The 72,089-nt window shown below is 37.5% G+C and overlaps 2 protein-coding genes across 2 annotated transcripts; both read right to left on the bottom strand.

Moving 5' to 3' along the window:
- Positions 1 to 30,107: 30,107 nt before the first annotated feature.
- LOC145983718 (uncharacterized) lies at positions 30,108 to 66,500 on the bottom strand. Its single transcript, XM_083116771.1, has 5 exons — positions 65,583 to 66,500; positions 61,034 to 61,312; positions 57,032 to 57,203; positions 32,626 to 32,891; positions 30,108 to 30,444 (listed from the first exon to the last, which is right to left on the bottom strand). The coding sequence occupies exons 1-5, from the start codon at positions 66,498 to 66,500 to the stop codon at positions 30,121 to 30,123; spliced, it is 1,959 nt and encodes a 652-aa protein (XP_082972897.1). The 3' UTR covers positions 30,108 to 30,120.
- A 1,630-nt stretch (positions 66,501 to 68,130) lies between these two features.
- LOC145983717 (histone-lysine N-methyltransferase SETMAR-like) lies at positions 68,131 to 68,598 on the bottom strand. The gene has a single exon (XM_083116770.1). The coding sequence runs from the start codon at positions 68,596 to 68,598 to the stop codon at positions 68,131 to 68,133; it is 468 nt and encodes a 155-aa protein (XP_082972896.1).
- Between the last annotated feature and the right edge of the window lie 3,491 nt (positions 68,599 to 72,089).

Raw genomic sequence — 72,089 nt, 5'->3', positions numbered from 1 at the left:
ATCTATTCTATTATGGCACACAGGAAAATATAATGTTGGGGATGGATTGTAGATGATGGGCTCCATAAATTCGGAATTAGGTTTGAATGTTGCAATGATGCCGGTTTGTTTGTGAGTGCCTATGCCATTTGATTTGGTAATCATACCCTCAGCCACATTACAGTGAATATTCAGAGTCTCTATGGCTAAGAATTTAGGTATATTCATAGCAGTGTGTTTGATTGCTGGTTCAAGTTTTGTGTTGTTCTCAAATCCTAACAGCTCTCCTATAGTACCCAGATCCACTGTCTCTGTAGCAGATACAATCTCTACTCTGTGAGTGACAGAATTTTGACTTAACACTATACCTCTGGGTAATTGAGCATTTAGAGTGGACAGATTATACTGCCCTGGAGTGATGACAATTTTTTGATCCCCTACTGCAATTTTGTTGTTGTGGTGTGTAATATTAGGGATCAAGTACATGCCATAAAATGCTCTGAGAGCTATTGTTTTGGGATACACTATGTCATCATGCAATTTGAGTTTCAATATTGAATTTTGGCTGGTGAGATGGAATACCCCCATGATGTTTCAGATACCACAAGGCTTTTTGAAAATCTTCAATTGATGGTTTATTTATTTGAGACATATATCTGAGAACAGATAAACACAAATGTCCACAATTAACATCTTTGAAGTTTTGAACACGGGCATTATTGTAATAAAGATTAGCTGATTTTAGATATTTTACTAAATTTTCAGGTGGAACACCTCCAAATGAATCAAACACAAATGCCTCATTGTTTAAATATTTAAGATAACAGATCCAGTGAGTGCCCTGATTTTTGTACTCATCCAAATTAACAATGCCACACTCTTTGTTGAGTGGTTGCTCTGGCAAAGAATCAGACATGTACACACCTCTAAAATGTTTGATGCCCAGTGGCTTGATTAAAGCTTCAATATCTTGGTTTGTAAGCGGCTCTTGTTTTTTTTAAACTTATTCATGGCTCTCTTAACACCTTTGCCTTGTTTCTCCATGGCCAGGTTATGGCGCTTCTGCTCATCTAATTCTGCCCTATTCTTCTTGGCATCTATTACTGTTTTTGCTATGGCAGCTGATCCCCCAGCCAAGTTCCCAACAGCCCCAAGTGCTGCTAAGATGGCCGGGATGGTAAATATGAAACCCCCCACATGTGATTTTTTCCTGGATTGCTGTAATTTTTTTAATTGGGGGGTACTAAGCAACAATTTCATACCATGCCCTTTTGCAATACAAGAATTTTTTTTCTTCCGCTGCTTTTTGGTCAAAAGACTATCAATAGTTTTAAGAGATTTAAGACCTGCATAAGGTATTTGATACATAACACCCTTGGCCTTCATTGTAGGTTTATTATATACATTTTCACAACCCCCACCCCAGTTTTTGTTTGGTGCTCATAGCTATGGTGGTTCCCAATGCTGCTATTCTTTCACTCAAAGAAGCATCTTTGCTTACAAATCTACCAAATGCAGCCTCTTCTAATTTCTTGTCTGCAACATGTCTCTTGTCAAGATCAGAATCTGTGTTGTATGCTATGTCATGGTCTCTACAAGCAGCATCTAGGGGATTAACACCAGGATCACCTCTGTTTAATCTATGATCCAATTTTGTGCCTGGACCACAATACTGATAGCCTGGAATATGTAGTTCAAATGGCAGCTTGTTTATAATGTCATTAACCAGGCCCCGACCCTCAGAAATATTCCAAAATTTAGGTGGTAGAGTATTAATAATTTTTATAAGATATCCAATCCCCTTAGTGTCATTCACTATAAAATTAGACAATTTTGTACTTATCATGTCCATAATTCCAACCTTTTCATTGTAAAAATTGTGGTTCCCAGCATTTTCCTCCCCAGCTATTACCAATAACCTATCTACAAGTTTCCTGACATCATCAACCCACACAAATTCTTTAGGCAGGGTGTTGTATTGTTTGATTCCACTGCCAGTCTTGATCTGTGACCATATGGGCTTGATTAAATTATTGTATTTTGCCCCACTGCTAGACTTGACTCTTTTTTGTGTGGGATCATTGTTCTGGTATAGAGCATCTGATTTTATTAATATTTCTTTGTAGTGCTCATAATCTTGATCTGTATAGCTGCCAGGCCTTTTCCTAGTCATCAGTTCCCACAATCCAGGTGTTCCGGGGTACTTAACAAAAGCACCTTTTTCTCCGAGACGAGATTCTGAATAAACAATCAGATCATCCCCCATAAATGTTACTCTGAAATTGCCAATTCTATGTATGATGCTCCCATCAAGCTCTGTGTCAGCATATAAGCCAAACACCTCATCTTTGTTGTCTTTAGGTGTGGTTAAATATTTTTGTGCAAGAAGACCCAATTCAATAGGATCCTGAGTAGCTTCAATTCTTCTAGGAGCAACAGGACTAGGTGTATGAATACTGGAAAGTGGGGTGAATGGATAATCTAATATGTTCCTTGCAGCTACAGGTACAAGCTCTGTGATCAAATTTTGATTCTGCTCTGTAACAGTTTTGATATTCTTACCTAAATTATTAATAGCATCAATTACAGGCTGTTCTGTTTGTTTGTGTTTTTCATAAATTCCATGGTTCTCTGATTTCCATCCCTTAAATCTTTTTACAAGATAATCTCTTAATTTAAGATCATCAATGATTGGCCTTTTCATGGTTATTTATTTATGTCTCAACGTCTAGAAAATCGTTGATTTTATTTCTGTATTTGCCACTATTGGGTGTTCTTGTCATATCAATTGTGACAAACCCATAACTGTCCTGGTTCCAGCACCTGCTGCAAAACTTAGAAAAATCATTGTAGCTCAAGTCCCCACCTACATATTCATCATGTATGTGTTTGAGGTTGGTATGATCTTGATGAAACACACATATAAAATTGCTGTTGTCTCGGATCAGCTGCTTGGGAATTTTTGAAAAAGTCTGTGCCAGGTAGAAGCAATCAATGTTTTTGTGCCGGCCCTGTGTAAAGAAATTTCTAACCTTGTTTTGATTATCCAGTATAATGTCATCAAACACAACAACAGAATTATCGAGACATTCATGGAGTGGCTTAACTTCTGATTCAAAAGTGGCAATATCCAATCCATCATATAGCTTCATCAGCTGCTGATATTTTAATTGTTCCAAGCTCTTAGAGAAAACATACAAGTGTCTATTTTTCCAGTCTAACCAGTTGGGTGCCAATAAAAAATTATCAACCATTAGTGTAGTTTTACCACAAGCAGATGGCCCAACAATAAGACATCTAATATTATCAGGCAGCAAGTTGCCATTTCTCTTATTCTGCTGTTCAGGTTCTGGCAGCCTTTTTATAACATCCCAGGTGCTCATATTATTATTTTGTCTGCATCGATCCAGCTGTTTTCCGGATGACCCAGCCATTTGACAAATAACTTGTTGCCTTTTCTGCGGATGATTTTTTCTATGAGATATGTGTCGGGCTGTTTAGTTTTGCTGAGCTCTTGTTCATAGAATCGGCCTTTGAGAATTTCTCCTCGATGATCTTTTATTATATATGTGTTAAGGGTCCCGGGTTTAACTTGAACTACTGTAAATAATTCGGTGCTCCAGTTTCTCGTAAAGCCTCTCTTGAATAAGTGCTTATATTTGCTGATTCTTACTTGATCGCCCACCCTATATTTGGCCCTTCTTGTTGTTGGCTGGTATCTAGGATAATAAACAGTCCTGATCAATTTTTGCTCATCAGATGGAGTTACTTCAGAGGGTTTCATGTTGATTGTGGAATGGACCGAGTTGTTATATTTATGTAGAAGTTCTGGAAGAATATTAATCCATTTATAATTACCTTGCAGTGTGAATTGTTTATACATAAGATTTTTTAGGGTTCTGTTGAATCTCTCTACAATTGAGGCTTTAAGATCACTGTAACTCGAATAATGTTTTATTGCCTGGCTTTTAATAAATTGTTGGAACACTGAATTATAAAATTCTTTGCCATTATCTGTTTGCAAATAGTGCGGTGATCTTCCACTCTGATTGATGATTGTCCTGAAGGCTTCTGTAACACATTTTCCAGTTTTGGATTTGAGTGGCACAGCCCAGGCAAATTTTGAAAATGTGTCTATTACAGTGAGTAGATACTTGTAGCCCTTGTTGATTTTGTCTAAGTTTTTCAACTGTCCACTTGACAACTCAATCAAGTCGCTCTGCCATAAATCATCTATGCCCTTTGTGACTACTGGGAGTCTCTTAAAATTATGTCTGGCTTGTCTGTGTAATTCATCAACAATAATTTGTCTAGACATAATATGTAAACAAGAATATTGCAACTATGGGGTGTTCAGCAGCTGAGACTGCAGGATTTTCTAAATATAATTTGTCCCCTATTTGTATTTTAAATTCCAAAGTGCCATCATCTTCAGTATAGGCTGTTTCTAATGTATTGGGATCGGTAAAATCCTCTAACTCTACACTGGTGATTTTTGGTTTGTTGTCAGCATTTGTTATTGATAAGGTGGGGTAGTGGTGTGCCTGTGGTTGAAGCCAATATTTGATCTTGATTGGTCTCAGTGTGCCCCCAACAAAAAACTGGTAATAAAATTGTGCAGGGGACAGCATATATATTTTACCACCTGGTGTAAATGGTGAATCATATTCTTTGTTGGGGATGCTGTACAATTCAAGAATTACTGTATGTTTTGGATTCTCGATTATGCCCGTTATTTCCTTTTCTGCTGTAAGCAATCTGCTTGTTACAGATTCAAGGTGCTCATTGATAGTCCTAACAACATCATCATGGCCTGGCTTGATCTTTATGTCCACAACAAGTTTCTTGTATTGTTGCACAATCTCTTGAAGCTGGGTGGCAAAAACAGACAGAGCATTTGCTTGATTGGATTCCATGGTCCCTAGCTGTTGCTTGATATTAGCTACAATTTGTTGCAAATTTTCAATAACTGCCAATTTTGAATTTTGAGCAGTAAGATCATGGACCTGTCTTCTGATATCCTCAAACAGGGCATGCAGTTCATTAATATGTTGATTGGTTGGTAGAGTGGCCACTGTCTGAGTAAGTTGTTTGATCTCTGCTTGGATATTCTTGATATCTTCTGATTTCAATATGCGATTCACTGCCCTCTTAATATTTTTAAGTTCCTGTGATGTGGGCAGATTTGATACAGTATTTTGCAAAGATTCAAGTGCCAATTTTACATTATTTAATTCAGAAGCATCAGCCACATTTTGCATAGCATTTTGGAGCAGGGCTATATCAGCCCGAGTGGGTGTTGATTGCTGTAAAATTTCAAGCTTTGTTTGGATATCATCTATCAAGTGATGAAAATGAGATAGTTCAGATTCAGTGTTGAGGTTTTCAAGCTTTGTGATTTGTTGCTGGACACTGACAAGGGTGTCTACAATTCCAGGCAGGCGGGATTCTAGTACATTTGCCAAATCATTTTGCACTGCTGCTATTGTACCCTCAAGATGGGTTATGGTACTTTGAATTTTTCCAAAATCTTCATATGTTTCAAGTTGCAGCTTAATATTTGCTACACTCCGAGTTATTGCACTCAAAGCATTAGAAGATGGCAAGTTGTTCATAAAATTTTCAAGTGTCTCAATTTTTTCTTTAACCTCGGCTATGGCATTGTTCAAGGGGTCCAGATTAGGTATCTGGAGTGATTGAATCTGTTCCTTTAGAGTGGAAATCACTAGATCAAAATCTTCTTGTGATTTTATGCTTTTGACAATTGTTTGGAGCTGTGCCTGGACATTATTTATTTGCTCTTCCAATTGCTGTTTCAATTGCTCGGAGTTGGTAGCCTGGGTCTTAAATTTGGTTTGAAGAGCTGCTACAGCTTCTTCTAAACTTTGAAAATTATCTAATGTTGCCAGATCAGTATATTTCTGAAGCAGCAATTTGAGTTCAGAATCAATTTTAAGAAGAGGGTCCATGCATTGTGATTGCAAATTTGTAATTTCTAGTTGAAGACTGGCATTGAGTGTGGTTTGTAAAGCTTGTAAATCACTTCTTAATTTCTTGACTCTGACATCAAGCATCAGAATCTCATCACTGTGATCTTCATGTCTTGTATGACCAAATATATCATTAGGCATTTTTTGTTTTAGTGGTTATTTATTATAGAGTATCTGATTCTTAATTCTATAAAAAAGGGTATAAGCTTGTCATATGACCCAGGGACCTCAATATATAAGCAGTCACCAGCAGAAACAGTATATACAGTGCCAGAAATCATGTTTGAGTGCTTAATTCTATAAATATTTCTCCCTACTGAAATTTTAACATCACCCTCAGGGGTTGTAATAAATTGCAATTGACCACCTACAGGTAATTGGTAATGATTTAAATTATTGTTAAATATTTACAATGTTTTACCTGTTTCTTCATCAACATCTGTAAGTATGCTGTTCAGATGAATAATTAACAAGCCACTCAGTTTAGACAGCATATCAGGAGAGGCTTGTGGTGTTGGCAGCTCCATAATAGCCTGTTTTTTGAACCCAAATAAGTTCATAGGCATGTTTATTTATTTCAAATCATGCTCTGTAATTGGGCATTGATTGCCATTTTTCAAATTACAATGCCCCCAAGGTAAAGTATGTATGCCACATGATAAAATGCATCTCTTATCATCATGTGGGTCCAGAGCCACTTTTCTTACAATATTGCTAGTCAATAAGTGATCCACACTCTGAATTCTGGATTCTGATGTTTTGATTAAACTCTGGGATTTGATGCAATTTTTATAATCTTCAAATACAAGCTCTTTTTCCACAGCTACTTTGCCAATACCCTTGGCCTTTTTGGCAGCAACACCACTACATGTTTTAAAACTATACACCTTGGCACTTAACCCAGCAAATTCCACAATAGCATCACCACATGTCTCATCTTTTAACTTGCCAGGCACCTTTTTGTTGTGGGGTTGAATTATTGTATGTTCACTGGTATCAAAGTGTTGAAACAATTCAGGCTGTGACATATCTTGATAAACATCTTCTGTTTTAATATCAAGAATAAAACTATCCGTATCCATGTACATCAATTTTACACGATCACCATAAAAAGGTTTCAACACATCATAATAGAGCTTTAACATATGTAATTTGGCCAATTCCAATATCACAGCCCCTACATAAATAGGTTTATCAAACTTGATCTTTGTTTTCTTCATGTTGAAAAGTGCCATGTGCTCATCATAAATTCTTCTATAATTGAAATTAGGCTTTGCAACCAATTTTTTGCTCAGGCTGGGGTCAGTAATTATTTTAACATCGGTATGTTTTCTGACATTTTCAATTGTTTTGCCATACACTGAATTCACCATCAATTTAAACAAGCCCTTATCAAATTGGCTCTTTGCAGATGTTCGAAGCTCTGTGTTTGTATCAATGTATGGTTTCAACCATTCTGAGTGCCTGAACCTCAAAACTTTTCCAATTTTGGTCACTTGAACACCATGTTGCATCAGGAACTGGAGGTTTTTGTAATATAAGACATAACCCTGTTTCGGCACTAGAGTCATCATGAGCTTCTTCTGTTTAGAGCCAGGTGAGCACTGAACCTCGGAAATTGGGGGCAGATCAGAAAATTTATTGTGCAAATCATCAGGAATTATCAGATCAGCCTCTAAGAATAGGCCATAGTCACTGTCATCAAAATCCTTAAGATCTTCAATATTGAAATTTTCAACCCATTCAAGCCCTGCATATGGCAGTTTATCCATCATAGCATAACCATAGAGGCTGTTTGCATCTACATACACTATATAATTTGATGGCCGTGCTGGATCATAATCAGGCATATATTTGTTATTTGCTCTGGCATATCTCTGGGAACATTGCACCATGCCTCCTCTTATACATTTCTCCATAAACAGATACTTATCTTGATCTGGGATCAGATCCAATTGCATTTTAGTGTTCAAAAACGTTGCGGCTCATGCTAGGCCCGGGGCACTGAAAAAATATAATGGGTCCAGTTTATAATTTTGCATGGAAGATTTTCTGAATGCCTGCAATATATCAGCTAAGAGGGTGACATCAAGTTTCAAATATGCCATGTGATAATCACCAAATGTCTTGCATTTTAAATTGTTCCACATCAACTGAGCATGGTGATAATCTTCATCACTGATTCCAGATCCTCTGATTCTGCTGTAAAACGCTTCTTGTGGTGGCAGGGAACACTCATCAAATTTAGAAAAATCTGTAACATAGTCATATGGATATACACCCTTCCGCCTAATTAATTTCAGGTCCAGATTTGGAAACGAGGCACGTGTGATTTTGAATTTATCATCAGATAATTGATTTGCCAGTGTAGGCAGGCTAGCCGACAGAAATCTGTAGGAATCAAGAAATCTTATGTGAATAGGAACACCATCAACTTTAATTATCTTGCTAATAGATATATATTTTTCATCATTTTCAGCTAAAATATTTAAATTCTGCTTGTCAAACCCCTCGTACCTGATCAGATGATGGAAATCATAATTGGATGCTCCATGGCAAAATATGGGGATAAATCTTGGTCTCTTGATCTGAATATTACAGCTTTTACACAGGGCCATTAAGAATTTACCATCTGTATGAGAATGGTGATGAACCTTGATATTTGTATCTGAAAATTCACAATCACATACCGGGCATTTTTCTGCATTGTTGAAATCTTCAATCTGTTTCTCTGTTAAAGGCAACATGGGCTTTGATATTAATAAGATGTTAGATGCTATGTCACGGCACACATTTTCTATTATATGTGCAAATATTTTGATGGCATTTGGTCCCATGTATGAATATTCTTTAATAACAACACCATCCTGTATAACCACACAACAAAAGCTGGAAGGTTCATGTATCTGGTATGGTGTACTTGAAGATTCCTCGGGATCTGGATTGCAGAATGCAAGAGGTTTGAGGTTCGATTCAAAATCACAGACAATATATACTGGGTGTTCCGACAAGGCTTCAAACTTTTTGAATTTGCAATTTTCACTTGGATTAGGCATCACCATATGAACAGGTTTATGGTTCCCACAGTATTTCAGATGCTCAATTAACTTGTTTTTTGCAATTTCTGCATTCACTTCCCGAACCCCTTTCACCATTTTTTGACCATCAAATACAGTTAAGCATCTTCTGCACAACTTGAATATTGTATTGGATTTGTCTAGTTGTGTTCTCACTAAAGCTTCAAGATTATGTATCAGAGTATAATGGTGTGTATCATCCCCTTCAATTAAGAGCAGATCAATCGGAACAGCAGATTCATCATCAAGTGTACTGATTCTGAGAGGTGCTATCGGGCAATTGCCAGTGGAACAAATAAATACATTAATAGATAATTGTTTGCCATTGATGTGCTTGGCCCTTTTTTCAAATTTATCAATATTCTGAACAGACATTGGATATTCCAAACCCTCCATTGCATCTTCAAAATCATGTTCATGTTGTTTGTAATAAGTTATTCTCTCTGGATTTCTTGAAACTGGATACAGAGCAGCTAAAATACACCACAAAAAGCATTTCTGGTCATTATTTTTTATATTAACCACGGCTCTTTTGTTTTTGATATTGGCAGGTAATGGCAAATATGTAGATCCTCGCAATGGGCTGAATTCAGAAATATTAACATATAACTTGTGCGGAGAGCCACATAGGCTCCATCCTGACTCTTTTGCCGCAAATTCAGAGTGTTTAATGTTCAATTGATCCACCAATCTGCTTATTATTTTGTCTAAATTTGCGTTTGAATATACCGATACAGTTTCTGTTATGTGGGGCTGTGTAAATTTTGTGCCATTTGGTTTCTTATATTGTGCAAACAATTTGAGGGACAGCTTATAAGAGCCATTTTGTGCATTTAGAATTGCCTGCAGATCAGAATTTTTACTGTTCAAAAAATTCTCAATACCACATCTTGGCTCTGATACAAAACGGTGATCCCTTAATTGGCCGTTAAAACTGCTACAGATAGGTGCATAGCGTGGCTGCTTTGCTGCTCTGGCATTAAGAGGTGCTTCGTGCTTTCTTTTCAGACCAGATGTAGATGGTTGTGTTGATGACTGTGCAGAGCAAGTATCTTTATGTTTATATGTGAAATATTCCATGTTATATTTTCTATTGCATTTGGGGCAAATTTTTGTGGGAGTTCTGTATTTGTCTGGGTTACAAATTTTTTGGTGTCTGGCCCAATTAGAGCTAAATATATTTTTATTGCACTGATTGCAATATTTTTGATTCGGCATTTTTGCTGTTGTTTATTATATACAATTTCCTGGGTTTCAATTCAAAACTTTATACTGAATAAAAAATATCAGTTGGGTTCAGCACTGTGCTTTGTATGTGTGTGTATGTGTGTAGGTGTGTATACACTTAATATTTTTGGCTTTGGTATTTATATAAAATTTCCTGGGTTTTAAATCTAATCTCTATGCTTATTATGACAGGTTGTAAAGCCAATAGCCCACAAGTGGAAAAAGAGAATAAATATTCATTCACACTGACTCTAAATATGAGTGGATTACAACAAATATCAGATTTTATATTGTACAATTAATGCAAACAGGCCTGTAAGTATGATAAGCACTGTATCAACACATCTGTTCCCCTCAGTCAATCTCACAATACTGGCTGATGCAATACTCGGGAATTTCTGTAAGTACTGGCGCTGGGGGGAAACATGCAAAGCAAAAATCAATACTACCGTCTCGGGAATTGTACACACTGACACAGAGAGGGAAACATGCAAACACGGAGCAATTCTAGAGGGGCTCTGCATATTGCATTGTTTTAATATTAGATAAGCAAATTAAACCTGGTATCCAATTGAACTTAAACTGGAAGTAAATATGTGTGTGTATGTATGGGTTTTTGCTTAATTTCAGGTGTAGTCAAAAATATATCAATTTTTGACAAGTTTATGGACAAAAATCTGGCTGATGCAACTTTTGTAAGTATGCACAAATCAATCTGAGAAGAGCTCTTCTTTTCTGAAAAATTCCCGAGGGCATTTTTTACAAAAATCTTGGATTACGCAGGGGTGCTACACTAGAGCAAAAAACTCATGTGGGCATGTTGAGCTTGTTTTAAGTGTAGCAAAGCTGCTGGAGGAGAGCTCTTCCTTTCTCGCACTGTCCCTATTGTAAATACCACTACTCTTTAACTTTTGTTTTTTGTACTTCAAAGTAGTGTGTCAATATTAGGGGATTGAAAACTTCTTTTCCTGGTTTTCCCGTATTTTTTTCCATTTGGGATGACGTTCCAGCAGTAGTGGAACATGCGACAAATTGGTTTCTTTTCTTCTTCGTACCGCAATGTGAACCGTGTGCAACAGGATTTTTGAAGTTATTTTCCTATTTCCCGAGTGTGGGACGGCGTCCCAGCAGTAGTGGGACATGTGGACATACGTCGTTATTTTTTACTGGCTACATCCCGATCTCAACATTATGTAGAAAATAGTAGTGCATTTCCTGCATTTTCCATCAGGTGATTCCCCACTATATTTGAACTGGGTCTCAATTGCTGCACCATTATATTCGTCAGGTTCGACTTTCTTCGTATTCTTTTAATCCGACATTGATATCTTTCTTCCTTCTTGAGTTATTGTGCTTTATACATGGTGTGAGGCGATTTTCGCACGCCTGTCCCTCGCGAATGATGCCGATGTCGACATTTTTTAACATTGCATTTTTTCCTTGTTTTTACTTGTCGAAACACCTCCCAAGCGTTGTAACAGGTATTTTGCAACACCCTGTATATATATTGTATATGTGAGTGTAACTCTTGATCTTATTGACATAGTCATATATAAGGGGCTAGAGTGTGATTCAAAAGTCTCTTACCCCCCTATAAAAAGTAAAGGAGTAAGGCTGGGTACATTTAATCATGATAGAAAAAGGTTAAACTTAGGGGGAACCACATTTGTGTGTTCCAAGCAGTGAGGTGCCGTAGACTCTAAGTTTACGTCTACATGCGTTGTCTACGCGTAATCTACGTGAAGATTACATTGGCTTATAGTTTACATAGTCTACTGTAGACAATGCAAACAACAGGAAAGAAAGAAATCCCAGTGCTCTTTGAAAGAGAAGGTATTTTTTTCTTCAAACATGTCTGTAATCTGGGTCTATAACCAACTTAAGACCATCCGACGTAATCAAAATTATCGAATTTTCACTATCGAGAGGGAAAGGGATTGCCAGAAGAAAAATAAATGACAGCCATAGTAAAAACTGACATTATATTTTACACTGACAAAAGGGAAAGCTAAAAATATTATTCTGTCTTATTACTGCATAGGAAAGTACACGTGTCTTTGAAGCAGATTTTTCCACGTCTGAAATGGTGGAAATGGAAGTAAAACAAATTTTGTCATTGTACAGACATCGCATTTCTTTTGGGTGTGTCGCGACATGTTTATTTTGCAGTTCAATTAATACCTAATGAATTAGTTGAACGTAAATAAATACTTAAAACGCTTATTTCTACAGTGGAATACTCCACCCACACTTTCTATTTCCAGCTGCTGATGCTGGTTGCTGCTTCTAGAACGATGCGCGTGCCTTGCACGAAGAACGCTGAGCGCCAAGTTGTCTACGTTTATTAAGTAGACGTAGATTCCATAGTTTACATTGTCTACTAGTGTTTCCAAGTTGGCTTTTTGGGGCCAGAACTGGCCCTTTTGAGTACGTACTCAGCCCCAAAATTCAGCAAAAGCCCCAAGGGGCTTTTTAGCCCTACAGAGAGAAATCTTGCTACAAATCTAGCCCTTTCAGTAATGAAATGTTTTTTTGGTATTTTCAGTAAAGTAAACTCATATTTTCAGCTTAATAACCATTGCAATACTGCAAAGAAGAATTCACTTAACCGACCCTCCTCTGCACCTGCAAGCTCGTCCTGCGACCTCTCCTGGGGAGCAGGTAGCAAGTGCACATTGTCACATCCCCTTCTTTCTGGTTTTGGTATGCTGTGTAGCCCGAGGAGAATTACGGATAGCGTCGATTCCAGGAAATACGAATCTTTGTTCAGTTGCATTGCATCTGGTCCTTGAAAGTTCACAGAAATACGGTGCGGAATCGACGAATCGTTCGTAACAGGAAGGCTTGACCAGAGCGTGCGGCCGTGTGTGTTTGAGTGTGCGTGTGCATATATATGAAGGAGGAATATGCCGAAAACCCAATAACCGCAGAAATTTCGTTTCGAGTGGCTGAAGAACGAAAATTACAAAGGATGGTTGGTTGGTTGCCGTTGAGGGAGGTGGCAGTAAATGTTTTTGCAAGTATTGCAAGTGTACTCTTGAGGCAAAAAAAATATGCTCTGGATAGACATACAGCGACTGAAAAACACAAAAGAGCATGTACACGTTTCAGTGCAGCAGAACGAATATTAGACCAGTGGCTGGAATTACAAACACTTTTTGAGATGGCTCGTTTGAATGAGAAATGCTACATGGCTGAGCTGCTTTATCAGATGTACTGTGATCCTCAAAATCGTTTGTTTCTACTGTTTCTCCGACCCATGTTGGATTGATTGATTGATTGATTTAGTTTATTTTACTTCGCGTTTTGTGCCTCTTGGCTAATTTGCGAAGATGGGGATGAGTGATGAAATGATGAAATTGATGAATGGACATTCACAAACAACCAAGCCCGACCAGGATTCGAACCCGGGACCCTTGGCGTCGCAGCGCGATGTGCTAACCACTCAGCCACACGACCCATATTGGAGGAAACGCAAAGAGTGAATAAAGCATTTGAATCATCCAATCAAGACCCTGTAAAATTATTCTCTGATTTGACATTTATAATCAATCTCTTTGCTCAAAAATCGTTAAACCAACAGCCACTGTTGATCCTCTAACTTCAGAGCTTAACGATTTCATTGATTTGAGCTCTTATCTAGGCTAAGAGTTTGAGCAGGAAATGAAAAAAAAATAATGTAGCCTCACACACAGAAAATGTTATTCGGGAGCGTTGAACTAAGTTTCTGACAATATTGGTGGATCAACTCAGATAAAGACTACCTGATAATATCAAACTGCTTGAACACATGAAACTCCTGTCAGCACCTGAAGCACTTGCGAAGGTTAAGAAACCTGTTAGTGAATTGGCAGCGTTGTTTTTGCCTCCGCACTTGGTATCAAAAATTGAAAATCAGTGGAAACCTCTCAATTACGTAACATGGGTCAGTGTGGTAACAGCAAAACTTTGGTGTGAAGTTTCGAACTACAGAGATTTCACCGGTGAAAATCCCTTTCAGGATTTGGCATCCTTTGCTTTGAGAATGTTGACGCTTCGTCACTCAAATGGAGATGTTGAAAGAGTTTTCAGCGTCATGAATCAAGTTTAAAATAAGCAAAGAAACAGAATGTAGAATGCAATGCTATCGTCAGTGCTGACAATTCAATACGGCTTGAAAAGAAACGAGAAAACTTGTTACAGCTGCATACTGCCTGAAAACGTTGTCTCTGCTATCGGAACGATGGCGGCTTACCAGAAAAATGAAGAGACAAAATTTTCCGAAGTTAGTTCTTCAAAGTGCAGTGGACAGGAGCTTCTGGAAGGACTTACTGAGGAGGATGCTTTTGTGTAATCTACTGCACCACAATTTACGAGGAGTGCAAGAAGACGAAATAAATTATTTAAGGTAAGAAAAATTAATTTAGTTGAGCGTATGCCCCTCATCTTGACAATTGATTAGTTGTGGTTCTTGAGTTTCAGAAATTTTGCACCAACACACCCAAGAATTAAGAACCAGATTTTTTCAGTACCAGCCGCACCTTTGTAAATCTAGCCCCTTGGATGTGACGATTTAGCCCGTTTTTCTCTCGTGCTGTTGGGCAACACTGTTGTCTATAAGTAGAATGTAGACAATCGGTTGTTTACGCGTGGACGCACATCACTGGTTCCAAGCAGCCGTCCGTCGTATTGAATTCAAGTCAACATTTTTAAATGGGAAGGGGTGATGTGTATATATGACATTGTTTTCTCACACCTGGAAAATGATACATATGTTACAATCACACAGTCATAACTTTTTCCTGGATAAAGATAGCTTGAAGGAACCTTCACCACTGCATTTCTCGTGAAATTCTAACTAGAATGTGCTCGAAACGTTGGACGCTAACGTAGATTTAACCTGGCTGGTAACCCGAGAACACCCGTTTGAATCACGTCACCACGAAAGCTACAATTCCTATTTGCGATTCCTTTATGGCGACGAGAAATTTTGCAGGATTCACCATCTTCAATTATCACAATCCCTGAGAGTGCTATGAGACACAAACTGGATTTCGAGATTTTAATCACGGTCTGCCTGAGCAGGGATGCCCAATCCTAATAGCCTCGTGAGAATTTTGTCACTACCACACTTGAGAGTATGACTTCCTTTGTACCTATATGACCCAATACCAACTCATTCTCACTTGGCTACCGTGCAGTAGCTTTGGCATCTATTCTAAATCTCAATAAGCAGATTCTAACCATCGAAAGGAAGAAAAACTTTAACACTAAATTTATACTAATTAAGAATAATATATATATATATATATAATCTAAATTTGGTCCCTTCATTTATTCATCACCCTGTATCTTATGTATTACTCCAGCTAGATGAGGAACATATACTAGTGATTCTCTGTTTTGACCCAAACCTGATTCAAACCAGAGTCAGACTTTTTGTAAAGTATATTTTCCTTCTTGTGTTTCCTGAGTGGTAATTGATTGATTGATTGATTGATTGATTTAGTTTTATTTTACTTCGCGTTTTGTGCCTCTAGGCTAATTTGCGAAGATGGGGATGAGTGATGAAGTGATGAAATTGATGAATGGACATTCACAAACAACCAAGCCCGACCGGGATTCGAACCCGGGACCCTTGGCGTCGTAGCGCGATGTGCTAACCACTCGGCCACAGGGTCGGGCGAGTGGTAATTGACTTGCCATAAAGGGTTCAACCATAACTTATGTTCAAATACTGAAATTTACTATTGACGAAAGGTGAACCAAATAAAATTCAACGTGATCAATTAAGTATACAAATATGTGCAATTTCCATCCAGCACCTGATGTTACCCTCATGAAAAGGAATCTTAATAGTTATATCACATGTATAGTTGATAACTAGATACTGTGATGTAATATTATGGTGAAATGTAAAGCTAACAGACATTCAAACTATTTATTCTGTTGTGAATATGTTAAAATTACATTTAAGCTGAACACAATATCCAAGATTATGTGATCATCCATGCATTACAACATAAATTTGTTATTTTCCATGAGATTTGACATCACAGTTCATTCAATACTAGTGTATAAATCCCCATCAGGTTACTTTACCTGGTTGTTAAAAGGTACCTCAGTACAACAAATTATTCTATACTTGAATCCGGTTCAAACTAACACTTGAGCAAAGAACAAACCAGCTGGTGCATGCATTATATGAACTGAATATAAATACTTGTTTCTGTATATAGGTATAACTTCAAAACTTACTTTTCCTCATGCAACAAATCGGAATTTTTTATAATACTCAAATGGTAGTTGCCTATCACACTGTTGACAATATATAAAAGAATTCAATCTGATAGCATTCACATTTATTTTTCTTAAATTGGACTAGGTGCTATACTTGCAACGCTTTCAATGTTCTTTTGTGCACATTTAAATAAAGATTTCATCACGTGACGGTCCACCACTAGAATGTACTATTTTATTGAAGTTAATTTAACATTCCATTAAGTACTGCTAGCAGTATCTATTTAATATAATATCACCTTGCTTTCTTACCCATAAAGTTTCGTTCGTGAAATACGATAGATATCACAATGGCTGCTTGCATTAAACACAATGCGTCACTCGGTTATTGTTATAATGCACTGTTTTATATCATGATATATTACATTCAATTAAGCTGTACAGCAATTTTCGCGAACATACGTAACTCTACAAAGCTTGTATTCCCGTCTCGATTGTGTATTTGGTACTAGTACGTGACGAGTTTGTCGTGAGCACTTCACTGTAGGTATGGAAAATTCTTACCTTCTTGATGTGGCCAAAGCAAAACCGCTTTCTTACCGTTCCTTCACTTAGCTAGCAATAGTCCACAAAATCACTTCTTCTTGGATTTTGATGCCGAATAGTGTCTATCATTTTGTTTACTTATCTGCAAATGTGTGAAACCAACGCAGCCAAGTATCCCTGTAGTTCGCGCCATCCATCTTCCATTTCCCTCCATTTTCAATTGACGCCGTTCCTCTCGATACCTCTCCCACCAAGCCATTCTCCGCTTGGATTCTTCCAACTTCCGCCAGCGATAACACACACACAACCCTTATTCGCACCAAACTATTACATAAAGTAGCACGTGTGTGTGTGTTAAGGTACATTTAAGTATGATTTAAATCAATTTACTCTACTTGTACACTAAAAGTTTATATAAAAGCGAAAATAATGTAATGCTTTTTCATCCATTTCCTCTCATGGATTTTGAACACTCCTAATTTACGCCGAATCAGTCAAATTGTCCCTCATTACATATTATTTACATCAAGATTCTTTATACAACTCTCGAAATACAGGTTACATAATTTTCAAATTCCCAATAAACGAACAATGTAATCTACATTAAAATTGATTACATCAAACATAGCAATAATAAAATTTTTCTTTCTTTTACTATTATTTCAAATGGTGACATCTAGCAAGCACATTTAGCATTACACTCCTGTGCTAACATATTGCCTGCATACACCTAACTCCTAGTGAGAATTCTCTCTACTACATGTGCATTAATTTTACAGGCAAGTAAGATTAAATCATGTGTTTATTTATTTAACAATTTGAAAAACCCATTCAGCTGTTTGATTCATGAATATGAAAAGTATTTGTCACCTCGGATGTAATTATGACGTAATATCGTCATACAATACCAGTTTGGCCTTCCTACAGAGATGCAGAGACCAAGGCACACCACCGAAATGCACAAAACTCTGCTACCAGCTTTCCTCTCCAGCCATAAACAAGATTCTTAAATGTACCAGCCTTTCCTTGGTGAAGGAAAGGATACATTGCATCCATGAGCAGTTGGATTGCATCGATCGCACCCTACTCTCATAGCACCTCGAAATTTCTTCACAGATCTCACCTTCTGACTGGGAATGGGTTGACATCGTGACATCAAGCCAAACAGAAAAACTGTGACAGTAACTCACCACCAAGCAAGTCAAGAAGTTCACAAAACTACAGACTTCAAGACCCAGTAAACCAGAGTTGGATGTTGAGAAAGTCATCATTAATCTCACCAACAAGCAACTTCGGTGATGCCGAAACATCCATGCTGAAGAAAGGACTAATTTTGAGCCAACACCTCAACCTTACCCACCGAGAACATCATCTCCGGCATTGAACAAGCAGTTAGCTGTCTCCCTCTAGACGCCAAAGACGAAATTAATCATGAAGTCCACCCTTATCCTTGATGACAGCCTTCACTCTCACAGGCATACTTTCAATCAGGTGGCGGAAGGTTTCCTGGGAAATGAGAGGCCATTCCTTGTGAAGAGACGAAATGACAAGAGGTATTGATGTGGGTCAGTGTGGTCTAGCATGAAGTCGGTGTTCCAAAACATCCCAGAGATGTTCTATGGTATTCAAATCAGGACTCTGCACAGGCCAGTTTATTAGTAGATGTTGTTGTCATCAAACCACTCCCCCACAAGCCCTGCAATATGGATGGGTGCTCGGTCATGTTGAAAGACACAATGGTCATCTCAGAAATGGTGTTCGGTGGTAGGCAGCATGAAAGCGGTTAAAATGTCAATGTAAGCTTGTGCAGTGGCATTGCCATGTAAAGCAATATGGTCGCCAAGCCCCTTCCAGGAGAAGCATGACCACAGTAATAATGCCACCCCCCGAATTTCACTGTCACCACTATACAGGCTAGTAGATGTTGCTCACCAGGCAATTACCACACCCACACCCTACCATCGGATTGCCACATTGTGTACCATGATTCATCACTCCACACAATGGTTTTCCACTGTTCTATGGTCCAGTTTCGATGCTCCTTGCACCACGAGAGGCAATTTGCATGTGTGATATTTGGCTTATGGACAGCTGCTTACCCATGGAAACCAAGTTGCCACACCTCGCGCTGAACAGTCATGGTGCTTGGAATAGATTCTTATGCAGTTTGGAATTCCTGTGTGATGGTGGCAATGGATGATTGACTGTTATGCTGTACTACCCTCTTCAACACTTGACGGTCTCTGGAGGTCAACATGGCAAGTCAGCCTGCACGCTTTTCAGTTGTACACGTCCTTTCACATTTCCACTTCACTATAACATCGGAAACAGTGGACCTAGGTATGTTTAGGAGGGTGCACAAACTTCTTACACAAGTGGCACCCAACCACCTGTCCGTGAGTTCCTCAGACCATCCTATATTGCTGTCTCCTGCTGTCTGCAGACTACTGAGATCGCTGACCATGTGTTCAACATGGTAGATGGCAGTACTGTGTCACCATCTATGATAAACACACGTTTTGTGGTGTGTCCAGATACATTTGATCACATAGAATATATAACTCGACACTGGTCTCCATTTTTACAATCCCTGAAGATGAGAGCAATGTATGCGTTCAAAATGTTGGAAATTTAACCTGGCTGGTAACCCCAGAACACCTGTTCATGCCTGGTCATTCTTCAACTCACCCAGTGTTAGACTTTAGCTTGATGGATGATTCACCTCCTACTATATCTAGTGTTTCTTGTGAACAGCCTGGAAGTGCAACTACAGTAGCCAATAACCTAACAGAACCGAGTGACCCGAGCCTTCTTAACTGAGATCCTATAGAAGAGGAGATAATAATAGCCTTCCCTTCTTGGAAGAGAGATTTGAGAAGTACCCTCCATCAGAAGTTAACAGGAGCCCCTTTCGTCATACCTTGTGATCTGTCCAGCCTAAAGACAGTTATCCTTGGATGCCTAAATGTAACTCCACACTTCTCAAGGCATGCTCTGAGCCAATTGTTAAACCAATTGGAGTGGCTACTACAATGGTGCAACCCACAATTTCAGTCAGCTTCGAACCACAGCCAGATAGAGGCCAAAACAGAAATAAACAGGCCAGTGAGAGTTGTGCTGATCCTGCAAACATTACCCTCAAAGAAGAAGAATCAGACTAAACTGAGAAAGTCCGCAACTTCACAAAAGGAAGATGAAAAGAATGCGTTGGTTAAGAAACTGAGTACCTTAAAAACTGGAAACAAAAAACTTCAGGAGGAGCTAGCTGACTTAGAGAGGAGCTACTGTGCCTGCGAACCAAAAAGAAACTTCACAAAACCTGATATTCTAGCCAAAGACAAAGAGGAGAAAAGGGCAGGATTGGAATGAAAATTGGTAGAACTGTTCGAAGGTGAGGACATTAAATTTTGAGAAGTGGGAAAGTTCTTACAGAAGAACAGAGTGAAGGAGCCTAGATATTTTCCATTGATGAAATTCCTCCGAGAACGGAAGTTAGTGCATTGAAATGAAGAATTTTGATGTAAAAACTCAAATAATGTTTCATTTTCATATTTTTTTGAAAATAACTTTTTCCCTAGTGTTATACTCTAGGATCTTGATGGAGAAAATCTTTTCATAACATATGGCAAGTTTGAGTTAAAATGTTAATATTGTAATAGAAACTTGTAAAAAGTGTAGCTTAGAGAGTAAATAAAGTCCCTTACACTAAAATTTGCCTCTTTTCATATAGGTAGGGAAACTGTAGAAATAAGAATCTTGATTGTTAGGGCAGTTGTTACATGAATGGTGCAACTCCTTCAATTGCTAAAAACTTATGTACAAACAAAATAAGAACCAAAAGAAGGGCTAGTGGGACAGTGAAGTGCAAGGAAAATCTCCTTAAATGGAGCTTGAGTTATATATAAATAAGGCTAAGATACATCCCTGCATATGGACAAAGTTGAAAAGGACAGAGCAAGAGGCTCCAAGGTAGGGGAAACTAGGAATGCTCTCATGGTATTGTAACCCCAGAAATAAACTTGAGTATAAATTGAGAGAGCATGAGATTAATGTATAGATTTTATTGTAAAAAAAGGTAAAAAAAAAGGTAAAGTGTTCCCCTGTGCATAGCACCATGCCATGAAGGCGTATAGGGGGTGTGGGGGTAACGCCCCACACTTTCTTGATCCGGTCGTGAGTGGGGGTGATGTGATCAGCATCACGCCCCTGACCGCCTTTACTCCCCAGGGTTTCCCCCAGGTACCCATGTTATTCGACGCTGGGTGGGCGCCGGGGCCGCTTTTACCGTTAGAAAAGTTCCCGGATTTGAACCGGCCGGGGATCGAACCCGGGACCTTGAGCATGGTAGTCAGACGCGTTACCGACTGAGCCACCGCGGCCACATAGAGAACACAAAAGTACATAGGTAGGTTGGATACAGTTTCATCTTGTACAATAGATTTTATTGTACAAGGTGAGACTGTATCCAACCTGCCTATGTACTTTTGTGTTCTCTTTCTTTTCTGAGTTGTTTTATGTAAGAAAGAGTTATGTAAAGGGAGTATTGGCCAAAAGAAAAAGGAAATTAAGATTCTTGGTAAAGTGTACTTGGAACCTAGTTATCGGAAAATAATAATTTAATTAGGGCATAACAAGCAGTTTCATAGACTAAAAATATGTTGGTTGTTTCAAGTTTAGAAATAATTCCAAAGAGAAAATAGAAAGATCAAATTATATTTTGCCTTAAGGTGAGGTTCACTTTTAATTTTTTTAAAAAATCCCCAAGGGGAGGGCAGTGTTGTAATGCACCTGGTGTTCATCCAAAGTATTGTTAATACCTGAAGCACCGAGTTCATATGTATGTTGCTAGAGGTGCCTTGATAGAAGTTATTACTGTACACAGCTGGTCAGTTCAACCCTAGTAAGTCTAAGTCACCACCTGCTTATCCTGTGATCAGGGATCACAATGCTACAAAAGAAGACCGAGTGAGACCCTACTGCAGATTTGCATTGCCAGGCGACCAAAGTAGAAGAGAAGAGATTCAGCATGCAGAAAAGACTGTACGATCAGCGCAGATCAAATAAAACGGCCAAGGTCCAAACAGGTAATAAGACAACATCAACCAATCAAGATGGCGCATCTAGTAAACAGAAGAGCCAAGTAGAGGTTCAGAAACCACCAGCTCCCCTCTTCAAAGAATCGGACTGGACAGCCATGGACAGCCATGGAAGATTAACACTATCAAGACACTCCAGAGGAGAATAGCAGCAGAAAGAGGGAATATCCCTGCAACACCTGGGATGAAGAAGACTTGTACAACAAACCCTATACCTACCAAAAAAAAAAAAAAAACAATCCATGCACACAACCAAACAACCCAGAATGTTAAACCCATCAATACATCAAACACCTTCCACCCCCTTTTCAAAGATGAAGAAGGCTCCAAAGACAACAAGACAAAGAAGCCACCAGCAGTCTACATCTACAATTCAGACAAGAGCTACAAACTCACCTTATCAGTTATGGAAACCATTGGAAATGAAGAGACAAAAGTACAACTGCCCCACAAGGGGTGGAACTTCAACTTAACTCCAGACAAGCCTATGACAAGCTAATCAACTATTGCAAAGTACAAGCACTTAACTACGCAACAAGCCACAACCAGAACGACCAAAGTCATCCTACGAAAATGACCCATAGACATGCCAACAGATGACATCGAGGCTGCACTTGAAGAACACTATGAGGTACTACATGTCCATCAAATGAAGTAAAGATATCCTAAGACCAACATCAGGACACCAATGTCACTCTTCCTGGTAGCACTGAGAAGATGTGAAACGAAAAGGAACATCTATAACCACCAATACCTGATCCACTACAAGATCCATGTGGAAGCACACAGGTCTCCAGGAATTTTGCAATGCCATAGATGTCAGCAGATCGGACACTCCCAGGGGCAATGCAGGGCCTCGCTATGATGTGTGAAATGTGTGACAAGCCACCTCATGTCCGAATGCCAGATGCAGGATCGACAACTCCCTGCCAAGTGCTGCAACTGTGGGGAAAACCATCCAGCTAATTATAGAGGCTGCAGAATGTTCCTGTCAGTCCAACAGAAGAGACAGAACACCTCTCCCGAAATAATGGAGAAACTTCAGCAAACAGAAGAGAACACCAGCAAACTATGTATCATCATAGAAACCATATTCACCATCATCGCATCATTAGAAGGAATCTTCTAAGCAGAGAACAGACCAGAAACCACAGACAACAAAAATTGAAAATGTCATAGCAAACAAAAGTTGACCCTTCTAAGGACCACCAACTCAAGTTAGTCTTTTTACGGACCACAAACCAGTTCTACTTAGAATCACCATCTCAGATCAGACTCCAAGTGAGTATCACAGGAGCCTAACACAGACATTACCACCACCAACACGCCAACCAACTCAACAAGGCAGATCAAAGTCATGGAAACAACATTTCAACAACTGAAACTCAAGAAAAATCAGCCAGCCAGCCACACTGCCAGTTGGTTTGTGGGCACTGAATAGAACACATCAAGATCCACCCCAGGCTGAGAGATCCACCTCCAGCTCTAACAGCATGGTTTGACCCCAGTTAAGGTTGCAGGAAGGTATCCAAACCCAGGTTCCATCCCAGCCTTGTGCTGAGTGAAAGGTGTACAAGCACTAGCTGCCTAAACCCAGTCCCTGACTGTTTGGAAGGTATCTGAACAAGATTCGATCCTGGTACTGCCGCAGGTGTACCATGGGAAGGTATTGGAACATATGTTCATACACAGTATATATATATATATATACTGAGCGTAAAAGTGCCAGAACTTCTGGCATTTACTTTATTTAATTCCCCCTCCCCTTATTCTGAGATATGTAAGGTGTGTTACAAAGGGGGCGTCAATGTTACAATCAGTGTTAGTCTCACATATGCTGACAGAAGTCAATTGCATTTTTTAAGAATAGATGTTGGTTGCACCAAATCAGAATCAAATGGTGATGATTAACTCGATTAGAATCAGCAAATTTTAATTATAACAATAAAAAATGTCTAAGTACTATTGTAATTACTTATTGCCCATGTAATTTTATGTTAGTTTTGCTTCTAGTCATTTTAAAAGAAACCAGTGTAGTTATTGGGAAGGAATTTTGACTGTAAAAATAACAATGTAAATTGTAAGAATAGCATATTTCAACGAACCCAGGGTGACCAGACACACGCATTTAAAAAGGAGGACAGAGCATGGCAAAAAAGGAGGACAAAGCCATAAGAAAGAGGACACCGCAAAAAATGGCAAAACATTTTCCATTACTAATAACTTAATCAATATAAAAAAATCTTACTAACATTTTGCTCACAGATACTTTTCAGGTGATCTCTTTCAATAACTTCCTCTTACCTTTAAGCAAAGAAAGAATCTTCTAATCTGTTATTTAACAAACAACAAAGAATATGGGTCATTCCACGTCAATTCATCCAGGCCATGTCACCCACCATCCTCGATTTTGATGAAATTCGGTATACTTATAGAACTTTTGATGCTGATTACAAAAATGACAACTTTTTTAAAATTGGTCAAGGGGTTCAGAAGTTACGTGCTTTTTAAGATCTCTGTGTACAACACATGCGGCTCCACTTTGAATGACATGCATTAGGTTATAAACGATCGTATCTTCCCTCGGGTTTGCCGTAGAAACTTCAAGTTTGTTTTCTTTTGTTCACAATAGTATAAGCTTTCATTTAAATAACGTTTCAGATGAATGCATCAGTAAACATGTATTTTTATATATAGTTTTATGTATTTTTTTAGAAAAATAAATGACTAACTTCAAGAGCAAATTTCATGCAATGCCCCCCCTTCAATTTCCCCCCAATTTTATTTGTAGGTAGCTACAATGCCTCATGACAAAATTGGGATGGGCGGTTCAGAGACAGGGAGATAAAAAAATCGTTTGCATAAAATGACATTAAAAGTAAATCTTATTAAAAATGCTTATGTATTTAGCACAAAGACTAAAGTGCAATATGTTTCAAGTTACAATATTCAAAATTTATGTTCACTAAGTATAGGCGTAACCTGGCGGGGGCAAAGGGAAGCTCTTGCCCTCTCCCAAATTTATAGATTAATTTAAAATTTGCAAGTAATAATTACAGTGGAACCCCGATTTAATTTCCTCGATTTTACATTTTCCTTCATTTTGCATTCAATCTTGATGGTCTGGTTAGAAATTTTCCAAGATTTTACATTTTCCCGCATATTAAGTTTTTTCAGCTTGGTCTCTGGATAACGTAAAATTGAGGTTCCACTGTATCTAAGTTAGTTTCAACAGTCTTCATTTTTTAAATTTTATATATTATATAATTATATATATAATTATTATTAACATTCCCAAGTTTAGCAAATTAATCTTCAAGAACATTCTTTTTGTGCATTTTATCTCAATATGGAAGTTCTTTTTTGGCTACTCTTCATGGGGATACGTAATATGAAGTAAGAATTAATACTACACATTTGTGTTGATTGAAGTTTTTTCAAATGGAGCTTTTTCGCCACATACCACAGAAAATATCCTTCTGACGGGATGGTTGGAACAGTAAAAATACTTGTAAAGACTTCTATAGTATAAAGCAAGAAGTACGGCAATTATGTAGAAATAGTATTCAAGGCATAAATTTCTTAGTAATCATCTAGGGTGAAATGACAACAAACCACAGTACAATGTGTCAGTGATTGCAAAGTACTACAACAGTACCAGGAACTATGCACTATTTTGAACTTACAGGTTCCGTAAGTTACTTTTTACAAGTGAGTTACAGTCAATCATTAAAAAAGTTACTCAGTTATTGTTACTGGCACTTTGAAAGTAACTGAGTTTCTTTTACAGTTACTGTAACAGTAACGTACTGTTAATGATCATTGATGTGTGTGTAAACGTTACACAAAATCAATGATCATGAAGACTTCCATGTTTTACTTATGTTTCTAGTACATAATATGTATTCATATATTTACATTATTGCTGCTAATAAATGATGGAAAACACAGTCAGCTTTGCTTGAACGATTATAATTAAAAATCATTTGTATGCTGACCACGGTATTTTGAATATGGTGTCATTGATTCCACTTGCACCTATATCTTTCTCCTCCATTCCAAGTTCAACAATATCCAAAGATCCACTCCCTCCACAATGACCTTTTCCTAGCTAGACAACAACATTCCAAACGAATGCAGCAGTCTACCAAAAACAATGGAGTTTTCACGTACAATTAGAAATGAATTACAGTAAAGCGTGGATGTTCTAAATTTAGCATGCAACAAAGCATAGCTTCCTTCCCAGCAATTCCAAGAAAATCCTTTCACGTAGCATCCGGAGAAGGTACATATTTTATTTTTATAGTCTGGAACAGAATTGTCCAATTTAGCTATTTCCCTACTGCAAAAAGTACCTCTGTTACCGTTGTTAACGTTACAGGTACTTACTTTTAAAAGTAGCTACTTACAGTTAGAATTCCTAAATAAAAAGTAACTGTACTTGTAACTTTGTAACTATTTACTTCAAAACACTAGTTGTTTAACAGTCAGAGCAAAAGTAGTAAGTGCTGATGTAATATGTTTTGTATAACTGTATGGTTTGACTGTTGTGAAGAAGTGGCTTTCTGAATTCCAACAGTAAACAGTTATGTAGTAGCATGTAGGTGCGTGACTCAAACTTGTTTGTAGGATTGCTTCAAAAGTCCACGTGAAAATCGATGCAGCTATTAAATTCTTGCATCCACTTGGTCCATCAACTTCCCACTACTGGCCAAAAAGTATGCTGTGTCCAGTGGACATTAACAACACAAGTGGATGGACATATGTACTTAGTGATAAGTCAAATACTTTAGTGTGTTTGAAATGGTCAAAAAATCCATCTAAAATGTGAACGACACAATTTATAGTACATGAAATTTTGGCAATTCGGGTTGAGATAATCACAAAGTTTTCCATCGCATAAAAATAGTGTCCAGGATTATTTGATAAATACATTTGAAAAATCACAATTATTACTCTATATTCGTTTGTTCCTCAAGTGCCAGGAGGATCACAAAATATATTTAACTTATAAATTTTGGAGGGGGCAAGTGCTTCCCTTTGCCCCCGCCAGGTTACGCCTATACTTAGTGAACATAAATTTTGAATATTGTAACTCGAAACATATTGTACTTTAGTCTTTGTGCTAAATATATAAGCATTTTTAATAAGATTTACTTTTAATATCATTTTATGCAAATGATTTTTTTATCACCCTGTCTCTGAACCGCCCATCCCAATTTTTTCATGAGGCATTAGTACACACACTGAGCTACCTACATATAAAACTGGGAGGAAATTGAAGGGGGGGCATTGCATGAAATTTGCTCTTGAAGTTAGTCATTTATTTTTCTAAAAAAATACATAAAACTATATATAAAAATACATGTTTATGATGCATTCATCTGAAACGTTATTTAAATGAAAGCTTATACTATTGTGAACAAAAGAAAACAAACTTGAAGTTTCTATGGCAAACCCGAGGGAAGATACGATCGTTTATAACCTAATGCATGTCATTCAAAGTGGAGCCGCATGTGGCGTACACAGAGATCTTAAAAAGCACGTAACTTCTGAACCCCTTGACCAATTTTAAAAAAGTTGTCATATTTGTAATCAGCATCAAAAGTTATATAAGTATACCGAATTTCATCAAAATCGGGGATGGTGGGTGACATTTTCACAAAATTCTGGATGATTTGACATGGAATGACCCATATCTATAATTTGAAGCACAGAATTTTACTCCTTTTCTAATTCTTAGATATTAGAATGTAATATACCCACAAGGGAATGCAAATGTAACAAGTAAGATTCGCTCTAACTTATTTCCAAAAACTGAATTAAAATTTTGGGTAGTTTAGATTGGGTAGAGAAATATGATTTTAATGCCACGAACATTTCTAGCTCTTTTTCAACAGCAGGGGAAAGTGACAGCCACCCTACACTTTATCTCATATTCGTTCCTTCCATCCTTTAAAAGCTGGATATTTTTTGGCAAGATCATTGTTGAATTTACACTTTCGCTTCGTTATTTCATGAAAGAAAATATTACTTAATGATCAAAATTCTCCCTACACATTTCTGTATCGCATATGCATAACTCGAAAAGGAACTGGCCGACCTCCGTGGTGGAGTGGTTAGCACACCGTGCCACAACGCCAACGGTCTCGGATTCGAATCCCGGCCTGGGCATGGGTGTTCTTTGCGAGTGCCCCTTCATCAAAATCATCATATCATCGTTCATCCTCATCTTCGCGATTAGCTAAAAGTTTCAGAAAAACGAAGTAAAATAAACCAAATCAATCAATTGAAAAGGAACTGCACAGAATAAGTGCGTTACAGTCAATTCAGAGGGTGAAGCAACGAGTTACAATAATACTAATGACTAGGGAGCGGAATTTTGCCTATTTGCCTTTTATATTCCTTTGTAGTAAAACATAGGTTTTAATGTCTAAAGTTAGTTTCATGGTGTTTCTAGTCCAAAACGCATTTTAATAGTGCCTATAAATTCCTATTTTGCTCTATCGTGCCAAAAAATGGCTCTTCTGCATACTTCAGCTTCTTTTACATTCCTTTGGCTTTCCCTACATTGAAGGATGGAAGGCTTTGTTTATGTTGTACTGACTGAAATCTGGTATTTGACAGATTTGAGGGTCTCAATTGGAACAGTGTTTAAAATAATTTTTTTTCTTACAATGGTGCAAATTGTTTTTTCATCAATTGTTTAAATTCGCCCAGTCGTTAGCACAAGCTCTTTTTGTGAGAATTACTTTAATTGACGATTCCCCACAAATGTGAATTTCGATCATAGTTTGTTAATCGTTAGCCCACTTTTATAATGAACTGAAGTGCTATTACAGTGCAATTGTGCATTGTAATTAGAAAATTGAAATAAGTTCACATTCATTGTCTGTTTTAATGGTTTTTTTTTAATTTCAGGGTGCCTATTTTCGTACCTTTTCTAAATTTATGGTGTCTTTTTAAGTGCCTATTTTCATCATTTTGGTGCCTATTTAAGAGGTTTTTAGTGCCTGTAAATCTGCACCCTACTAATGACTCAGTTAGGAAAGTGATCGTGTTCAGCTCACAGATGCTATTTGAGCATTGCTTGAACACTTAACTCACCCCAAGTGATATGCCTTAAATGATGATGTGTGGAAGCCTTTTCTATGCACCACATTTGCTATGGTCAATGGTTTGCTCCTTCCAGAAAAGGAGGACATTTACAGAATTCTAAAAAACCCGCCCTGACGCCGGAGAGACACCTAAAAAGGAGGACATGTCTGGATAAAAGAGGACGTCTGGTCACCCTGGAGATGTAAGAGCTTACATAACTAAAGAAAATAACTTACCATTCGGTGGATTAAGTAGAAGTGTGTTCTAATGCAAAATAATAATAACAAACTGGCAATAATACGTTATTTTTAGTAGTAGTTCATTATTTGATTATGATTACTTCTCCTATTCAATTTTATGTCAATGGCCCAACCGACCCTCACATGGAAATTTCTGATGATACCCACACATGGAAACAATAAAAATTCATGTGTGTGTGTGTGTGTGTGTAGTCAACATCAAGACTTACTGTCCCACCATTGAAGAAAAGACTGGTTCAAGAAGATGAATCTACACACAATTGGGGAAGTAGGTAGAAACACACAAAAACAATGCTGTAAGTTTGAGATCAGTACTTTATTTGTTTGTAACAACATACAAGTTCCATAACATACTTATATCACACAAACTAACACACCCCAACATCACTGCACCTCATCCTTGGGAAATATGACAAGGGCTGATGGCTCCAAAAGATGTTCCATACAAAAACTCTAGAAGCCTTGCTACAAACACTGCAATTTTGCTTATTTCCATTGACATACTTGCTTATGATTTCTAGTTGCATACTGTCCAAAAATAATTTTCAGAAGTAGCAAATACTTCAAATCTTCACTTTCACAATTCATATTAACAAACACACACAACAAGTTTTAAGGCACAATCGTTTTAAGGCTTGTATCTGCAAAACAAAACATGATTATTCCTATCAGCCAGGTAGCAAACATCTCGGCACCCATGCTCCCTGTTTGGGCATGGCAGAGGCATGGTTTCAATCATACATTCCAGTACACGAATTCTTGTTTCCATTATAGGTTTCTTGCACAAAGGACATTTTGTGATTCTAGCCTTGCAAGACTGGCACACCTGGTGACCTTCGCTACACATGAAAACTGGAGGTACGGGTATATCAAGGCAAGTGTTGCACTCCATCGCCTTCCACACATCCTCTAAAATCCCATCTGGCAATTCAGCCAACTTTGAAGACCTCTCCTAAAAAGTAATATAGAAATAAAATAATGTTCTTGGTATATTTTTAAAATTGTGCAAGGATAAAAATTAAGGCAGCCTAGAAATTAATCCTGTGACTTGAATCCATGACCTCACACAAGCCTGGTAATAGTTGTAACTATTACAAAACATAGTTGGAATTTCTCCTCCTTTTTTCACCTCTAGTGAAAATTTTGAAAACAAGAAAGGGGAAGGGGGACAAAGTACAACCAATGACAAAAAAAATTTCTTACATATTGAGATGCCTTTGTAACCAAAATGACTGAATTCAGAGTTTTTACATGATAGAGAGTATATCTCTGCACAGTTTTCTGAAAACATGTTGTGGAATACTTCTTTCTTCACATGCACATGTGTCATGATTAACTAGAATTTGATCTAAGTCTGGGACTTTCACAGGAGGTACAATGTTGACATTCCATCTACATGCAAAGAAGTGTAATATACTCAAGAAATCCATTTTTTAGGAGTTTCTAAACCACACATTAACCTGAAATGTAGAACTACTAGTTATGTATCTACAATCATGCTAAGTATCACTGAAAATTGTACCTTAGTTTATTATAATAACATATGTATGACTAAATAGCAAAAATTATGTTTCTATTTGTTCATAATTATAATTTTGATATTCGTTTAAGAAATGGCTATGTAACTTAATTCCTTCAATTTAGATGACACAAAAAAACACTATTTGAGCAAGTATTGACATTTTTAAAAATTTGCCAAAAAAAAAGCAACTACAAACCTCTTGGCACACAGTGAGGAGAATGGTTTGTGAAAGTAAAACCCATATATCTATGGACAATACCTACAATAAATCAATATCTACCTAGCTAACGGATGATAAGGTACATATTGGAAACTATCATGTTTTTCTGTAGCACTACTTACTACAATTAAAACTTTTTTTGCAGAGAAGTATTGAAGTCAACAAAACTTTACATGGTTGTAGGAACCTAGGAATACTACATTTTTTTTTTTAACTCACAACAGTTTATTGCAGGGGTTACAGAGATTCGTCACATAAGATTTTTTTCTGTAAAATTTTAATTTTCCTCTCCTTCTTTGGAATGGAATACCATAATTTCCCTTCCCACAAGGGTTGGAGCATTTTGATGGAGAAAAACGACTACCTCAATTGTCTACTATACACACTTGTTAATATATCTATATCTAATATTTTGCAGCACTGGACATTTGAACAGTAAACACTTGAAAACCTCCTCAATTTCCTTAATGTTTGACTTCTGATAAAGCTTAAATGCATAAGCAGGTCACAGTGATATATCTTTTTCATAGAAAGGGGAAATTGTGAATTTAAACATCTACACTTTTAAAACACATGAGCATTAGATAAGTACGGAGAAACCAGTATTCATTTTCTCTGCAACACAGTTTCATTTGTAGTTCTATTAATTTCATCTTCACAAGCAATGTCAAGCAACAGTGCAACAAGTTCCAATGAGGATGGTGGCAGTGGCCACTGAAATTAATAGAATTACAAATAAAACTATTTCTCAGAAAAAGTTTCTCCATATTTCTCCCTTACAAAGGAGCAAAAGGTCATTGATAATAAATATATTTCTCAAGTTTATGGGGTATGTATGCTACTTTTTATGAATATAGAAGATGAAAGCTTTCTCTGTTGATGAACAAGTTTTGGTAATTAGTAATACTTGTGAAGGGTACTAGTTTCCGTATAATGGCTGACAAAGTTTTATCTCTAATTTTGTAGAGCATTGCTGGCTGGCATTCCAAACTGGTGGGATGAGGGGTTGACACAGATTACACCCATCCTTTAGCAGGAGCTTTCTTCCAAGAAAAAACAGGTACCTGGGGAAAATTTAGCTAATCAGCAGAAAGGAGAAAAACTTCTGTGTTTTAAATCTTGGAATGCCAGTGCTGTATTAATAACTAATATTAATCGTCACTGCAGAACCAATAAAAATTTTTGGCACAAGCCACCACTAATAGGTAACATGAGTACATTTTATCTTTTTCTTACTTTCTGTTTGAGGAAGTTCATGTATAGAATCATTTCAACCATTGTAACTATGCTGTTTGACATTTGGTGATAAACATATGCCAAGCTTGCTTTGATTACATAGCAACAAGCAAAATTTCCAAAGTGGAAATACAAAATTGTACAAAATTACTTACCATTTCAGATGAAGTCTCCTCCTTCTTCATGCATGTTCCACTACTTTGCACATCTGTATTTGAAGTTGAAGGTTCACAATCTAAAGCAGTGACAGTGCTGGTGCTTGCCCCCACAGCGGCAGATGGGACTGCCTTTTTGGGTTCAGATGAATACCGTCTATTGAATCCACCAGAAGATAGCATTGTTTGTCCTGCAGTGATCCTCTTTGTCCCAAGAGACCTTGGAATTAAGTGTTGCTCATCATCTGCATGCATCACTTTTCGAACTGCATTAGGAAATAAATAATGACAACACAAAACATTTATATGTGAAACAAATATTAGGGACTCATGAAATAAATTTTTGCTGATGTCAATCAAGTACTAATATAACTGAATTTTTCGTATTTTATGTAGTCTTAAGCTAATTGCAACAATTTGGATGAATGAAGATTCAATTGGATACTTGGATAATAACACAATTGGTCATGCTGTATCTGAGATACAAGTAAAGTTTACTGACATATTTAAGAAATTTCTAAATTTTCACTATATTTTATATTAGGCCTACATATAATGATCCTTAAATATCTAAAAAGCATTTCTTTAGCACTGCATACAATATTAATTGTCACCTTAGAAGTATTTATTTATACGTGTCACTCTGCCATTCGCTACACTTGTCATTATATTCCAGTTCAGTCCCTAAATCCACTTTTCCTTCCTCAACATTATCACAATCGATGACAGATTCTTCTCACAGATATCATCATCTTCACTGCATTCACAATTACTGCTGCGGAGCATGGAATAAATGAGTTCAGTTCCACTTTTTGGATCCAAGGGTCACAGGTTACAAGCAGGCTACCACTAACCGAAGCAAAATTGGCAGCTTTGTATCTCACAGATAGAAACAGCTTATAAGCACAGACATGAATAGGCACCAGCCAGAGATTGTGGTCCTCTGTATTCAGACAAAGAGAGCAGAATCAACTGAGAAGTTTAGAACCACACACCTGATTGCTTTTGAGAAAAGAAAGATTATTGGCTACATGTATTTCAGATATACAGCATGACTGATGTAGAGTGAAACTGATATAGAAATACCCACACCAGGACTTGAACCTCAAACCATTTGTGACAAGGTCATGAGCAAAGCACTCAACTTTCATGGTCATCAAGGCAAATGAATAAGCAAAGATGATATACAATTGCACATGATCCATGGGGAACCTGTATATTTGTCACCTAATGTATATATCCAGGTAACTTCAATAGTCTGCAAGAAAGAAAACTGCATACTTTGGTATTTATGAGACAAAACCAGAGTATACGAATTATACAAGATGAAAACAATATTGACTTACATTTTTTTCCCTCTAAATAGGGTTCTTATGGGTAGGTATGTAAGCCAATCAATATTCTAGATATAATTCCTCTGAAGCCAGATGAACATGTACCACTCTTGAACCATATTTTGGAGGAGCATTACACTTACATTTGGTGAACTGTGTGTAGTTCATCAATGTCTGCAAAATTGCATTGGTACATGAAAGTGGTGAAGGACAGTTCTCTGCCCCCCCCCCCCCCGCAAGTAAAATATTGGAGGGCCCCCTCAGTGAAATAAAAATATCAAGAAGATGCCAGAGTGGACAGATACACAATAGTTAGAACCCCCCAGTTGTAAGATGAATTAACTTTCACCCTGCCTTCCCATTTTTTGTTATTGACTTAAGTGGGCCATCCATGAGAGGGAATGCTCCCTTGCCGTTGGTGAGACGCTGCGATTGCTAAAAGCTGGAGTCATATAGTTGCACACTTGCAGTTGGAAAATCAAGGTCACTCATTTCTCTTCACCATTGCATTTGGTCAATTTCTCGCAGCAAGACCTGGCTCGTATCTTTTCAAAACACAGAGTTGCTTGTTTCAATATTATTTTAGATGGCGCCCTTTTAAAAAAGAAAAGAAAGTATAGATTTTGTTTTTTTGCCATGAGAATTGTACATACATCCATACGAATTTTCTAAATGAGTTTAAAACTGAACAACAGAGATAATTACAGAAACTGTTCACACAACGATGACGCTTGCTTTCAATCATGTATCAAGAAATATATTTCGAGGGGAGGGGTCTGAACCAAGTGTCTGAGAATAATAAAAAAAATGTAAAGTGCTCCCCTGTGCTTAGCACCATGCCATGAAGGCATATAGAGGTGTGTAGGTAACGCCTCACACTTTCTTGATCCAGTCATGAGTGGGGGTGATGTGATCAGCATCACGCCTCTGACCGCCTTTACCCCCCCCAGGGTTTCCCCCAGCTAACCATGTCATTCAGTGCTGGGTGGGCGCCGAGCTTTCAGTGTTAGAAAGTTCCCAGATTTGAACCGGCTGGGGATCGAACCCAGGATCTTTAGCATGGTAGTCAGGCATGTTACTGACTTTTATTATTATTATTATTATTATTATTTCTATATACTTTACATTACACAATATCAAGTAATTAAGAGATATTACAAATTGGTACAGTCATGTTCAAAAAATCTGTCGCATGGAATTTTTCTAAGTCCAACTTCTTACGAAATTATGTTGGTAGCTCTGAAACAAGGAAGTGTTGTGAAATATACGATCCTCCAATCAGAGTGAAGTTCGATTCGGAGAAGCAGGAGGCGTGACTCACGGTCTTGTCCACAGGAAGTTGAACCAATGCAGCATTTCCAAATATGAGATAACGTCCCCATTGGTTAAATATTGTTTCAATAATGCGAATCGGCAGAAAGATTGCGCAAAAGTTTACTTTGTCATTTTAATTTCCTTTAATCATTTCAAATTAGTATTAAATTGTCCCAATTATAGTTCACGAGCTCAATATAATGTATTCATGTATGTGTTTGACAATCATATATATCACTCATTAGAACAATTTTCACATTGTTTCACTACGTGAGATGACATTTCATTTACATTTACGATAAAATAGTGGTTTGGGTGTAATAACTGTTTTCATTAACTAATTTAGAGATGCATTGTTATTTGTTGAGTTAATGATTAGGTTAATTCGTTATTTCTTGCGAAAAGAGGGAACCACAGCTGAAAGAAAATACACAACTTGTATTATTGAGGTCAAGAGTTCGTCTTAACATCACTTTTTGCACACATAGGCTAATCACGACTCGGGATACATTTAAATTGGAATCTGAAACATTATGCGACCTGACTGGAACTCGGAAAAGGACACACTGATTACAAGACTTCGATGCATTACCACTTGGTCTGGCGAACGCCAATAATAATGAGGGGTTGTGGGAGTGGGAGAGGGGTGACGGAAAGTAGAAAATAAATAGTATTTTTGGGGGTAAGAAAATATTTATTTTGATACATGTGTGTGGGGGTGGGGAAGGGGGAAAAGAGAGGGACAGAAAGATATTGGGAGAGATGGGACGAAGATGTGATTGTGGAAAATGTTTTATTTAACGTTCAGTAATAAAAACAATCAAATCAATGATGATTATCTTATAAATACCATATTTAATGTAAATTTGTTTTAAAAATGGGGGCGGGGAGCTGTTTGTTTTACGTTCAGTGCAGGATAACAAGTGGAGACACATAGTGGTTCGTATCTCACTTTAAACTGTAGGTCCATTCTCCATTAGTCTATCTCTGTATAACGTGGATTTAGAATTCAGTAGAAAATAACGTCGATCTAGTATTTTGGATTTTAGATGCGTTGAGACCACTAAAATTTCCAATTCTTATAATAAGAAACCTGTCCTCATATTACCATTTTGAAAGAGAGAGAGTTAATTGTATAATCTTTCGTTGTTAGTTTCAAAGAAGACTGATTCAAATAGTAACAATGGGAACGAATAAAGCTTACGAAAAGTTTTTGCCAACATGCGGATTTGAACCTACGACCATTAGAGTGACAACCCAGTGCGATAACCACTACCCCACGAGTTCCTTCCTTCTTACGGCATGATTATGTGTTAAGACCAATTCGTTCAATATGCATTAGAAATATAATCTCCACCCGCCTCTTTATAAACAACACACCCAAACGCTCCTTTGTAGCAAATGAAATAAAGGTGGTATGAATGTCACAAAGCATTTAAGCAAAATCTACTATATTTGCGACGCAATCGTTTTACATGGAGAGGCTACAGCTTCGAGAATTGAGTTTGTGGTTTGACAAAATTGTAGGATACCCCATATCGATAAGCCAAGGCTCTAGTGTGCACTAGATTGGTTCATTTGTAGTGACGTGCTCAGGAATTTGTAAAGAGGTATGTGAATATAAAAATGTGTTAATGCAAATTTTTTAAACAGTGAACTCATAATTTAATATCTCTATGTCCATCTCATTATCCTACTTAGGAACTAATTAGCATTGCAGGAGTCATACTGAAAAGAAATCTCACGTGACAATGACGAGAAATTAGATTTAGGGAAGGAATAGTTTTCATATTTTAAAACCTCGAAGGGCCATGGGCTATCTCCCGACTGTCAGTCTCCCTTCCACAATCCTACCTAGAGTTATCTTCAACTGGCAACGAGGTGACGTTGGTCAGCACATGGAACCCTCAGCTGTTATAGAAGATATCTGAAACCAGGTTACACCAGTCACTCGTAGCTCCCCAATTTTTTCACGATGGTGGGTTGCCACCGGTCCTATACAGATAACAGGCCGAGAACCCAGGACGACTCGAATCCATGCCGTCCCGCTGCAGTCGGAGTCCTAAGCACAGAGTCTTAGACCGCACCGTTACGGAGGAGGACAGTTTTCATATTTTGTTTCTTATAAATGTCGACAATACATTAAATATATTATGCACCAAAAATTAGTGTAAAGAAATAGCCGGTTCTATAAGAGATTCCAACCTTCGATCTTCACTCAACTAGGCCGCTATTTTTAACAATATCCCATTTTCTCACTCAATAACCTTCGATGAACGTTTGGTTTAAGAGTCGTTAGCAATCTTGTAAACCTTATCAACCTATCTGCTGTCTATCACAAATGTATTTTACAACCTGGAGTAGATTTTGATGTCTGCAATTTAGAACTTGACTTTCGTGGTAAGTAATTCTCTACCGTCTACTATAATAAATAAATCAAAGTCTACATATCTCATATTTTGTAAATGCGAAATGTCATTGTTAAATGTTACAAACTATTTCTTATTCCACCGTTAGTTCCAGATTTAGCCACAGCATTCTGGAATCCAGCGTGAAACGTGTTTCCCACACTTCCAAGGTCAGATGAACCTTTATCAGTTGTATTGGATGCCTGTGAACATGTTACTTCATACGTCATGGTACTGTGGTGGATTTCTTCCCCTTCCCCTTCCCCTTTTACCTTGAACGGAAGTAATCCCCGACTGGGCACGACGAATCAATCACAGAAAAGCAGACTGTCTAGTAAATAACATGCCATGTATTATTTTGAGCTCCTAGGTTTTGGAAAGTGAAATAAAAAAAAGTATGTAACATTAATTCATAATGGTTGACTTCTTTGGGTATTATTTCATGACTCTTTTCTACTTACTCCAATGAAACTTTTGTCTACTGTTTTCAGTAGATCAATGGGTGTTTTGAAACATCTACTGTGTTCAGATTTTCAAAAAGATATAAATACAAAAAAATAATAAGGGGGTATGAAATTAATATTTACAGCCAAACTATTAAACTTAACATATTATACACTATACTGAATAAATTAATTTCACTTGCAGTTTCTCTACTGTACTGGTTTCAGTAGATCAATAGGTGTTTTGAAACATCTATGTTAAGATTTTTTAAATTTGAATTACAATTTGTGTGCCTGAAAACTTAGGGTATTTTACACCCGTCACGCTATACGGGGTCCAGCCCCTTATCATGACAAAAATAAAAGCGTGTCTGAAAACTAAAATATCCTTACCTGGGTTAAAAGCTGAGCCTGTAAAGCGACAGACAGTCAGCACAAACAAGGACAACACACACGCAGTCCTACAAAGATTATACTAACAGGCGGTCCAGTCACCAGAGCCTCGTTAGTCTGCAAAATGCTACATGGAAGTGAGGTTGGTTTAAATTTTAAATAGATATAAAAACAAATTGTTAGTGAGGAGGAATAAAAAGTTATATTTACAGCTAACATGCTGAGCTAAACACACTACAAGGGTGTAAGGGATGACCTTCCACGAAGTATGTACACCCAGTTGTTGCTTCCACGTAGTACACCCTGGACTTCAGTTTGCAGACGAATGAGGTTCTGGCGACTGGCCCCATGGCCAGTATAATTATCTGTGTTGTCCTGTGTTTGGTCCTTGTGGGTGCTGAGTGCCTCTTTACAGCCTCAGCTTTTAACCGAATTCAGAATATTTTAATATTTTAGTTACAACACGACGTTACAGTTATGCTATTTTAGTTCTGGTAAGGGGCTGGACCCCGTATAAAGTGACAGGTGCAAAATAGCCTAAGTGCTGACGCACCAAAAATTTTGAATTCAAATTCAAATTCAAACACACTACATGCAACATTACATTTAGTACTGAAGAGAATATTTCACTTGTAGTTCCTCAACTGTAATTACACATTAGGCGTACTGAAAGTGTTGAGTAGGAAATCATTGATTTTGAGTAGATTTGCGAGAGACACAGTAGAGTACTACAATTGATAACAGTAGATTATGTCTACTGTAAACAGTAGAAATTACGTAGGTTTATAACGACGATGAGAATGAAACAGAGGTAAAAACAATCATAATGAAATAAAGAAGCGACCTGGAGCAAACAGGGACGTAGAATGTCTGGCAGCGAGACGCAAGAGTTGATCAAGCGATTGTAGCGTCAAATTTAGCTTAGAGCTCATAATTGATATTTCTACATGAGCTCAACATACAAGTTACATACAATGAGAGAATTGAATTGAGTTTACATCTCACGTGATATGAGTCGAAAATATTGTTGCATATTGAACTGTGAAGTGAATCAATATTCAATTCGATTAACTAGTGAATGGTGATATGCTGAGATTTTGTAACGAGATGTGCCAAATGGCTGACAGTATAATAACTTATGGACACATTGATTTAATATATTTGAACAATCTTATAACGTGCGATTTGCATGAAATTTTATTACTTGAATCTACATCACTTCATTGCAAAGGATACAAGGCATTTTATGGGTTGTAAAATTCTGTGTTCGATTCACGGTTCGGTTAACTCTGCGATTTTTATTTCTTATTAAACCGAAAAATTATTTATTGCATTTTACCTATTACGAAAATTCGTATATTATTTGCTTTGCGAAATGTAGAGAATATATTGTTTTTCATGCTTTTTACAAGAATACAACTATGCATGGTGAACAAAAAATAATGTAAAATAAATACTATTCACAAAAGGATGTCAATAGTATTTATTTGTTTTGTTTCTTGATAATTTTCCCTAAAATAAAAATGTATAACTTTCGCTGTACATGACATTTCGTCGAATATGATACATGGATCATTTTTATGCAAATCCTACTAAAATGATAAGAAATTCAAAAACATATTCTGAAAAAATATTTTCAAAAATAACATTGAAAAATCATTAGAAAGGACTGTTATTTTTTTAAAAAAAAATATATAACATTTTTATTTCTTTAAATTATTAATTAAATACAATACTTAGTTGCTATATACAAGGGTCACTATTTATATTTTGAGCCTTGGCAACACTGATTGAAGTCAGGCGCGATTTGACGTTTGCACGGAATCGTCTGGCATTATTGAGCATAACGAACTTCAAATGTTTTGTCAATAGCTTCATTTGTGTTGTTTATGTTGCCTTGGAGATTGCGCGACAACAATAAAATGGAATTAACTCGTGAACATTTTCGTGCGATGATTTTTTACGATTTTCGACGTGGATTATCAAGACAAGAGTGCATCGATCAACTTACTTCCACATTTGGCGATGAAGCCCCATCCTTTGCCACTGTGAAACGCTGGTATAACGAATTTAATCGTGGCCGCCATTCGCTCACCGACGAGATTCGCGAAGGTCGTCCAAAATCAGTTGTTGTTCAAGGAAACATTGATGCTGTGCAAAACCTAATACTGCAAGATCGTCATGTGACATACTGTGAGATTGAGGCAACCATAGGCATTAGTTCCACCAGCATATATAAAATATTACATGATCATTTAGCTGTGAGAAAGGTATGTTCTCGTTGGATCCCACACAATTTGACAAAAACTCATCCGCCGTACAGTTCTGATTTGGCACCCAATGACTTCTTCTTGTTCCCGAATGTCAAGAATAAATTGCGTGGACAACGATTTTCGTCGGCGGAAGACGCCGTTGATGCGTTCAAAAACCATATTATGGAGGTGTCTCAAGAAGATTGGAAAAACTGCTTTGACAAATGGTTCGAACGAATGCAAAAGTGTATTGACCATAAAGGAGAATACTTCGAAAAAGAATAAAGCAGTTTTCAATGCCAAATTCCTGTTTTTTCATTGTTAGGCTCAAAATATAAATAGTGACCCTCGTATAATAATTATAGGGGTAATCGAACAGAAGTCAAACCTATAATCTTCGGCGTGTAATACTGATAGCCTATCACCGAACCAATTTACCATCATAAAAAAAATTGAAGTTTTTTTTTTCTCGGAAATTACTGGCTAGTGTACGCTGGAACCTTGCCATACGAATATCTACCCTACCACTACAAGAAGCCACGTCATAACCCCAATTTTCAAAGCTGAAGTCTCTCCATGTAAAACGATTGCGTCGTAAATATAGTAGATGTTGCTTAAATGTTTTGTGACATTCATACCACCTTTATTTCATTTGCCACAAAGGAGCGTTTGGGTGTGTTGTTTATAAAGAGGCGGGTGGGGATTATATTTCTAATGCATATTGAACGAATTGGTCTTGACTCATAATCATGCCGTAAGAAGGAACGAACTCAGTCTCGCGCGAACCGCGGAAGGAGGAAGTTGGATCGGTGCTCTCTCCCGTAGCGTGTAGTTGAGACAGCGCTCGTGTATTACGTAATCGTCCAGTCGAACATAACTGAAGTCTTGAAAATGGCCATCAAGCGAGTGAACACGTTGAAATTGAACTTTAGAGAAGTGAGATATAAGCCAACGTCAAATGAACTACATCGCTGGATAAGTACGAAATTGAAACTGAAACCAGAACAGGTTGTAAGTATAGAAGTAGACTATTATCGAAAATGTGTTTTTGTGAAATTATTGTCTAAAGTACGGGTGAACAGTTATTACGCGAGTCGAAAGGAGTGTATATGTATAATGACGATGACGGCGAACATGAAGTGATAATGACGTGGGCAGATGAAAATCATGTGATAGTGCGGCTGCATGTCGTGCCGAGTGAAATGTCAGATGAAGCAATATATTCTGTACTAACTAACTACGGACAGGTGATATTCCTTGATGACGAAACGTATTCGAAAGACCACATATACCCAGTGAGAACCGGAAGAAAATTAGTAAAGATGAACTTGTCCCGTGTGATACCTTCATATGTTACGATCAGTGGCGGCCGATATTGGGTCACGTACAATGGTCAAGAGCGTACGTGTTCATACTGTGACGCGGTCGATCACTTCTTTAACCAATGCCCTAGTCGCCAGAGGCCAACAGCACGCACAAGTGATAACTCGTACGCAGGGAGAGTGCGACCCGCCCCATTCAACCTCAACAGCGCTGAAGAAGTGATACACAATGATCGGACAGTACTTCCAGCTCCAATAACCAAGACGCAAACTGAATCAACTGTAGATGCCAGCTCCGATACAATACAGGATGTCCCTTTAACACCGACCGAAGAAAACAGCACCCTGCCTAGTGTCGATCCCATGAAGGTCCCAGTATCTGCCAATGACGAGACTACAATCATGCCGCTAAGTATCCATACTACGCAGATGGCTCCTGTGGAAACCATCGAGAACTCACCACCAGTAGATGCAGATTCTTCGCAGACGACAAACATGGACCTGACTCTAGAACCCCCATCATTGCCGACCCCATCTTCACCCATACTGGGAAAGAAGAAGAGGAAGAAGCAACGTAGCACAGACCAGAATCACACCCACCCGGCGAAGAAAACGAACGAACAGCGTTCACCATCGCCAGTGAAGTATACCCTGACCCCAATTGTGCCCAACCCTTTGGAAACACCCCTCAACCCCACGATGACGACCACTCTAAATACCGATTCTTCAGGAAACCTGTAAGTACATGCAATGTTTTGGTTGTTTATATCATTAGTGTGTTACATGACGGCTCCCGTGTATCATTTTGCCACACTAAATCTGAACAAACTATCCTCTACAGTCAAACACCATGCCTTGACTGATTATATAAAGCAAAGTGCTCTCGATCTTCTTTTCCTTCAAGAGGTCGGTACAGACGATTTTACATGTGGCCACGACTACACTATATATAATAATTTCACATACAACGCCACAGGTACTGCCATTTTGGTACGACAAGGTATACCTGTTAACAAAACTTTCCTGCATCCCTCTGGGCGAATTACGTGCGTCGAAATAGGTAAAATCTGGTTTTGTAATATCTATGCGCCTTCAGGATCAGTGGCCCGCGAGGCACGAAACACTTTCTATGCAAAAGAAGTGGCGACAGCTTTAGGGGGCAACCACCAACATATTGTCCTTACTGGGGATTTTAACTGTGTGTTACGACGACAAGATCAATATCCAGGGTTTAACTCATCCCTTAGTCTCTCTACCCTGGTCGAGGCCCTTCACCTAAAAGATGTCTGGGAAACCAAGCACCCACAACTGGAAGGATTCACCTTCATACGTCCAGACTCGGCCAGTCGATTAGACCGTTTCTATGTAAGTGCGAACTTATTACCCAAAGTGTCATCTGTAAAGATTTTTCTCACTTGCTTCACCGACCACCTCAGTGTGCAACTAGACATGGCAATGGATGCCAAAACTGCAGTTCGGGGACGGGGATACTGGAAACTTAATAGTCGGATTCTTCAAGATGAACAATTTCGAACAGTCTTCAAACAAAAGTGGAAGGAATGGGACAATATGAGCAGGCGCCAAACTGATATCATCACATGGTGGGACACGTTCCTGAAGCCGTCAATCAAGCATTTTTGTATAGCATACACACGTATGATGCACACGGATTTCCATAAGAAATACAACTTCTATTATCGCGTACTCCACGAGTTGACGAAACAACTCATACGGGGCGACCCAGTCCTGCATGAACTGAAACGCATACAATCGGTCCTACTGAGGATGCACCACGAGCGAACGGCAGGTTTCGTGGTGAGAAGTCGTCTCCCAACAATTGACCCCCAAGAACAAGCCAGTATTGCCCATGTAAGCGCAGAACAGCGAAGTGGGAAAAGGAAACTCATAACGAGATTGCAACAAGGGAACGAATGCCTCACACGACCCTCGGACATTCGTGCATGCCTATATGAACACTTTGCAGCACAATTTAAGGCACCCCAGGCGGAAGAAGAACACGTGACATGCCCCGATATCCCCACGCTATCAGGGGAAGATGAAGTCATCTTAAACCAACCGTTCACTAAGGAAGAAGTGGAAGCGGCCATCCAACAAGCTCAAAAAGGAAAAACTCCGGGCATAGACGGACTACCGATTGAGTTATTTCAAACATTTTGGCCTACCATGGCAGACCTGCTTATGCGGTGGCTCAATGCCTGTTTTGCGCAGAAGAAGTTAGGTCGTACAAGTTCGACAGGGGTCATGGTCTTAATCCCGAAAGTGATACATCCCTTAACACCTGAACATTATCGCCCCATCACTTTGTTATGTGCCGATTATAAAATATTGGCACGAATATTAACGCGCCGACTACAACACTATGCAGCTACCCTACTAGGCCCTCATCAATTTGTGCACGGAACTAATGGCAATATAACTACCGTTCTCACTAGCATACGAGACATCGTTACTGTAATGAATGAAGCCCCTGACTCGGAAGCAGCTCTAGTAGCCCTGGACTTCAAAGGAGCATTTGACTCATTGTATCATCATTATCTATTTCGGCATTTAACTCACGTTGGATGCGGAGAATCCTTCGTAGAAGCGATAAAGAGCCTATACACCCAGGCTCGGGTACATTTGTGTGTAAATGGAACATTATCATCGCCGTTTGTTCTTCAGCGCTCTGTTAGGCAAGGTTGCCCCTTTTCACTCCTCGCCTTCTGTACAGCTCTTAGTCCCTTCCTACACCAAATAAATCAACGACTACAAGGAATACAGGCATATGGCATGACCTACCGAGTTTTTGCATACGCCGACGATGTCACAGTGGTGGTGCGTGATCATCAGGATTATGTTAACCTAATGGAAATCTTGGAACAATTACGAGTAAATACAGGCTTGTGTCTCAACCTGAGAAAATCAAAAATACTACCCTTGGGGAAAATGGCAAGGAACTGGACAGAATCTGTCCCAATGACCGTGATGGACGTATTGAAAGTACTCGGGATATACTTCTCGAGAAACCTGGTCGAGACTTCCCACCACACATTTCAAACCATAGTGCCCAAAATACAAGCAGTATTACATTTCAACCGACTCCGCCAACTGTCCCTAAGCGCTAGAATCAAATATGTCAACACTTATGCACTCTCGAAACTATGGTACGTGGCGCAAATACTACCCGTGCCTACCCAAACGGCTGCGAGAATCCGGAGAATGATCACACCCTTTCTCTGGCACGGTCACCTGTTCCATGTAGCTCATAACACACTATGCCTACCAACTCGCCTTGGAGGACTAAACCTGCTGAGTATCGACCGACAAGCGCAAGCCTTATTTTTGCACCGCCATATCACCATGATAGTCCAGCATCAGGATAGCATTACGGCTCGTGTGCTACGCTCCATGCTGGATGAAGTGGAACTATGTGCCCCAATTTACCCAGGTGTTATACTCACTAAATTTCTCTATTTACGAACAACCATAGTGGAAATTTGTTACATGTTGATGCTCCTTCCAAGTGTGGATCCTTCTGATATAACAGTCAAATCTCTATCAAAAATGCTGCAAACCCGGATGAAACATATTCCGCGTATTGTCCCATTATTCCTCAGGGTGCGCTGGAACATCGTGTGGAGAAACATAGCAGCGACCCACCTCCCCAATCGAGTGCGCTCCATCTGGTACTTAACTGTACACGATGCTATCGTCACAAGAGTACGATTGCAGAGATACCTTATGGCAGACAACTCCCATTGTACCAAATGTGCACAGGACGACACCTTAGTGCATCGACTGACGACATGTGTGACAGTCGTGGAACATTGGAAACACCTTAAGAAGTTACTTGGAATCATATGCCGCCGCTCCCCGAACGACTTCACTGTGAACCATTTATTAACTCCAGAGTTTCAGTATTTTCCTCTCACAAGAACACGTGCAGTGCAATTTCTCATAGGACGTTACGTCTATTATGTGCTTGGCAACCAACCTCATGTACAAAAACTGTCATTCAAATTCTATGCCAGTGAACAATATTATCACAATGATCAGATAACCTGTAAAGCCTTGTATGCAAATTTCCTACATGTGATCCTTTGAAATTCACGTCCAAATGTAAAATTTGTGTAAGTAGTAGCTAATTTCAATAAAGAAAATTTAAAAAGAAAAAAAAACTCGTGGGGTAGTGGTTATCGCACTGGGTTATCACTCTAACGTCGTAGGTTCAAATCCCCACGGTGGCAAAAACTTTTCGTGAGCTTTATTCGTTACTATTTGAATTAGTCTTCTTTGAAACTAACAACGAAAGATTATACAATTAACTCTCTCTCTTTCAAAATGGTAATATGAGGACAGGTTTCTTATTATAAGAATTGGAAATTTTAGTGGTCTCAACGCATCTAAAATCCAAAATACTAGATCGACGTTATTTTCTACTGAATTCTAAATCCACGTTATACAGAGATAGGCTAATGGGGAATGGACCTACAGTTTAAAGTGAGATACGAACCACTATGTGTCTCCACTTGTTATCCTGCACTGAACGTAAAACAAACAGCTCCCCGCCCCCATTTTTAAAACAAATTTACATTAAATATGGTATTTATAAGATAATCATCATTGATTTGATTGTTTTTATTACTGAACGTTAAATAAAACATTTTCCACAATCACATCTTCGTCCCATCTCTCCCAATATCTTCCTGTCCCTCTCTTTTCCCCCTTCCCCACCCCCACACACATGTATCAAAATAAATATTTTCTTACCCCCAAAAATACTATTTATTTTCTACTTTCCGTCACCCCTCTCCCACTCCCACAACCCCTCATTATTATTGGCGTTCGCCAGACCAAGTGGTAATGCATCGAAGTCTTGTAATCAGTGTGTCCTTTTCCAGTCAGGTCGCATAATGTTTCAGATTCCAATTTAAATGTATCCCGAGTCGTGAATAGCCTATGTGTGCAAAAAGTGATGTTAAAACGAACTCTTGACCTCAATAATACAAGTTGTGTATTTTCTTTCAGCTGTGGTTCCCTCTTTTCGCAAGAAATAACGAATTAACCTAATCATTAACTCAACAAATAAAAATGCATCTCTAAATTAATTAATGAAAACTGTTGTTACACTCAAACCACTATTTTATCGTAAATGTAAATGAAATGTCATCTCACGTAGTGAAAACAATGTGAAAATTGTTCAAATGAGTGATATATGATTGTCAAACACATACATGAATAAATTATATTAAGCTCGTGAACTATAATTGGGACAATTTAATACTAATTTGAAACGGTTAAAGGCAATTAAAATGACAAAGTAAACGTTTGCGCAATCTTTCTGCCGATTCGCATTATTGAAACAATATTTAACCAATGGGGACGTTATCTCATATTTGGAAATGCTGCATTGGTTCAACTTCCTGTGGACAAGACCGTGAGTAACGCCTCCTGCTCCTCCGAATCGAACTTCACTCTGATTGGAGGATCGTATATTTCACAACACTTCCTTGTTTCAGAGCTACCAACATAATTTCGTAAGACGTTGGACTTAGAAAAAATCCATGCGACAGATTTTTTGAACATGACTGTACATAGTGGATTATACAATAGGGGTCAATCTGTATAGCATTTTTCCTAAGAGATTATGTGAATGCTATAAATCCGGCCGTCACATCAGTAATTCAATATAATTTTGTAATTCTACTAAGTAAGTTCTCCATCTTTCTTTGTCAGTATGTTCAAAGTTTACATAACATATTACATTACATTATGAAGTACATTAATCAATTGTTATTAAGATACAATCTTAGTAATTCTACTAAGTAAGTTCTCCATCTTTCTTTGTCAGTATGTTCAAAGTTTACATAACATATTACATTACATTATGAAGTACATTAATCAATTGTTATTAAGATACAATCGTACCAAAGTTTTGCTATTTTTACATTAGTACATTTTGTAAAAAGTTTGCATACAAACTGCTCTTGTCGTAATTGTTCAGTTCTAAGTATTCATTTTGTACACAATTCTGTAATGATTTTTCACATTTGCCTGGTTTCCTCTTTAAGGCATAATACACATACTGAGCTATGATCCACTGCACAGCCTGTAATTTGGTTCTTGGATAAAAATTAAAGTCTGGAAGTAGGATGTGGTCTACTGTAAAGTAGTTGGCAGGGAGTCGGCACATTTTTCCTAGTATTTGGCAAAGGTATTGCCAATCATCACGTATTTCGGAGCATGTACTAAGTCTATGTTTCAAAATATCACTTTGATTGCAAAATCCACATTCTTCGTTCCTTTCCAATTGTAGCCGGAGTGCCATCTGGATTGTCAAGACTTTATAATGCACGGCTAGGTACCACATAGATCACACAAGTGTAGGTATGTGTCGTGCTGTTACATTACGCCATGCTTTTGACCATTGGATAGTAGGGTGCACAGTTTGAATTCTTGGCATCACTCGTCATCTTTGTAACTGCATTTGATATAAGAATTTGCCCGTAATTGTTTCACTTTGTAATTGCGAGCATGCTATGAGTAAATACGTAAATTCCACCATCTTCGTTTGAAAATAGTTGAGAGTACTGGTTAATTTAGGCACTGAGACAGGGGCTGTAAGTTCGACATCTCGTAAGTAAGAATGTAGCACATGCCCTGTCAGGTTCTGTGTTGTACTCAATAACTGTTTTATGTTGCAGTGTATTAGAAGTGACTGTGCTTTTATTTCAACATTCATCAGGTCAAGTCCTCCAATGCATTAAGGTAGACACAGTGTCTCGTACGCGACCCATAATACATGTGCTTGCCAAATAAACTGTGTTGCTATATGCCATATTTCAGCAGCTTTTGGTTTGGGAAGTTCTAAGACTTGTGCTACATACCACACTTTAGAGAAGAGAAACACATTAACGTAGGTTACTCTGGCTATACAAAAATTAGGGTGGGGACTATAATTCTAAATATATATATAAATAACCATTATGATGAAACCTAAAGGTATTGTATACCAAGTACCTTATTGAGATCTAAAATTTCTAGGATCCTTAGACAATCTCCTCCCTAAAAAACAACAGGAGAAGAAAGAAAATCTTGTTTGAGTAGAGGTCATGGAATGAAATTAACACTTAGTACACCTCAGTTGAAAATATTGCAGAGTTCTAGTAAAAAGTAATCAAGTAGTCTGTAGTTTTTTCACATCTAAGAAACTACTTTGGCACCATTCTCAAATAAAACTAGCCAAGCATAAGTTAAGTACACTCTCAACCAATCAACAGAGTGTCACATGACTCTGAGGGCCCAAGCTAGATCTTGGGCCCTCAGATTGGCAAAGAAGAGACATTTAAACCCACGATTGGTAAAGAAAGTCTTCATGAATTAAGTAATGATAATGGTATAAGATTGATTACTTTTGCAACCTCAAATAATTTAATTGTGAAAAGTACCACTTTTAAACATAAAGATATCCATAAATATACCTGGTCTTCTCCAGATGGTAAAACTCATAATCAGATAGATCATATTCTCATTGATAAGAGAAGGCATACTAGTATAATTGACGTTCGTACACATAGAGGTGCTGACTGTGCCAGTGACCATTATTTAGTAATTGCAAAATTAAGAGAAAGACTCTCAGTGATAAATCATAAGCAACAAAATCTAAAAGTTCTAAAATTTGATACAGGAAAGTTTACTGATGAAAGAATTAAGAAAGATTACCAAATTAAACTGTCAAATAGATTTGATGTTTTGCAGGATTTAAATGATGATGAAAATATAAAGGAAACAGACGTAAATAAGAATTGGGAGCACATACGTAATGCAATAGAATCAGCAGCTAAAGAAAGTATAGGATACCATAAACCGAGAAAAAGTAAGCCATGGTTTGATAATGAATGTTATAATCTAATAGAAATAAGAAATCAGGCTAGACTTTGGTGGTTAAATAACTCTGATGGTACAAATCTAAACAATTATAATAGAATAAATTGAGAAGTTAACCGCACGTTTAGAAGTAAAAAAAGAGATTACTTGAAAAGCAAAATTAACGAAATTGAAACAAACAGCAAAAATAAAAATATCAGAGATTTATATAAAGGTGTAAATGAGTTTAGAAAGGGGTGGCAACCTAAAGTAAACTTGATAAAAGATAAAGATGGTGATTTTCTAGCTGACCCAAGCGATATTCTAAATAGATGGAAGAACTACTTTAATGACCTTTTAAATGTCCATGTAGGAGATAAATCAGAAGTAAATGAAGTCCACACAGCAGAACCTTTAGTTCCAGAACCTAACTTGACTGAAGTTAAAGATGCTATTAAAAGGCTAAAGAATAACAAAGCACCTGGCATTGATTTAATACCAGCTGAGTTAATTAAATATGGTGGAAATTCATTAATATGTCAAATTCATAAATTAATTTGTTTAATATGGAATAAAGAAGAAATCCCTCAACAGTGGAAAGAATCCATAATTGTTCCTGTGTTTAAAAAAGGTGATAAAATGAACTGCAATAATTACCGTGGAATTTCTCTACTCTCAACAACATATAAAATATTATCTAACATTCTTTTAACAAGACTAACCCCATATGCTAATGAAATTATAGGTGATTATCAATGTGGATTTAAACGCAACAGATCAACTACAGATCAAATTTTTCACATCAGAGAGACACTTGAAAAAAAAGTGGGAATATAATCAAAATGTCCATCAGCTATTCGTTGATTTCAAAAAAGCATATGATTCGGTCAAAAGAGATAAATTATATAATATATTAGTAGAGTTTGGAATACCTAAGAAGCTTGTTAGTATGATAAAAGTATGCACCAGTGAAACAGAAAGTAAAATTCGTGTGGGTATTAATATGTCTGACAAATTTACAATTCATGATGGGTTAAAACAAGGAGATGCATTATCTCCATTGCTCTTTAATTTTGCCTTAGAATATGCTGTTAGGAAGGTAAAAGAAACTAAAGAAGGACTAAAATTAAATGGTGTGACTCAGTTGTTAGCATATGCAGATGATGTAGACTTACTGGGGGATGATGTGAATACAATTAAGAATAATGCTAAAATATTTTTCAAAACTGCTAAAGAGATAGGTTTGGAAGTTAACAAAGAGAAAACTAAATATATGCTTACAGGCCGAAACCAATGTTAGGTAATAATCAAAATCTAATTATTGATAACAACTCGTTTGAAACAGTTTCCAAATTCAAATACTTAGGAGTAATATTAACAAATGAAAATTATATTAAAGAGGAAATAAAAAGTAGGCTTAATTCAGGAAATGCATGTTACTTCTCTCTTCATAAACTTTTGTCTTCTCGTTTAATATCTAAGAAACTAAAAGTTAAAATATACAAAACAGTAATTTTGCCTGTAGTATTATATGGGTGTGAAACTTGGTCCCTTACATTGAAAGAGGAACATAAATTGAGAGTATTTGAAAATAAAATCCTTAGGAAAACCTTTGGACCTAAAAGGGATGAGGAGACAGGTGAGTGGAGAAGGTTACATAATTTAGAACTACATAATTTGTATTCATGTCCAGACATTATTAGAATAATTAAATCAAGAAGACTTAGGTGGGCAGGCCATGTGGCACGAATGGGAGAGGAAAGAGGAGTTTACAGGATTCTTGTTGGGAAACCTGATGGTAAGAGACCAGTAGGAAGGCCAAGACGAAGATGGAGGGACAACGTCGAGATGGACCTAAGGGAAATTGGTAGGGATGGAAAAGAGTATATAGATCTTGCACAAGATAGGGACAGATGGAAGGCCTGTGTTGCTGCAGCCATGAACCTTCGGGTTTAAGAAGGCTAGAGAGTTAGTTAGTTAGTGGTAGAACAATGGCATGAAATAACAAAAATCTGACCTTCGGTGTCAGCTTCTGAGCTTGAAGCATTGTTGTTTCGTCAATCAATAGCAACAACGATAGACCATGAGAGTGATATGAAATAATTCTTATTTTCTAATGAATAGTAACAAGAGAAGAACGATCCAGTCTGTGGTGATAATGTACTCTATTTAGTGTCCGAAATATGTTTTAAATGAATTTATGTTAATCCAGGCAGATGTAACCAATTACGGAGGCCTTCACAATGACGTAGTGATAACATCAAGCCTTGCAATCAAGGGTTTCCTGGGTTCCATATCCGGTGGAGACATATAAAGGTTTGGATCCCACTTTATACTGTAGGCCCAGTTCCGATTAGCCTATCTGTGCATAACATGGACTTGAAAAAAACAACTAATTAAGAACTTATTGTGAAATGCTGCCTATATCAAGAATGGTAACAATGAAAATTATTTTGAAAAACAACAATACGCAAAGCACCTCAAATCCCCACTGGCTTACAACATGATACTATTCGTCACAGAATAATTATTATTTGAGAGTTCAAACCTGTACATTTGCAAAAATTTGCAGCTTTGGAATTCATTGTTTCTCTCAATGATTAAGTGCTTTCTTTGCCTTGCATTGCTGTGGCTCACTCAGTCGCTACTTTTGTGTGAGCTTAGATTAAACGTGATAGAAGCTTATCATTAATCCTTCACACAACTTCGCTATATGCTTGCTACAGGTTTGATTGATTGATTGGGTGTTTTAAGTCCACTTTATGCACAGTAAGGCTAATCTGGACTGGACCAAAAGTTTAAAGTGGGATCCGAACCACTTGTGCCTCCACCGGGTATCGAACCCTGGACAGGGTTTGACATCTTAACGGAACTTCTATCGAAAATCGCTCATGAAATATGTCTTTCCTATCAGCTCTTAATTCACCTTTTAATTTCCACATATATTTTTATTTTTGTTATTTAGCGTCGCTTTTCTGCCTCTTTTGGGCAACCGCGACGATGAAGATTAGTGAACATATAATAAATAGAACATTCAAAAATAACACCAATGCCCAGGCCGGTATTTGAACCTGGGACCCCTGACATAAAAGCATCTAGTGCTAGCACTGAGTCAATTTTCACATAGAAACTTACACTTGCACACCTCTTCCTTACATATGTATTTTGTTTTACCTGCTGCACTTCTCTTATGGTGAATTCTAACCCCTCATTTCAGGTTTATCTCATGTTTGTAGCTATTGCTTTGTAGTGAATGATAATCCTATTAAGCCTCGTGAAACTTATTCCGAAGAAAACCCTGTTAGAGGATTACGTGTGTAGTGTTATTCATAATATATAATAAAGTCTGCTTTGGTCAGCATTTTTAGTGTATTTATTGAAAATTGCATTGTGTTCATTTTCGTCACCCAGATTTTGCATTTAAAAAATGTAGGTCAAGAATATATTAGTCATTGGGAATTCGAGTCAATTAAAACATTTTGCGTTGTTGCAAGATTATCCATTAGGATAAAATTTGGACATAATGAATGTAAGTGGAGAAAATGCAACTTTTATATCAAAATTGCCATGTCCAAATGATCTCTGAAACTAGTGTTTAGTACGTGCCAGTCACCATGGCAGAGTGGTTAGCACATCGTGCTACGACGCCAGGGGTCCCAGGTTCGAATCTTGGCCTGGGCATGAATGTTTGGGAGTGTCCATTCATCAATTTTATCATATCATCACTCATTCATCCTCATCTTAGCCAAAAGTGGCACAAGAAGCGAAGTAAAATAAAGCAATTCAATCATTTAATTCAAGTATAGGTCATGATTGTATCTGGTATATGAACGAGATCTGTCTCTCCTCTCAAACAATATGTGGCTTGTCCCCACCAAATGAAGTGTGGATTAATGTCACTTATAAATTAATTGTCCGAAAGCAGGTATTAGTCATGAACAGAACAAAAAATACTCCTGAGGAATTACAAATGTTATAAGCCAGTTCATGGCCGGGAGTTGTTGACAGTCTTCCCCAACCTATCCATTTTCTAGTCCTGGTCTGGCAATTTCTTTTTTAAGTATCCCTTCATCAATTTAATCTGATTATCATCAATCTTCATAGTTACGATTAATTATAAAAGTGACATAAAAGCAAAGAAAAATAAGAACAAATAAAAATAATTGTATAGTGACTACAATATCAGAACTACATTTGAAAAATAAAATGCTAGCAGAAGATTCATCTTCAAACAGGCATTTGGGGAGAACTTTTTAGACAGACAGCATGCTCCCGAAAGTTGCCAATCCCCATGTAGCATGACCTTCGATGCTGGAGTTGTGCTTTTCAGGAAAGTTTGCTCGACACTCCTCAAGCGTCTTATCAAGAATGCCTCCTTGATGTTCACAGCATTGCCAACTTATTTTCCATCCGGAAAACCTTTTTTCTCCTATTTAATTTGCCGTTGGCTGTACAAGGGTTTTAGAATTCGTAGCATGGTTAGACAATTTGCTAGACCTAGAAATTAGCTAAATCCACCAGAAGATATGAAAATATAGCTTCATTTTGGCCAAAATAGACCATAGTATCAATTGGCCTTGGACAAAGTCCTTCGGTGAAGGAATATAGTAGGACCTTACCCTCAAATTAACTAGTGTTTCTGCACCATTTCTCTTATACTGAGAAATATTTTAACATTTTAAGAATCATGAATCCTTCAATCCATTTCTTGATTTTGGGTTTTTCCATACTTTTGTTTGTCTGTGTTAACATCTCTATGCTGGGAGGAACTAGACAACGTCGAAGTCTACAGGCAACAGATCTTGTTGCAGTAGCACTATCAGAGACAATTCCACACAGGTAAAAAAGGGGCAGCAAAATCAGGTGAGACCAGGCCAGTTCGGTAGCTCAGTGTTAGAGCAATGGTATGTATGGTAAGGCCAGAGACCTGGGTTCGAGTCCTGGATGAGCCTGCATAAAATTCATGAATACAATACTTGTATTGCATTGCAATTTAAGTGTTATATCTTCAATATACATAAATTTAAAGAAACCCTGGAACATTTATTTCATGGTGTCCGCAGCTTTTTTCTTTAAAAAAATTCCAAATCCATTTCTATCACACCGCCTTGTGGAACAGTACTGGCAATTATGTTGGCTTTTACTGGTGAAAGCTCATACTGCACATTAATTCCATGCCCTTCAAAATCTGAACTTGCTTGCCTTACACATGTTCAGAAACTCTTTCAAGGCATCGTACACACTCTCTCTCTCTCTCTCTCTCTCTCTCTCTCACACACACACACACACACAAAACCAACATATATATATACAGGGTGACTGGTAATTAGATGTATTCCCTGAAAGGGGTTAAAGTAGAGACAATTTGCAATAAATTTGACTATATGATACCCCGTCCGAAAATTAGTAGTTTTCGAGATAATCGATTTTCTATTGTTTCTTAAAAAAATGACAATTTTCCACATAAAAAGATGAATTGAGAAAAAACTGCTCATTGTATGGACATTATTTTAACGTTTTCTGATAGCTAACGAATAAGTGGTTTGTTGAAAAAAGTTTTTCTCAAATAACAATCACGTGTAAGTACCGGGTGGGTCTAAACTTACAAGTGATGATAAAAAATGCACTCTTAGTTTACTTGGCAACGTATTAATAACAAAAATGGTATGGCATGAAGCGTACAAATTACTTTAATTACTTCCTTGTGTCATCTGCTATCCAACAAGGTACAAATGTTGCTAACATTCACATTTGTGTACAAGAAATAATACTTCATTCATCTTCATGTGAATGGAATCAATGAACAAAACAATTAAAGAACATTACACATCTTGCTCAAAGTGGGCACCTCCATTACGAATGCAGGCAGGCTGGATTTTACGGACATTTGGTCTCGTAACTCGTGATGTGATGGTGTCCTTGATGTGTTGACCAGCTATTAAGATCCTCTCCCTGAGTTCTTCTTGCAAGTTTACTGGTGTGTTGTAAACTAGTAAGTCTTTCATGTGGCTCCAAATGTAGAAGTCGCAAAGCGTCAAATCGATTGGGAGATCGAGCTGGGCAGCCATCATGCTGGTAAATCATGTCACGTATTGTAGCTAGAGGTACATCCTCCAACAACCTTGCCATCCCGTTCCTCAAAATATGTTCATAAGTGATGCCATTTAAGATTTGGTGCAGGAAAAATGGCTCGATCAAATGATTGTTGATGACTCCCATCCATACTTCTGCCTGGGCATGCGACAGTGTCTGGATGAAAATTACCCAAAGAAATGGATTGGCCGAGGCTGCTCGATCCCCCAATTTGACACCTTGCGACTTTTACATTTGGAGCCACATGAAAGACTTACTAGTTTACAAGACACTGGTAAACTCCCAAGAAGAGTTCAGGGAGAGGATCTTAATAGCTGGTCAACACATCAAGGACACCATCACATCACGAGTTACGAGACCAAATGTCCGTAAAATCCAGCCTGCCTGCATTCGTAACGAAGGTGCCCACTTTGAGCAAGATGTGTAATGTTCTTTAATTGTTTTGTTCATTGATTTCATTCACATGAAGATGAATGAAGTATTATTTCTTGTACACAAATGTGAATGTTAGCAACATTTGTACCTTGTTGGATAGCAGATGACACAAGGAAGTAATTAAAGTAATTTGTACGCTTCATGTCATACCATTTTTGTTATTAATACGTTGCCAAGTAAACTAAGAGTGCATTTTTTATCATCACTTGTAAGTTTAGACCCACCCGGTACTTACACGTGATTGTTATTTGAGAAAAACTTTTTTTCAACAAACCACTTATTCGTTAGCTATCAGAAAACGTTAAAATAATGTCCATACAATGAGCAGTTTTTTCTCAATTCATCTTTTTATGTGGAAAATTGTCATTTTTTTAAGAAACAATAGAAAATCGATTATCTCGAAAACTACTAATTTTCGGACGGGGTATCATATAGTCAAATTTATTGCAAATTGTCTCTACTTTAACCCCTTTCAGGGAATACATCTAATTATATATATTATATATTAAGTCATAAACGATATTGAGAAAATACATAGCTATGTACCTCGTTTTCCCACGGATTGGCAGAGAGAGCATCCAATCCCCCAACATTTATCCCAGTGATATTTCATCTCCTTCATTGATGAACAATGCGTATATATGCAGGATTCACCTTCATCACAAGTCTCCAAATGAGTAAGAAGCTTCCTCATTGAATTACATTGTGAAACAGAACACTGGAAGAGAAACAAAAATGTATTACAAATTGCTCTTTACAGAATATTCTTTGAAAAGCAGAGTTAACAAAAAATGAACCAAAAATTTGAGGACAATACACATTTTGCAGGTCTTGTGGAAAAGTTGTTTAACACATTGGGGTCTCACGACGGGCATAGCCCACAGTGCACTTAAAGTCAATGTGGACGAACGACGGGCATAGCCCATCCTGCGGTATGCAATCGCTTTGCCGATTGAAGGACGGGCTATGCTCGTACTTTGTCTCATGTGCGTGTTCATTCAAACCCCTCTGTTGAAATTCCAACCGCTAGGTGACTCATGTGCTATTTTTATCTTGCACCTGTGACTGTTTGTTGTCGGGTTGATATACTGTGCATTGTTTAGAATGGCGTCATTAGATCCAGACTGCTTAGAGGATTCGGCCTCAGAGTTTGAAGTTAGCGACGATTTTGATGAAAAAAAGGTAAAAAAAAAAGGTAAAGTGTTCCCCTGTGCATAGCACCATGCCATGAAGGCGTATAGGGGGTGTGGAGGTAACGCCCCACACTTTCTTGATCCGGTCGTAAGTGGGGTGATGTGATCAGCATCACGCCCCTGACCGCCTTTACCCCCCAGGGTTTCCCCCAGGTACCCATGTTATTCGACGCTGGGTGGACGCCGGGGCCGCTTCCATCATTAGAAAAGTTCCCGGATTTGAACCGGCCGGGGATCGAACCCTGGACCTTTAGCATGGTAGTCAGATGCGTTACCGACTGAGCCACCGCGGCCACCGATTTTGATGATGCAGATGAATTTGAAGATTTGGAAGGTAGGTTATATTCGTAATAATTATTGTCGACAATATAAACAGTGTTGCAAACTCTAGTATTTTATGAATGAAGTGAGAAGAGGTAATTTTTTTGGGTCTATTCATCTTGCCTCTTGCTTGATTCTCCTACATGCACTGATGTATTTTTAGTTTTTCCATTTATTATTTTGTATAGTGTATGTAAAATGAAAATTTATTTTATTTATTTAGTTTATTTATTTATTTCTTTAATTTTTACAGATGACGCAGAACCAACTGATACATCGTCTAGTCCTGTCCTGCAGCCACTTTTTCATACAAAAAATAATTACTTGTAATTTGTAATTATTTTTTGTTATGTGCACATAAGAAGTATTCTTATGCAAGATTCAAAAGATGTATTGATAGTTTATGTAGTTAATTATTGAAATTTCCAGATTACGAACTTAAAATATCTCTATATTAACATTTGTTACAATGTTCTACTTTTTTCTTCTTCACAAAACATTGCTGAAAAAAATATTAAAAAACGTCTGAAAATGAAAATAAAATTTAACAAATTTTTGTTCATTGAAAAGAGGAAGTTTTGTAGATTTAAGAAATATGTGGTTTAATAAAAACAAATTAAAAATATTTCTCCTATGAGTTTTTGAAAAACAACCAAAAACCGCAGACCAGAGGTAACAATGCTGCATTATGAGGCCAGACCCGAATATGTTAAATCCTTTTCAATACCAGAAGTCTATGATTCAAATACAAAGAATTAAAGTAAAAACTTAAATTTATTATCTGTTGCACATCTAGTCCATTCATTTTCATAGTTGGGATTAACCTAAACAGATAGAAAACTGGAATAAAATATAAATTACTGCTGAGCTGATACCGACGCCAATGTATCAATCAGTATTGGAAACCATCGGCTGGAATTTATTTACCAATATGTGCTGATACTTTTCTGACATTTCATGTGGTCCACAAAAATGTCATACAACATTCTTGCAGTGCCTAATTATCTTGGAAATTATGCAAGATTTGAAGTTTTCATTTATTTTGCATCAGTATTATGGGGAAAGATGAATTTTGTTTCCCATACAAGTTATTTTAATATTTTGATGTAATTCTCGAATATTTTAATCAAGTTGAGATACATGATTGAAGTGGAGTACTTGCACAATAACAGTAATCAAGATTTTGAACAATATTTAATTTCACTATTTTGCATTGCAATTTTGAATACCTAGGAAAAGGGTAAACAGATATTCACCAACAAATATTTTGTGTTAGCTGTTATATTATAGAGTGCAACATTATGTTAGAATCTCATATTTGAAATAGTATAGATATAGCATACGTTTTAGTGCATTTTTAAGATTGTTCTGAGCAAAGCTTAAGGCTATTCACATCTGCTAAAATGGAAGACAGAATTAAAATGCACATTAGATTTACACATTAAGATAGTGTGTCCATCAGATACCAAACAATATATGTTGAATGTGCTACTGGGCAGCCCTTTGCCCTAAAGAGTCTGATGAGCCACACTGTTTAGTCCTTTCCTTGTTTTGGCACATCATACACTAAACACTGATAAATGGTTCGTTTAAACCAAGGTTGGTCTCCATTGTAGCAAGAAGGTCAGCATTCTTACCTTGGTGCAAGCTGTTCCAGGAAGCCCTCAAAATCTTGTTGTTGACCCAGCATTGTGAGTACATTTGGCAATGAATAAGTGAAAATTTTGCAGTGCATCAGCACATATGGCCATTTTACACCCTTCTAAGTACACAAGGAAAAATTCCCATATCCGAAACCCTAATCTTAACATTTAAAAAGGGAGTGTCAGTGGAAAAGACCTGGAGTAACATGAAAAGAAAAAGTAGCACAGTCCGGTCTGCATCGAGTCAAAGTGATGTTGAGATTCTATTCATTGTCTTTGTTTGATTGAATGAAATAGATACTTATACCCTGTCCCAGCTAAATGTAGAGCAGCGTTGTGCATATCAGCAGAGGAGGATGAGGGAAATCGAGTGGTGAAAGTGCAGCATTGCCAACTGTACTGTCCTCATCGTACATGTACGGATGTATGGTCCAGACCTTAGTCCGTACGCTAAATGCACGGCTTGTCAAAATTGGCTCTTGCAGTTTTAACCCTAATATTTCCCTAAGAAATTCTTAAACCAATCGTATGGACCTGGAGATAAAAATATGGTCCATTTGCCATGTGCGTTCGGTATTATCCTTTTCAAAATTTGGAACGCTTACAGAGAGAAGGAGGAAATTGAGTCGACCATTACACAATCCTGTTTCTCTCATTCTTCATTGGTGGAGCCATCTTGTGTCACTACTTGCACAGAGACTTATTCTCATTCGCCTGGTCTACAGTTAGCTGGTACGGAGTTTAGTAGGTCCTGGCCCTCTGAGGGCTGTTGTGTTCTAGAGTTTAGTAATTTGAAACCATGGTTAAAACCAATTTCTTATGTACTTTTTGGAAACATTTAGTAGTTACCATTTATAGAGTGATACTATTGAATAAACAATGATTACCTTATATTTTCCAGTGAAATTCTTTCAATTTTCAGTACTATCTCAAATCACCAGCATCTAGCGCACCTATCAGTTGCCTGAAATCCTGGTATAATAAAGGGAAATGGAGGCCATTTCTTTCCTCAAACACATCAAAAACAATGAAAATCACGAGAAAAATGGAGGGTATCTCACCAAAAATTTTCATCTGCACATGTTTGTAATGGTGGTCTCCAGTAAGGAAAAGAAAATATTTGAATATTGCAGCTCAGCCAGTGTTCATGAAAAGCAATAACGAGAATGTAATTGTGTGAAATTGAAAAATAGTCACTCTTTTGCAACATAAATTGTATGCATTTACAAACATGCATGCCTTAATGTATTGCAAGAAAATATTATTTTTATATTAATTCAATTTGTTATTAACATGGAGCAGGATCACTTTCTGTGGAAACTGTCATATGCATTGTTATTAGTGATAAATTTACTACATAGGTAAATCTAATGAAGTACACTAAACAGTACCTCTCTACCAGCACCCACTTCCAGTTTCCTTTGGCAAGATAATGCATGCAAATAGAGAAGTAACTGGTCTCGTATCATGTTGCTTTTCTTGTTTGTTGGCACCACCGGTCGTTGCTCAATACATGGTGGTGAGCCAGAATACATCTTGTCTTCACCATCTGTTGATGAATCTGAATCCAAACAAACTATATCTTCACGTTTATTATCACATTTCAAAGGTCTTGCTAGATGCTTATTGCCCTGAATGTACTTGATCATACTTCCCCTTCTTTGTCTCCCCTGAAAAGAAATATAAATATCTACATAATGAACAGGTCAGAAAGACAACATTTTTGGATTTATCACATAACAGGAACTAAAATTAGATGTCCACATGACAGGGTCAATTGGAGGTCAAAGTGTGCAGGTCATAGACTCCTATACCATGATGCAGTTCACCATCAAAACATTTAGTCAGTAGCAAGGATGGTGAGTGAACAAGCAGTGCCAGTCCCAGATGCATAACATGTTAAATTTATGGAAAAATAAGGCATAAATCTGAGAGACATTTTGTGAACTTGAATCAGCACTTCGATAATGAAACATTATTGAAAGCCCAAGTGGCACGAAAAGTTTGTGATTGGACATGAGCATGACTCATGCATGGTAGCATCCTAAAACAAGCGTGACAACAGACTGCTTTTAGTCAAGAAAAATTGCAAAAATGCACTGGACTGTACTCCCTACAGCCTTGATTTCTCACTTTTAACACTTCATAACCCTGCTAGAAAACATTTTATTTCTTCATTGGGAGATCAACAATTGAAAAGCAATGAAGTGGAGGGCATCTCTGTGTGCGTGTGTGAATATACACTCCACTACAATATCTCCGCACCAATTGGAATTTGATCCCCCCCCCCCCCTTCGTCAGTGAAGATAAACTCCAACTTACCACCATGATAACTACACTTTTGCAAAGTCTCATTGTCCAGAAAATTATGCAAAATGCATAACTTGATTTAATTTTGCACTAAAATTGTGTTTTGGGCATATTGAATTTCAGAACTAAACACCTATTTTAATATTGATGTGTAATTGCAATGTGAATATTAAAGATTAATATTCATAAATATTCTGAATGCTTTTAAACTTAGATGTGTACCCTTGTTCCCCAACTGGGCAGTCAAGACCTCACATCTACACCCAAAGCCTTGTACCTTTAATCCTGTGTTGGTCTCTCATGGCATCTAGTTCTGTGTGTGTTGTTTTAACATCATTATTTGTCAATGATTATTTTGTCAACACCTTCCCTCTCTCTACCTGAGTTTCTAACATTCCTCCTTTACACCATGATTTTGTTTTCATTGTTAGTCCCTTCTTCAAGCCGATAGGGGGAGTTTGTTGATGCCCCTAGCTATCTGAGTCAATGTGTGGCACACCTAGTTTTCACTGAAAATCCGCAATTTCATTCCGTGCCCAACTAACGAAGATTGCCTTTTTGTAATTTTATTGAATTTCAATTTTTAGAGCTTTATAGAATCTCAATTGTTGAAAAAAAGATATAACCATAACAACTGAGGATTTGACACTTTAGAGCATTATATTAGGATATTTTTAAAACCTGTTCTCGGACATTGTGTGCAAACATCGATGTAATGTCTCTCATGCAACCCATGAAGGTTTGAAAATCAAATATGAGGATGATTTTAAAAAAGGTTATTACATGCTCATAAGTGTCTGGTTATGTAATTGTGGAGGAAGAGGTTACTGTATTTCTTCATAATAGCCTCCAGCTGAGTAGAGAACATGTTGCACAATTTCTGGAGATTATCTCACACTGTCATTAGAATTGTTTATCCATACCTCACTGGGAGACCACCCTAAGGCCTGCATTATGTCATCAATGGTCTTGAAGTGATGTCTTTGTAGAGGATCTTGTACCTTTTGAAACAAGTCACAGTGGCAAGAACTCATGCACAAACTATACGGGGCCCATTGCTCAAGCATTTGCCCCACTGAATTTGCAACATGGCACCTTGAGTTGTGGTGAAGCACAATTGGATGCCTTGCCAGCTTGCCAGAAGCATTGGTTGTTTCCAATAAATAGGTGGACAAAGTGGTTCAGTTACTCTAATACTCATTGTTCACTGTATCTCCCTTCAGTACTGTGTGACAAAGGAAAATGACTTCATAGTCGTAGGCAAGAAGAAGCATCACTATAATGTTGCGGCATGCTTGTTGGAACTTTTGTGGTTTTGGCAAATCAGAATTGGGAACCACTTAGCCACTCTTGGGTATTGAAGAACCTCATCCTCACAAGTTTGGACAAGTTCCCTGTGACACTTAACAGCATTTCTTGCAATTGAAACTTGAATGTTGATGAACGCAATTTATTGTTTTTGTGAGAATATTATTTTTAGAATGAACTACTCAATATGGCTACAGTCAGTGCAGTGCTGCCACCATACATTAATATGTGTAGATATGACCTGTCACATGTAGAGGCGGGAATAAAGACATTATCTGAATCCATGTTTAATTGTTTCTACCAGTGACAAACATTAGACATATTGCTGAGTAATCACTTTTTTTCTCAAAATGTTGGCAACAATTGAGTGGAGAGCTCCAGGTTGCAAGTACATTTTTAATTCTTCTCAGTGTAACTTCATAATAGGCTGATAGATTTCAAACAGATAAGAAATTATGCCAAATATCAATGTCACATCACGCAAATATGTGGACTGTGTTGAGAGGTGATTTTTAAATACACTTAATTTCTGCTAGACAAGCATCAAGATAAATGTTGGTAATTTGAAAATTCATGGTTTCTCCAAGAAAATTGCCTGGTGGTGTCATGCAAAAAGGCATGAAGGATGTTGCATTTATGTCTAGATTTGAATGTAAATACACACACAGTCTGACAATTAAATTATGAGACTGTCGTTATCAAATGAAAAAGAAACAAAATATTTTATCACATCTCACCTGCATAACAAGGAGATAAATCTGTAGAGTAGAGAGAATGATTCAACACACTTACTTTTTTATGGGTTAGGAATACTTGGACAACCACTTGCCCGCTGGCACCACACATTTAACTTGATGCCCACTTAGACTCAGTGAAACACAGAAATATCTGTCAACAGAACATCTGTTGTCTGCTTCTATTGAGATCAAATGGTTTAATGCCCACTACAGGGAAACACGCAGTACCAAAGACTGAATTTCCAGCAAGAAGTCTGCATGTTATCTTAAGGGTTATCGTCAACTGAGACGCTAGAAGCGAAACTGTTCCATACTGTTGCCATGCTTCCAGTGTCTCAGTGGGTGTCAAGCTTTTTAGTGTAGCAGCAGTTCAGGATACTGAACTCAGACATGGACAGGTCTATTTCATGATCATTCATAGCACCATGATAGTAATAATCAATTACAGTTTCATCCTCTGGAACAAATACATTATGAACATTGTCTTTGCTGTCATAAAAAATTACAACATTGTCTACATATTTGATTCTTGGAACTGCATTTTCTGCCTCCTGGTAAGTTTAACAACTTTTGAATCTACGATTTGTTATTTTGTAGGAAGACCATGGCAAAAAATGCTCTGTTTGGTGTTCAACAGCAATGAAATTCAACAAATGTTTATTCCTGTAAGCAGTTTTGAGAATGTCTTTGGTGAAACATAATGTTCTTTGCTGCTACATAGTGATTACGTGATGACACAATTTCACCTCCCTCACGAGATGACAGCTTAATTCACAGCATGTCCATCACAAGTTCATGAGGTGTTGTCAGGTTGTAGATTATGGACCACACTACACCAGGAACATGTTACTTCACAGATAGAATGCACATGTGGGACAACATAAAATCAGTTTCATTATTTAATTATCAGACTGTGCATACACACATTGCCTGCTCTATGTGAGGACACATCTCCTAGGCAGACTATGGTCAAAATCAAATTATACAATATACAAGGGGCATTCATGGCATGTTACTAAGCACAGGGGAGCACTTTACCTTTACCATTCAAGGTCAACTGGGACTTTCAATTTTTCAGAATAACAGGATGGACCCAGACATATACAAAATATTTTACTAATAAGAGACAAATGTCTACTGTTACTAAAGGGAGGGCACAGGCAATGCATGTCACTTGTTAAACAGTATGGCATGTGCACCAATGTACAACAGCTTCTTGTGATTAAATTCCTTGTGAATGAAGGGGACAATGAAATTCACAGAATACTTCAAGCACAGTATGATGATCGAACTCTTAGCTGTAGTAAAACATTTCAATAGTGCTAACTGTTTAACAACCCTTAAAATCCGACTGTGACAGCCCAAGGTAGGCCACAATGCTGGGATTGTTTTCAGTAGAAAATTAAAATTCTCCAAGGTTTTAAATACATTTTTATATCTTGGAAATTATACCTCATTTTTTTCAGTACAGACAATGCTGTAAGCCTTTGGTAAAAAAAAATCATTATCAAGTCATAAAAGAAGAAGATGAAAGTTTAAAAAAAAAAATTTTTTGATTAAATTTCTTCATACATGACATACATACCTGATTAGGTGCCTCACCAGTTTGTTGATTCCAACTTCTTGGAGCAGTCAGATCCACACCCATTCCAAAATTTGATGAATAATCAGGGACTTGAGAAACAACCTGCTTGTATGCTTCAGGATTTTGAAAACAGGAAGCTCTTTGGTATACAGCTCTCTGCCTAATTGGTACGAGATTATTGATTGCTGAAGTTTGTTGTGTCATGTATTCCCTACTAACAACTGCTGGTCTCCTTGCAAATCCACTTGCATGGTTCGGCACTTGTGAATTCATTACTTGCACACTATCTGTACCATTGCTGTGTGAACATCGGAATTGTTGATGTACACCCTGCGACTGACTGGGCATGGTTTCTGAGTACATAGATACAGAGCGTTCATTAGGAAGCTGGTTGTACAATGGTCTTCGAACCAGGTTAACTCCTTGTTGAAGGTTTGAATATGTTCCAGGGGCATACATATTACTAGAATTCTCTGTATTGACTCCCAAAGGTAGTTGAGCATGATTTCCATCGACATTGAATGTGGGTCTTTGATCATTGCTTGTCATTGACAGATAATATGGATGCATTGCATAATTATTAGTGTCATCAAATCTCCCAAATCTAGCTTGTGGCTGCATCTCATCTGTAGGTGCCACATATATGCCTTCCCTAATTGAAGTCCTGTTGTGTCCAACGGTGTTGCTGCCATTGTTATATGGGACATTAGCGAAACCTTCCATGTATCCCTGTTGTTGTTGACTTCGCATGGTCTCTGCACCATAATTTCTCTGAGCAGCAATTTGATCACGAATGTCATTTGTATGTGTAACATAACTCATTGCTGGAACTGTTGCTGGTACATTCCTTCTTTCCATTTCCTTTGATGTTACTAAGGAAGGATCAATTTCATCATCAGGGTTTCTGTTTGTGAACATTTCTGATCGTTAAAATTGGAATGCTCTTTCACCCACTGATATAATAAGAGAGTCGTCAAAAGATTAGTGGAATTCTGAGTATCCTACAATGTTTATATCCAGTGTTTCTCTTTAGTCAAGACCTCCAATTATACCCAGTAAATCATCTGTAATCAATATTTTCAAATCACTTTCAGTGTCATTATTTTCAGCACAGCAGGCATCTGTAATTAACAAACACAGAGTAATGTAAGATATAGTTGAGAATCGTATTTTATAGCCTATATGCTTAACAAAGTTAGCTGAACAATTAACTGAATCTGGACATAATTGTAATGGTATCTTACAGCATAATTTATGGAAAAATAGTGATGAAAATTCTATCAGTCTATGCATTAATATGGCCACCATGCCTATGTGGGATATGAGCTAGCATTCTAAATTGTATCGCTTTTTGTATACGAAATGCAAAACATTTCTTGTTAGATAAATTAAGATAAACCCCCAGAGTCCCAAAGTGCATTTGTGTCTCTTCTGTCATTTGCATAAAATGTCCCAATTTTGAAATTTTTCTGCACTTACATTGTGTGAAAGTAACAAGTCAAATTAAATACACATAATATGAACTTCATATTCCCTTGTAGCTTGAATATATGAATGCAGTAGCAATGGTTAGGGAGGGTAGTTGAACCCACACTTTTCGCCACTTTTGCCCCCGCACTATGCTAAACCTTATCTTCAAAGGGAAATATACTGTCCCTGCCCCTCCTGTTTTGACACCTTGCCCCCCCCCCCCTGCCCGGTTTTGGAACTCAATTGCCACCACTGCATTTACTAGATTAATGGAGTACATCTAGTTTGAAAGAAGATATAGATTTTCACCAGTGCATTTACTAGATTAATGGAGTACATCTAGTTTGAGAAGTAGATATAGATATTTAGCAGGTCAACTTTGAATTGACCTTTAATTTGAATTACCATGACTCATAAAATTGTAATTATAGATAGATCACATTCATGTATTCTTGGATGATTTGGTACACTACCCTGGAACATTCTAATTTATTACTTTCTGTGTTAAGTAATATGGGTTGACCTCGGATTTTTAAGTTCTAAAAAGTGTGCTTTAAGATTCCTAAAATAGGTTTAAAATTCTAAAATAGGTTCTAAAAAATCTTAAAATAAGTCCGAAAATCCTGAAGTAGGTTCCAAAAAGCTTAAAATGGTTAAAAATTCCTGTAAAATATTAGTTATGTACAAACGTTACAAACAAAATTTGAAACAAATGATCAAAAAATGTTATAGGTACACATAACAAGCAAATGGTCATTTATATACATCAGTTTCAAAATTGATTCCAAAATTATTGTAATACGTAGTATACTTGTGATGTTAGCAAAACGTACTTGTTGATGTGAAAAATGAACTAAGTACATTTATTTGCTGCACATAGCCAGGGTGGCTACTCACCAGGATTTCTGTGTGAATTATTGGTTCTGGGAATTATGCATGAATTTTTATCCATAGATGTGAAAAACTGCACCTTTTATTAATCCAAATCCCATTGAATTTATGCATACAAGGTGCGTCTCAAAAGTTCGGTGAATGGTCTCAGAAAATAAAGGAAACAAGAGTTACAAACAAAATACCTTTACTGGCCTTCAAAGTAATCACCATTAGCTACAACACACGTCTGACATCGGTTGTAAAGCTGTTGGAAACTGGCAGCAAATGCTTCTTGTGGAATCGCTCGAAGCACCGTGGTCACGCGTTGTTGGATATCCTCAACGCCTGCGAAGTGGAAGCCTTTCAGGGCTAATTTAAGGTGGGGAAACAAAAAGAAGTCTGCCGGCGCCAAATCTGGAGAATACAGAGGGTGTGAAAGAACAGTCATCTGGCGTTGAACAAGAAAGTTGACCACATGGATCGCAGTGTGCGCATGGGCGTTGTCGTAGAGGAAATTCCACTGTCCACTCCGGTACAGTTCTAGCCAAACCCGCTGGATGTGTTGCAGCAGCCGATTCAAAACTCTCTCGTAAACTTCCGCGTTGACAGTTTGACCCGCGGGTAGAAATTCATGATGGATCAAGCCCTTGCTGTTGAAAAAGGCGAGCAACATCGTCTTAATCTTGGATTTTGTCAGCCGACTTTTTTGAGAGGTGGGGAAGACAATGAACACCATGCCAATGACTGTTGCTTGGTCTCCGGATTGTATTGGTAGCACCAGGTCTCATCTCCAGTAATGGTGGTTTCCAAATACTGTGGATTCCGGTCAGACACATCGATGACATCTCCAGACGTTTCCATCCGAGTTTGCTTCTGCTCGTCTGTCAGCGTGTGTGGTACAAACCGGGCACAAATCTTTCGCTTTTTCAAATGTTCGTGAACAATAGTGCGTACACTGTCTTTGCTTATCTACAACTCTTCTGCTATCATTCTCAACAACAGTCGCCGTTTATCCGCAAGCATTCGTCGCACTCATTCGAAGTTGTCGGAGATTGTGCTTGTTGATGGTCGACCCGAACGCGGCTCATCCTCGACACCTTCCTTTCTGTCTCTAAAGCGTTTAAACCACTGAAATACACACTTTTTACTCACTGCTTTAACACCATACACTTGCACTAACATTCCATGAGTCCCCGTCGCCGTTTTACCTAATTTGAAGCAAAACTTCATGTTAGCGCGTTGCTCCATTTTGAGCTCCATGTTGCAATGACACGAGTTCGCACACTCACTCCGTTAGCTTGGTCGCAGCTTGCACCACTGCTTCACTTCGGTGATTTGCACTATAGGGGGCGCTTGTTGACATGTCTCTCAATGCGCATGCACATCATCCTAACCAGCACGGTTTTTCAAATATGGGATCATTCACCGAACTTTTCAGACACACCTTGTATTTATATATGTATGCCCTGAGGCAAGTTTTTCATAGTTTACCTTTTATTTTTATCGAGGATAGAAAAGAAAGCTGAGTTGAAAATGAAACAAAATTTGCTAGCATCCTTTGTAGAACAATGTATCTCACAGACAGAAGATTATTGCAAGATAAGATACTTTGAAGTATATTAGGTAAATTTCAGTTTGAAATTTTCATGCAATAAACAATTCTTCATAGATTAGTATTCTGTAATATTTGTGACTTGTGTTTGTAGATGTATCCAAAGTCTGAGTATGTGAAATGGCAAATGTAAACTCCACACCTTAAATTAAATATTTTAAATATATATACCATTTAATTCAATTTAATTAGAATTTATGGATACATTGTTTTATCACACAGGCCCTTTATGTTATTAATATATTTGGTGAGTGGTGAGAGGCAGTAATAAGCAAAGTTGAAATAGAGAGAACATCTGCTTTTAAAATTGAATTTTTGGAAAGTTTGCCTTGAAAATAGGGAATTATATTTGAATTTTATCATTGTCAAAGAGTGGCCACCCTGAACACCTGACAACATTTTCATATCATTTCAGAAAACAATATTATGCACAGTCAAACTGCGCATTTTGTCTGTGAGGATCATATTATATGCTGAAAATGATATTTCAACAAAAGCATAGTCAGAGGTGCAAATTTTAATGCTGAAATGTTACTTCGCAAGATGTGAATGGCACAAAGCACCGAACTTATGTGAAAGTGAGCAAGACCACACAGATCAGAGGCTGCACTTTATACTGTCCAGGTAACAGTAGCAAAATACATTTTGCTGTGTTTAGAGCTTTGAAAAAACATCATGGACTTTGGAGGGAGAAAAATTGATAGAGAATATATTTCAAACATAATAATCATTGAAATACTTCATCACAAGATATAAAGAAAAAAATGTGTAGAACCTTAAAAAATAGATCAAGACCTAAAAAAGAAGGTTTGATAGGTGCATAAATCTAAAATTATTTCTGACAAGCAAAATAGGCAAATATATTCAGACAATATAAACTTCATCAGCCATCATGTTTCACAATTAAACACATTTGTAACTTGTTATTTCTATTTAAAAATGGTTAAAAACCTGAAATCCAAGGTATAAACATGAGTTATCCAGCATTAGATGAATATCCACATTAGAAGCAATTTAAATACACTTAATCATGATTAGAGTATAAGCATGGTTCATTAATAGAAATTATATTTTATACTAGACAGTGAGCCAACCTAAATCCTCATCCTTTAGAGATTTGAGAGCATCATAATAAATAAGAAACATCATGTAAAATGTTTGCCAATGGGAAACTTGCATGTTAAGGACCTGAGTGAATTGGTGATATATATTATAATAATACTGGCTTGATTTATGTGATGGTCCTGTACAATTATGTATTACTACACTTGGAGTCAAGCTATTGTGACAGTGACATCAGCTATCAGGTTGGGCTGCATGAGAGCTTTATGTGAAACTAGTGTATCACACTGTGTCAAGCATGAAAATTATTTGTCATATCTGCATGACAGAGTTCACAGAGAAACCATATAAAAAGGATGTTCTTGCTTACAGAGAAATTACAATGCTATGTGCTAACAATTTTGCCATGGATACGAACACAAGAATGTAAACAAATAACAACATGGAAAAAATATATGAATTGAGAAATTATGAACTTGAATACATGTAATAATCGAAGTATTGGTATGAAGTAAACCCTGTTTTTACAGATAGAAACATGTTATTAAGGATTTGCACTTAATGGGCAAAAGAGTAAGCTTTCCTTTAAGATCACTGCAATTCCCCCACTCCATTCAGATCCTCAACATCTAAACAATCATTCTTGTAATGAGTGTCAAAACCAATTTCAATGATGAGTGGAACCACAGTCTCATCTTTTAGTGGGCCCAGCTTCCAAAACTTTTAAATCCCTTCCACTGTATGGTTAATGTAATCTTCCAATTTTCAGGTATTACTTTATGTAACCCCTCTAACAGCACTCTTTCACTTCATTTATATAAGCTGTTTTATATTTGATGCCACATAACATTTCACCTCACTCCATACTAACTGAATCAGATTAAATTCACAATGAGAAGGAGGCAACGTAAGAATGGTGTGCCCAGCTTCACAAGCTAGAAGGTCAGCTCTACTCCTCTTGTATAAATGTTTCATATTATTCCCAATTTGGAGCAGGTCAGCTTTTTTCATGTAATGTGTCCATGAACATTTGTGTTTATTTTCCTGAATATTTTCACCAACCTTCTGCAAAAGCCACTTTTGAATATCATTCTTCTCTAAGCAATGATCAGTACTTTGTCAAATTAACAGAATGATAGTGTGCATTATCCATGACAATTATACTAATTGGTTCCAGTTGGGCAGAATATCAGTGCACTATGTCTCAAAATGCTGTCTGCCCATTTTCTTCTGGTAGTCACCAATGATTTTTCTCCAACAAAGCAACAAACAAGCAAGCACCTTTCACAAACCATCTTCACTTCCTATATGATCAACAATAAATTTTCCCCGAAGGCTGCTTCATTCCAACACTGGGTCCATGAAGGAAAGCATGCTGATGTGAAACAACTGTAAGGCCCTTCCATAATTATTATTATTATTTTAATTTATTATGCATGGCATTAAGCCAAGTTTTGTCCATGTAATAAACAGTTTTCTCTTCATAACAA

The sequence above is a fragment of the Lepisma saccharinum genome, chromosome 2, assembly GCF_977018435.1.
Source record: "Lepisma saccharinum chromosome 2, izLepSacc3.1, whole genome shotgun sequence".
Taxonomy (NCBI): domain Eukaryota; kingdom Metazoa; phylum Arthropoda; class Insecta; order Zygentoma; family Lepismatidae; genus Lepisma; species Lepisma saccharinum.
Note: the sequence above shows the minus strand (reverse complement) of the source record. Positions and strands in the feature narration are given on the sequence as shown.

What these genes read in the sequence shown, in the direction of transcription:
- LOC145983718 (XM_083116771.1), bottom strand. Translation starts at nt 66,500, where the DNA reads ATGTTCACAAACAGAAACCCTGATGATGAAATTGATCCTTCCTTAGTA. An exon ending in AAGTGGGTGCTGGTAGAGAG is followed by an intron (nt 57,204 to 61,033) that starts GTACTGTTTAGT and finishes TTTCTCTTCCAG; the next exon opens with TGTTCTGTTTCACAATGTAA. An exon ending in CCAATCCGTGGGAAAACGAG is followed by an intron (nt 32,892 to 57,031) that starts GTACATAGCTAT and finishes TTCCTAATGCAG; the next exon opens with TTCGAAAAGTGATGCATGCA.
- LOC145983717 (XM_083116770.1), bottom strand. Translation starts at nt 68,598, where the DNA reads ATGTTGCTCGCCTTTTTCAACAGCAAGGGCTTGATCCATCATGAATTT.